This window comes from Mustela nigripes, chromosome 7 (assembly GCF_022355385.1).
Source record: "Mustela nigripes isolate SB6536 chromosome 7, MUSNIG.SB6536, whole genome shotgun sequence".
NCBI lineage: Eukaryota > Metazoa > Chordata > Mammalia > Carnivora > Mustelidae > Mustela > Mustela nigripes.
In genome coordinates this window covers 30588261-30660193 of record NC_081563.1, presented here as the reverse complement: position 1 = coordinate 30660193, position 71933 = coordinate 30588261, and the positions used below count along the sequence as shown (strand labels likewise).

The 71933-nt window shown below is 44.9% G+C and overlaps 1 protein-coding gene across 3 annotated transcripts; it reads left to right on the top strand.

Moving 5' to 3' along the window:
- The first annotated feature begins 33400 nt into the window (after window positions 1-33400).
- Window positions 33401-59142, top strand: CDC42EP3 (CDC42 effector protein 3). Of its 3 annotated transcripts, XM_059405464.1 has the most exons (3): window positions 33401-33701; window positions 53724-53846; window positions 55338-59142. In XM_059405464.1, the coding sequence occupies exon 3, from the start codon at window positions 55578-55580 to the stop codon at window positions 56340-56342; it is 765 nt and encodes a 254-aa protein (XP_059261447.1). In that variant the 5' UTR covers window positions 33401-33701; window positions 53724-53846; window positions 55338-55577; the 3' UTR covers window positions 56343-59142. The 3 variants fall into 3 exon arrangements, with proteins under 3 accessions (XP_059261447.1, XP_059261445.1, XP_059261444.1); XM_059405462.1 differs by lacking the exon at window positions 53724-53846; XM_059405461.1 differs by lacking the exons at window positions 33401-33701; window positions 53724-53846 and adding an exon at window positions 34043-34368.
- The last annotated feature ends 12791 nt before the right edge of the window (window positions 59143-71933 follow it).

Here is a 71933-nt window from a genome sequence, read left to right as displayed (position 1 = left end):
GAAAACAATATAAATAATGGTTGACTTTTCAGAGACACAGTGGAGCCCAGAGATTATGGAATGGCATTTTAGCATCAAAAGGAGGAAACTTTCAACCTTTAATTCTATAAAAATATCTTTCACAAATTAAGTAAGATCAAAGGCATTTTCAGAAAGGCCTAAGCTGAAAGGATGCATCTTTAGTAGACTTACATGATAAGAAATAATTAAGAAGAAAAAGAAAAGAAAGGAATCAAGAACAACAGACAGGTAAATACCCAGGTAAACACAGAAGAATGTTTTCCTTTTCTAAGTGGTTATTATTTACATAGCTATGTATGTGTCTCTATACAGACATATATGTAATCCTTTAAAATATCATTGACCCAAAGCAAAACAATGTTTTATGAAGTTTATCACAGAAGTAGAAGTAAAATATAAGAAAATGATATCACATTGGGTAGGAAAAGTCTAAATGAACTTACGCAGCTGAAAGGTTCTTACACTGATTATGAATGTATTATTGAGGATAGATTATAATAATTTAAAGATGTATATTGTAATATCTAAAATAACTTTAAAAAGATTACAAAGGTATTACAAAGAGGTAGAACTTAAGTGTCAATAGAGAAGTTTAAGTGGAGTATTTAAAAATAAGTAAATCACCCAAAAGATGGCAGAAAAAAAGGAAAGAAAAAAGATAGTACAGAGAGAAAAAACAGCTTCAAAATATATGAAGCAAAACCAGATAGAAGATGGGAGAAATGGGAGGAAAAGACAAGTCTAAAATCATGGTTAAACGTTTTAGCATTGCTTCCTCAGTAACTGATTGAAAAAGTAAGAAAAAAACACAGTAAAGTGTTTAAAGGTTTGAACAACACTATTAACCAACTTGACGTAATTGACATTTACAGAACACTACTCCCAAAAGCAGCAGAATATGCATCCTTTGAACTGCACATGAGCCATTAAGCAAGACAGACAAAATATGCTGAGCCATAAAACAAGATTCATTAAAATTAAAAGGGTTGAAATAACACAGAGTACATTTTTATGACAATAGTGGTATTAAATGAAAAATCAATAACAATAAGATATTTTTTAAAATTTCAAATATTTGAAAGGTAAATAATGCATTTTTAAATAACCTATGGTCAAAAGAGAAATTACAGAGAAAATTGGAAAATATTTTGAACTGAATGATAATGAACACACAACATATCAAAATTTGGGCAATATAGCTAAAGAAGTGTTTAGAGGGAATATATGCTTTTAAATTTCTCAGAAAAAAAATGAGGATGGAGAATAAATGATCTAAGCCTCCATATTTAAGAAGCTGGAAAAGAAGAATAAATAAAACCCAAAGTAGAATCTCTAAGATATATTTATGGATTTAATACAACCTTTATCAAAATTATAACAGGCTTTTTTAGAGAAATTGGCAAGTTGGGTCTTAAACTGTTATGGAAATGCCCAAATAATTTTGAAGTAGAATAAAGTCATAAGACTTAAAATACCTGGCTTCAATACTGAACAAAATGCTATATGAAACAAGACATTGTGGTATTGACATGAAAATAGGCAAATACCAATAGAGCAAAAGAGCAGAATATAATATAAGCCACACATATAGAGTCCATTGATTTTTGAGTAAAAGTGACTAGATAATTCAATAAAGAGAGTAAGACTTGTTTACAAATGTTGCTGGAAACTGTATAGCTATATGAAAAATAAAAATAAACTTGACTTCAACGTCACCTTATGCAATGAGATTAGTTTGAAATGAACCATAGAACAAAATCCAACCTACAGCATTAAGTTTCTAACAGAAAACATAAAGTAGGGGCACCTGGGTTGCTTAGTTGTTAAGTATCAGAGTCTTGATTTCACCCCTGGTCATGATCTCAGGGTCGTGAGATTAAGCTCTGCATCAACCCCTGCATCAGGCTCCCCAATCAGTGGTGGGGGTCTGCTTGAGATTCTCTCCTCTCCTTCTGCCCCTCCCTTGCTCTCATGCACTCATGCTCTCTGTCTCTTTCCCTCTAAAAGATAAATATCTGAAAAACCATAAAATAATATATTTGCAATGTTGGGCTAGGCAAAGAATACTTAGAAAGTACACAAACAGCACTAAGTAATAAAAATGAAATGGGCTTTCATCAAGATAAAAATTTTTGCATATCAAAACACCAGTAAGAAAATAAATAAGAAGGCCAGTCCATATACCTGACAAAAGGTTTATATTCGGTATATATAAAGAACTCCTCTAACTCAATAACAAGATATTTGTAGTTATTTAATATGGGCAAAGGATTTGAGCAGCCATTTCACAAAAGAAGATATAAGTATGACCAATAAGTACATGAACTATTTTCAACATTAATCATTGATATATAAACTGAAACCACAATGAGCTATCATTTTATACTCATTAAAATGGCTGAAATATAAAGTAGGACAATACCAAAAGTTGATGGGCACATGGAGACCCTGGAACCCTCAAACATTGCTAGTAGAAATGGAGAATGGTACATCTTAGGAAAAGAGTTTGTCAGGTTCCTATAAAATTAACTTTGATAATTTAGATAAAGAAATTTTAAAAAATTACCTTCTACAGCTATACTATGACTCAAATTCCATAGTCATTATTTCTCAAGAGAAATTAAAACATATATCCACAAAAAGATATGTCCAAGGATACTCAGGGACAGTTTATTCACAATAGCCCTAAACTAGAAATAGACCAAATATTCATCAATAGGAAAATGGATAGACATAATGTGATATTTTCATAAATTGGAGTTGTAATCAGAAATTAACCAAAAAAACCCAATGATGATATAATACATTGACAAATCTAAAGACTTCCAGTTATGCTAAGGAAAAGAAACTAACCAAAAATGCATATGCCATATGATTCCATTTATATGAAGTCCAAAATAATCAAGATTCATTCATGGTGGAAAAAAAATACATAAACAGTCATTAGCTTTTGTTTGGTGAATTCAATTGTCATGATGTATTCAGTTGTCGAAATCATTGAGCAGAAGATTTAATACTTTTTGCTGGATTATATATAAAGACTATGCCTCAATTTAAAAGAAAAGATGCATCTGGTGGCTATCAAGTACATGAATAACTCAGGGAAAGTTCATTCATCCAACAGGCATTATCAATAATGTGCCAAGCACCATTCCAGTCTCTAGAAATACCAAGTACTATTAGACATGATCCCAGCACTGAAGAACACGTGGATTTGGAAGAGGGGAGTCCAATGATCCCAGAATGTTGGAACAAGTCCTTTAATACAGCAACTGACTAAAGGTGTGGATAGGAGGGAGCAAGACATTACAGAATAGGGTAATGGCCTCTTGTCTGACCCCGGTGGGGGTCTCCTCATTGCTTGAGGAGAGAAAGTGATGTTGCCTTTTACTTTTGGCCTTTGGGACCTGTGGTGATATTTAGCAGGTGTAAGGACTCAAAATAACAATTCCTAAAACTTAAGGACAAACTCCTTCTCACCATGGAAAATTGGAGATACTCGTGCATCTCAAGGATAAACAGAAAAGGGCCGAGTATTTCCTGAGTAATAGGTTTAGGGGGAAGCAGGTCTGTCAGGCCAGGGTCCCTATGCCACGCGGCAAAGCAGCCCACAAAACACCCAAGAGGATGTGGCTTGCTGGCCACTCCCCGTGGATCATGACAGCCCTGCCAAAGAATGTAGGGGCCCAGCAAAGAATGCTCTGAAAGCCATTTAAGAGCCTTCCAGGAAAACCACAGCCAGCAATTCACCACTTGCAATGTGTGTGGGCAGGCTCCTGCTTCTCCCTCTCTTCTTGGGCTCCCTCAAAGTCCAGGTCTGCTGAAAAGAGGTTTCGGGGCCAGTACAGCTTGCTTGTAGGTGATCTAGAGGACAAGGCACCTGTTTGAAAGTCTCTGTGGACAGCATTGGGGAGCCTGCCTCTGACTGCCTTCAAGTGTCAACTCAAAGCTCCAGCTCCTATAGGATTGGGGCAGTCACTCACCGAAGATGGGCCGCCCAGAGGGAGTTAACTGTGGGGCAAGCTCCAATAGGTCCTTTCCAACCGCAGCTGCATTCATTTTCTACTGCTGACATAACAAATTATCACAAACTTGGTGGCTTAAAGCAACACGTATTATCTTACAGTTCTGGAGTTCGCAAGTCTAAAATGGGTGCACAGGGCTACATTCCTTCTGAAGAACTCAGGAGAGAATTTGGTTCCAGTTTCCAAAGGCAGCCTACATCTTTTGTCTCATGGCCCCCGTTCTCCATCTTTGAAGCTAGCATCTTCAATCTCTCTTTGTCCCTTGGCTCCCATCACCTCGTCACCTTCTCTCTGACATTGACTCCTCCTGCAACCATCTTATCAAGACTCTTGTGTTTACATTAAACCCCTTGGTAATTCAGGATCCTCTCCCTATCCCAGCATCCTTAGTATGATCACATCTGCAAAAGCTCTTTTGCCATAAAATATAACATGAACAGGTTCCAAGGATTAGGAGGACATGGGCATCTTTGGGGGATCATTATTCAACATTGTTCAACATTACTCAACAACTCCAAGACAGTCTCACCTCAAGAACGACAATAATAACAAAAGCATCCAGCCATTGGATGTTTACTATGTGATGTAAGTCTAGATGTGGAGATAGAAATAATTTGACATACATATAGTGTATCCATTAAGATTGATAGATGATTGTGTGTATACATACACACACACACTCTCTCTCACCTATAGGTTTGTGTATGTGTATGTGTGTGTGTGTGTACATATATGTAAAATATATATATATTCTATCAATTTAAATCTCCAAAGCCAATGCTTTTCACCCCACTGTCTCTCATTTCTGTTTCATACTCAGACTATGATTTCTTGTGGATCAAAGCTTCAACCTAATTTTTGTCTCCAGTTTGGACTAGCCACATCAGTGTTTGGAAAGACTAGAAATGGGCTAATTTCCAGTTGGCTGCATCAACAACAACCACATAAATTATCCATTTCTTGCTGTAAATAAAACCGTTGCTTATCCACAGTGTTTTCTTTTCTTTTTTGCTTTACCCTCCTCACTGTTTTTCCTCTCTCTTATCCTTTTCCAACCTCAACCCAGAACACATTTCGAAGCAGAACCATTCACCCACTTAAAGTCCTCCCTTCTTTCTTGAAATAATTCTTTTCAAGTAATCCATCACAAATTATCCAAGCATCCTGGAAAGGGAAGCCCAGAAATAATGCAGCAAAGGTAAAAAAAAAAAAAAAAAAAAAAAGTGTAGAAATACGGGAAGCCAAGGTTTAAAGCTAGAATAAAATAGAAATCAGTATCCTGTGTAACAAAGATGAGTGAAGATTTACTTTAATGATATTACCTGGACGGCACCCATTCTCAGATGGGCTATTTTTAGAGGGGGGTTATTTTTAAATATTTTAATGTGTGGTTTAAATCAGAATCATGAAATTTTTAGTAGGTGGACTCCCATCCTCAGAGATGATCCTTAAATGGCAAGAGCTGATCTATGTTTGAGAGCATCTGTTTGTCTCCGTGACAGTTAATACTGCTCTGCCGAGCCTTTTGTTGAGGACAAGAATGAAATACGTTCCTGATTTTTACATGCCTCTGACATTGCCAAAGCATGGACTTTACGGAGTCTGGCTCATGCTGCACTGATACACTTTTATTACTGTCTCCTCAACAAATGGTTCTTGGGAATTTATTGATAAATATGACCACATTAACATCTGGATCATGAATAAGTTATTTCAAACGAAATTGGGAGAAACTAGAGCAGTAGGGGCAGGAAGGTAATGAAGTCTGAGACCTCGAAGTTCTAAACTAAATCCTGGCCCAGGTAAGTACACCAAGGTGAGCCTTGCTGAGTGCTTCCTGGAGGTCCCCTGGGACCCCCTTCTTGCCTGGCCTCACCTGGACCTTCGTTCCCTGCACCTTCCACAGCAAGGACCATGGCAGGACCCTCTGGCATTTATACACCAAACAGTAGAAACCCTCTGGGTGTCACATGAATCATCATAATTGAGAAGTAGATTCCTCCGATTTTTTTTTTTATCTTAAGTAACAATTACGTGCTTGAAATGGATTTAATCGTCAGAGGATTACGTGATAAATGAACATTTTTTAAAGGTTTTAATGGAAACATCTGTGTCGTTTCAAGATTACGAGAACCTGTTAATCCTCATAAAACAACATCTATTTTTGCTTGAATCTTTTGAAATTGTTCTCCATGCAATGTATTTGCCCGTCTCCAACTTGTTTTTCATTCTTTAGTGGGAGGCATTGTTTCAAAATGCAAATGTACCCGCCCCCCATATCCTTCACCTAGTTACCTCCTCCTCTTCTCTCAGACCCCAGTTCAGACCAGTGCTTTCCCAGAGAAGCCACCTGTGATCCCCTAAACTGGGTCAGGCTCCCCGGACACATGTTCACACAACCGGGTTGCCCGTGGTACCTGGCATGGTATAAGCACAGGAGAAATATTTCAGCACGAGTAAGTTAGCAAATACATGTTTTCATCCCTGTAGAGGGATCACCGGCACCAGCCAAAGGCAGGCCGTGTTTTTCCGCCCAGGGATGGAATCAGAGAGGGGCGGAGAGTGGAGACTTTCCTGAGGTAAATCTGAAAGAATGCTGGAGGAATGTAAAGGTAGATGTGGATCTGGTATGAGGAAGGGGTCATCTGAAGTCAAAGGCACTCCCTGAACTTGGAATGACCCAGGGAAACAGGGGAGGTGGCAGGAGAGGGAAGAGTCTTACTGGCATTAGCTTGAGGTTTGCTTAGAAAAAGCAAAGCGATCAGAGAAAGGGAAGAAGCAGCAGAAGGAAGCAACATTTGATAAGCTCTTGCTGTGTATCAAATCTTGTTCCCCAAGGCTTTCCAGAACGCTTACAAAAATGCATTGGATTCAGTAAAATAAAATGCATTCCAGGAAGTGGTGAAAGTGAGACAAACAATAGATACGCATGAGATTTACAAAAGAGGCTTGCAGGAACGGAACGTGTGACGCTTTTAGCCCGTACTTTGATTTGGAAATATGGAAAATATTCCATTGACTTCTGAAGAAGCTGTCTGTAAACGGTATGGAAGTCTGTAATAATTGATACTGTTTATGTAAAAGCTGCCTGTGTCTGTTTATGGATTTTTTTTAAAGTACGAAAATGATCTAGAAGATACACATCAAGTCTGACTGTGGTTAGTTCTGAGGAGACAGAGGGGTGGGTGAGAGCTGGAATGTAAAAAAAAAGGTGTTTGGAGGTTTTGTTTTGTTTTGTTTTGCCTCGTATGTGTCTGAACTTCTTGCAATTAGCCCACATTCAGGTATGACTTTTATCATTTAAAGATGATAATAGTCATAAAGCCTCTACGAAAAAAACATCACTATTCACCTTAGCTACTGGCAGATTCTATATTTGTACCCAGTCCTTCCCTGAGACCAGATAAACACATTCAGAGCACTTGGCAGTTTTCAAACTGTTCCCATCTATGATTGCGTGGCTGTGGTGCACGCAGGCCGGACCAGGGAAGGCAAACCCCACGTTTGGCAGGGAGCTGGCCAGTGAGCAACCCAGGTCGCTAGAGAGTCTGCAAAGGAATCCAAGCTTCCTGATTTCCTCCCCATGTGCGTGTGTTCCGTTTCCTTTCGTCCTTTTCGCAGTGTGGCTGAAGTCTTAGCATTTTAAAGCCGGAATAAGGAAAAAAAATATCTCTTGACTGTTGTGTTTGATTGCTCATAAAAAGGCTTCGCTGTAAACTGTCCTATAACTTCTGAATTATGTTACATAAATGGTTTGAGGCTTCCTCATTATTGCCGAAGAAGAAAATTTACTGCTTTCATTTAAAGCCCTAGCACATTCTGAAGAAAAGTTGCAGTAGCTGAATATCTCTATTAGATGCTTGTCCTCTGAGTTCCCGCCTTGAAAAAAAACCCCACTGGGCGCAGACAATAATGTTCAGGGTAAGGCATTTCTTGAATCAGAGACTTTAGGTGATAAAACAGACACAGCAATGTGATTGGTAATCTGAGCAAATCATATTTTAACTTATTTGCCTCCTTTTTTTATTTTAAGATTTTATTTATTTATTTGGCAGAGAGAGATCACAAGTAGGCAGAGAGGCAGGCAGAGAGAGAGGAGAAAGAAGGCTCCCTGCTGAGCGGAGAGCCCAATGTGGGGCTCGATCCCAGGCCCCTGAGATCATGACTTGAGCTGAAGGCAGAGACTTAACCCACTGAGCCACCCAGGCGCCCCCTTATTTGCCTCCTTAATTGTAGACTTGGACAGCGATGTTTGCTTTAAACATAGATGTCTGCCTGAGTGTCTACATTATCCACGTCTCCTTGCATTTTAGTCTGCCAAGGCACTAAGTAGGGACAGCCTTTGCTCCCTTTCTCGTGTAGTTTGCTGCAACAATTCCATTCCGTCTGCTTCTGTTAAGAAGTGGATTCTATTTTCCCTCCTATTTAGCTGGGTTTACCTTGTGACCTGCTTTGAGCCATAAGACGTTATGGAAGTGACACTTTATTGTTTCTGACTCGGGCCTCAAGAGCTGACCATTGTCCCCTGGCCCTCCTGATTCCAGCCACTATTTAAGAAATTCATGCAGGAGTACGGAATGCTATGAGGCCCTGACAAGAGAGGCCCTGGAGGCTGAGATGCCATCTTGGGAGGAACTCCCCGCTGAGTGTGGCCTTGGGAGCGACCCCAGCTGATGTCATATGGAGCAGAAGGACCACCCAGCTGAGCCTAGTCAACCCACGGCATAATGAGAAATAATACCTTATTGTTGTTTGAAGCTACTAAGTCTTGAGGTAGTTTGTTATCCAGTGATAGAGAATGAAAACATGAAATATCCCTTTTCTTCATTCCCCATCTCCCTGTTCAGTAACTTGGTTATCCCTGAGCATCTCTTATGCTCATTTTCGGAAACATCATTTGTGGAGGAAAAAGGAACATTTGTTCAATCATTGTTCTTTGTCTAGCATGCACTTCTCAAGTTGTGCTGAGCTGGGCATTGTGTGAGCCTTGGGCAACGTGGGGAAGACCAGGACAGAGCCCCTGCTTCATGTGACCCTTAGATCAGTGGAGGGGACACAGGAAAGAAATCAACTTTTTCACTTGTACCTGTAGCCTCTGAGCCTGTGACCCCCACGATTCTACTGTGGGGTAATTCTGAAGTCCACTTTCTCTCCCTGAGTCTCTGGAACTCACACAGGCAGTAGAAAGCATCTGAGATCATTCAAAAGTGATACATTTTATCTCTATCAGATAGGAGGGTGTTTTGTCATTAGGAACCTAATACATGAAAACTTAATCTTACAAGGCAGACACATGAAGGGACAATTATTCACTTCACAAAACTGGATCTTGCATTTACCAACAAAATCTTTTGAATTACCTGTTGCCTAATTCATAAGACACTGGGGGGCACAGGGAAGGCCTTTTGAGCTGGAAATCAGGAAACTTGAACACAAATGTTAACTATTCCCAAGTAAATGTCATTTAGGAAAGTTGCTTAACTTTTCTCTTTATTTAAAAATACCAGGAAGTCTGTCAAGCTATCCCTCTTTGCAGATGATATGATACTTTATGTGGAAACCCAAAAGACTCCACTCCAAATCTGCTAGAACGTGTACAGGAATTCAGTAAAGTGTCAGGATACAAAATCAATGCACAGAAATCAGTTGCATTTCTCTACACCAACAACAAGACAGAAGAAAGAGAAATTAAGGAGTAGATCCCATTTACAATTGCATCCAAAACCATAAGATACCTAGGAATAAACTAACCGAAGAGGTAAAAATACCAGGAAGTCTGACTCAATGATCTGTAAGGTGCTTTCCAGTCTGAGAGTCTATGATTATAAGTGGGTTTAAAGAAACTGCTATGAGCGAGGCAGAAACTATGACCATAAAGTGTTAAGCTCCACAGCCAAATTGAGGCTGAATTGTAATGTTAAGCATCCCTGGAATGAAACTGAATCCAGAGGAAGGCACGACTGTATCTTTTGAGGCCATTCCCCCATGATTCCCTCTGAGAAGATGAGAGACAGAAAAGGAGGATTGAAGAGTAGAGCCAAGGTTGAGAAGGAAGTACTGGGCTCTGAGGGGCGGAGGACCTGGGGGCCAGCAACACTGCCCGCCATCGGGCACCGTATCATAATCAGTCATGAAAGGAAATGGGAGGGGTGCCTGGGTGGCTCAGTGGGTTAAGCCTCTGCTTTCGGCTCAGGTCATGATCTCAAGGTCCTGGGATCGAGCCCCGCATTGGGCTTTCCGCTTAGTCGGGAACCTTCTTCCCCCTCTCTCTCTGCCTGCCTCTCTGCCTACTTGTGATCTCTCTCTGTCAAATAAAAAAAAAAAATCTAAAAAAAAAAAAAAAAAGAAAACAAAAAGGAAATGGGAAGTTTTGGTCCCCAAGTTAGTGAGACCTGAATACAACGGGCACACAAGCTAAGGAGTCTGGACTTTTCCACAGACGGTGGAAGTGAATAAAGCTGTTTTTGAATAGGGGAGAGTGATGGTCAGGCCAGGATGTGGGCCCCAGCCCTGGCCTTCTCCACGCAGATAGCAGCGTCCCCAAGCAACATGCGGAAAATCCCGTCAAAGCCATTCGGTCAGCCACGTGCCTCCCAGCCGGCGGCCCACACTCTGTCCCTCACCCTGGCCTTCCAGGCCTTCTGAATCCAGTCTCCACAGTCCAGCTCTCAAGAGAAGTTGTTTCTCTTCCTTCTGAAGATTGACCTGGTTGCCTTTCTCTGGTCCTTGCCTCTTCCTACACTTTTACTCTTGTGCAAGACTCAATGGCAGTATCCCAGCACCTCTGGGGGAGATGGTTTCTCTGTTAGACTCGGTATTCACACTCTCAAGGCTGTTTCACAGGGCAGAATAATTCAGATACACAACGTGGGTGGAGGTAGAATTGGCCAGGCCAGGAGAAGCCAAGGGAAATTATTCCTTTTTTGGTTTGGTTGGTTTTGGGTTTTGGGGTTTTTTTGGGGGGGGGTGTTATTTTGTTTTAGGAAGCTGCAGATTTGTTACTGTAGATCCAGAAACATGGGGGGAGGAGGTTGAAGATGAGTCTGAAGTAGACAAGCTGGTCCCTGGGAGCCAGGCTAGACTGGTCGCAAAGAACCATTGTTTCAAAGGCTGAGAAAGAAGGTGGATGTTCAAATGGAGATGGTGCTGGTCTTCAACAGAGGTTGAGCATGGGTCAGGCGTGAGAGAAATCTTGCACCAGGTATTAGGTGCCTGTGGTTTAGGGACAGAAAATCCTGGTACTAAAGGAAGGAGGATAAAGCAAAAACATAGTCATAAAGGAACACGTACAGCTTTTACATCTTCAACTCACTTTCACACGTAGTTTTCTTTGTTTGGACCAGAAACCTGTGGGATACATAGGGTAGCTGTTATTATTCCCACTCGGTGGATGAGATTAAAGCCAGATTATTGCAGGCTCTGAAAGACTGGAAGGAAGGCTAGGACTTTGATACAGGGGGCTATGGGAGGTCATTGTGTGAGGTTTTGCGTGGGACAAGCCATTAAACATTCCAGAAGATTCACCTTGTAAATTCCCCGATGCTGTAGATCCCCCTAACACATTAGGATCCCCCTAATAGCCCTATCCCCCTGGGCTCAAATGCCTTTCTATTCTGGAGGATTCATCTGTCACTGTACCTTTTAATTGGTCAAATACCCATCTGCACTATCCATATTGGAAGCACATGGGCAAAAATCAGGTCTACGAGGTCATTAGAGGTTGGAATGTATGAGGAAAAGGCATCTTTTCTAGAAACTCATTCTGCTCTTGCAAATGACTGAAAGCATTTCTGAGTAACAAAGCAGGACTTGAGACAGTGTAACTCATGTGGTTCTTTCCATTTATATGTATTTTTAGCCTCTTTATTTTTCCCCACTTTGTCTGCATTACTGATGTAGAAGAAAATTTGAAATATTCTGATGATTAAATGAGTATCTTCTGGCTAAATTCCTGGTTAATGTACACTTTGAGATAAAATTGCATAGATAGATACATTGGAGCCATTATTTGTCAGTCTGGCTTCCTCTCACCACAGGGCTTGTAAAGTTTGTGAAGGCTGTATCCTGGAGGCCACCAACACGGACTCCGTTGGCATCACTGTCCAATGAAGCTAAAGTCACCACCACTACTCATTACCCCTGACTGGGGCTGCCCAAGGCCAAACCCAACACTGCCCTGCCTTCAGTCCCAAATTCCCTGGAGGATTCTCAAGGCCAGTTGACTCTACCAAGCCTAAACATTATGTCATCCTTGGTCACCAAACAAAATGCCATGACCTTGACCCTCTCACATGTTCTTCTCATGGGATTCTAAGCCTCCTCTGTCTGTCCAACCAGTCCTTTCTGCCTCCTGCCCCATGGCTTTTGACCATGCCCTCTGGAATTCCATTTCATAACCCAGCCACCCTATGTCTTCATACTCTTCACAGATTGTTCTCCACTTCCTGAGCTTAATGAAAATGGGCTCTTGCTTGAGGACATGGCTCTCCCAAGTAGCTCTCTCCAGTTGAAGAACTCCTATAACCTCTTGACTATCCCAAGAGGTGCCTCAAACCCAACAAATAAAAAATGGAACCTGTCATCTTCCCTATATTATCCATTCTCTTCCCCACACCTCCATGACACAATGACCCAGAGGTTACCCAGTCATCCCAGCCGGGCATCTGGGAATCCACCCAGACTCACCTTTCTCTTTTATCTTCCACATTCTGTCACTCACCAAGCCCTGACCACTTTTCCTGCTAACCAGTTCTCTAACCCATTCCTTCTATTGTGTTTTTATTAGTGAATTCTAGTTCGAGGCCTCATCTCCTACCTATATGGTCATACTCCTTTCCTGCTTTCATGTCACCCCAGATCTTCCTCCACGCGGCTATCGGAGGGATCTCTGACACAGAGCTGACCATGTTATTCCTTTCCCTGTACTGGTCCAGTGACTTTCCCAAACCCAGCTGAGCTCCCTCTGAGGGAAAACAGGTTCTCCTTGGTCTGTCCCTACACACCACTTCATTTTCATCTCTCCCAAATTGCTGCCCCCTGCTCTCTGCTCTAAGTGACCAGTGCTTTGTTGTGCTCATCATGTTAGGATAATCCTGCATTTTCTTCATGTGCTTCCCCTTGCTTCAAATACCCCCTTCCTCACTCTACCCCATACCTGGCCTCCTTGTCTCTTACACACTAAGCTTTGACTGGTTTCATCTTGCCCATGAGCCATTTCCTGAGAGGTCATGCCAGGCTCTGGAACCCTCCCATCCTCTCCCAGCATCCTTTACCTGGTTTGCATTAGCCATGCGAATGTGCACGCTTCTTTCCCCTGTATCTATTTTCCTGGAGGTCAAAACCCCTGCATTTTTTACATTTTTTAATACATTTTATTTTTACATTTCCATCTGTGGGTCTAGCAAAGTGACAGGAACATATTAGGTGCTTAATAAATATTTGATGCACTGAGGTAATTTCCACTGGAAAAGGATTTGCCAAGTCCCAGTGGCCTTCGTGCATGTAGGCATTCACTTACTCATTCAGCAATAAAATACCTACTAAATATTTATATCCTATTTATCTGGCATTCTTGACCTCTGCTGTTTAGATATGCTACGACTTCTTGAAATGCCTCAAATTCACTTTCACGTAGAATCACTCTCTCGTGTGAGCACCCCGGCGTATGCAAAATAACTGATCTAGGTGATCTGGGAAGAGGCAAGACTAAGCCCAGATTCTCATGAGTTTACAGTCTGATCTGACAAGACACATCTACAGTATCTGGCAATACATACTTTGTAGAAAAAGAATCTTTCAGCAAATGTAAATTCATAAGACGTGAACTGGATACCTATATGTCTAGAGAATTTAGAGAGAGACGGAAAAAAAGTCAGAACTGGATGAATTGAATGAGAGCTGGCTGCAGAAGATAAGGTTTCTTTTTCATGTAAAGACAATGAATGAATGGTCAAATGTTACTCTATGGAAAACACATAAACCAATAGGACTTCTGCGTTATTCTGATCTTATTCTTCTATGTATCAGTCCTATAAGAGGTGATCAGCATTACAGACACATGTTGTTACAAGAGATCATATTTCTTTATTTCCCAGGGGCCAGGCTGGCATAAGTAGGTCAACAGTATTGCGGGGGAGAAAACGGAACTGATGAATGAACTGAAGCCAGAGGTATCTGGAAACTGGAAATTGGAACATCCGAGTTTCAAGGTTCAGCTAGCTGCTGATTGTAAAATGTAGTACATGAGGCTAAGACAGAAAACATACAAAGTATCTAGGTCTTTGTTAAAGTCTAATTAAAGGGGGGTAAATCTGTAGGACTTTATGTAAAAAGGAATTAGCAAAATTGATAAGGGATTGGATGTTGGACATCAAAAATCTCCCAAGTTTTTGTTTAGGGAACCATGTAAAACCAAGTGGTTCTCTTGACCGTAATAAAGACAAACTATGAGAGATGAATATTAGAAGGAAACTATAGGAGTTTACTTAATTAATTAAATATATTGTGTAAATACTTTAAATGCTATTTTCCTGCAGACAAATAGATATGTGGGGGTTCTAGAAGTGGTGTGAATTAAGAGCCATTTAAACAGTGGCATCCATAGGTCTTAGAAGTGAGGAAAAGCCTCCCTTTTTCCCCCCAAAACAATGAATTAGCATCTCAGCTATGCCGTCTGGGACTGGTGTAGGGTCCAGTCCCCCTACCCAACAAGAAGGGGAGATTTTAATGGTGCTGAGCTCCTGGGTACAGATAAATTACTGCATTTTCAAAGGCTGGAGGAATAATTGGAACAAAATCCAAAAAGAAATTGAAATCAACATTTCAAATGTGATACAATTGAGGCAAAATACCCAGTATTTCCCCCCATCAAGTCTCCTTCCTGATGCTATGATATGGTTGGAAGCACTGCCAAAACCTCGTTCTAATTTTGCAGTGACAACACTACCTCTGTTTCCTCCTCCCACACCCCAAACTGTTAACTCTTATTTCCTTAGCTATCCTATCTCAAAAGAAATCCTTTGGGACCTCCAAGCTCCTAATTTCTCTTCTAAGTATGACACCCACCACAGAAATTCTCCCGCAAGTTCTCCAGATAGTTTCGTAGAATACTGCTTTTGCTGGAATATTTGGCCAACAGCCCCAATTTGCCTAGTAATGAAATAAAGAGCCAATGTTTCTCTTTCCAACATTGTCACCACAAGATTATTTTAATACAAGTTTAATTAGGAAGCGACACAATAAATAGTATCCATAAATAGCAAATAGGAATGGCAATTCCTAGTCCTACCAAAATTCTACATCTTCTTGCATTTTTCCACCTCACTACAGTGACCAATGAGGTGGAACGATTTCCTGACTTAGCTTCCCCAATGGCCTCCATTAGGGTTCCTCTGATGGGTCCCTCCTGGATCTCAGTTTCTCCATTCATCTTCAACCCTTCTAGAATACATGTATAGTATATCTGGGAAATCCTCAGCTGCATATGCACTCTCCTATCTGAGATCCTGAGGAATCTGCTCTACCAACATCCTAATGGAAGGGAAGATGGAAAAGCCTCCATTCTTTGATTTATGTAATCCCAAGGGACACTGTCCCCATTAAAGGTCACTGCAATTCTTACCTGCTCTTGAAATGGTCCAGCATCATGGCTGCCTCTGCCAGCCGCACCCTGAGCCTCTGGATACTCACTGGTAGTTCACCACTTAGATCTCTGGGGCAATGTCCCTCCCACACCCCCAGAACTCTGATGCCATCACACTGACCCCAGCAGAAAGTTACATTTCCCTCTATAACCACATTCCTTAATTCATGCCATTCCATTAACAACACAAGGCTGTTGGACTTGATCAAGGGTTTGGAGATGGAGATAATTATTTTTTATTTATTTTTATTTATTTATTTTTTCATTTGACGGAGAGAGAGAGATCACAAGTAGGCAGAGAGGCAGGCAGAGACAGAGGGGGTAGCAGGCTCCCCACTGAGCGGAGAGCCCAATATGGGGCTCAATCCCAGGACCCTGAGATCATGACCTGAGCCAAAAGCAGAGGCTTAACCCACTGACGCACCCAGGTGCCCCAATTATTTTTTATATTAAAAATGACCATAAATATTATTGTTCCCAGGGACTATGAAAAAAAAATTAAAAACCAAGTTAAATGCTTCACACCCTTCTTGGGTTTCCTAGCCTTGGTCCTCTTTCATTCCCCAGAAACAGAGAAAGAATATTCTTAAATCCACAATGTCACAAACCTCTACTTTCCTCTACAAAATTTATCCCTCTGCTTTAGAAAGTCGGTCTCCTCCTCTGCTCCAGTAAGGGTAATCCATGAGACATCGTAGTCTCAGCAGTATTTGGCCCCAAAGGTCGAGTTGCTCAATGTGAAACAACACTTTGAACCTCCAGCCAAACAATGTACACACTCTGGTAGGACAAATGTTGCCAAAACTCATCTTAAAAGAGAGAAATATTTCCCTGAAGGCAACGTGATCTGAACAGTTTGCGCTGGGTCACAAAGGAGATGGCATTTTTACAGTATTGACAAAGAGATATCAATCCCCTGTTCCTGTTCTCCTGCTTCCAGACCTTTCCCAGGCTTTTCCCTTTGTAAACCAACCAACCACCCACCCACCTACCCCCCAACCAACCAACCAACCATGCAGCATCTTTGAGAATAGTAGAACCATCACCTTCATAGCTACTCCATAACTGTTCTTTATCTTGGACAAAATCCTATTCTAGTCAAGATCCCCTCCATGCTAGTATTGGAAATAGGAGAAAGACTAACATAGAGACATATTCCACCAAAGCCATCTGCTTTCTGTCTGCAGGATTGCTTTTCCCTATTTTATTGGTATGGAGTAACATTTAGCTTCTCTGCAAGGCTCTTTCCCATCAGTCTCCTGATCTCATGTCCTTCATGGGCTGTACCCTGTCCCCATAACTGACAATCCATGGCTAATCTGGCAGTCCATTAGTGTTGCTTTGTTAGAGTTGAGTTACACAAGTTTGGTCACTAAACTGAACTGGTGTTATCCGAAGCCATTCAGAACCATTGTCTGCCCAAGCTTCTTTTGTTTCTCTCCTCCTAAGTCCACATTCGGAGTCCTTTTATTAGTTCCCATTTCTGTGTCAGATTTTACTTCCCATCCCCACATAACTCTGATTTCTTCCAACTACTTTGCTCCCATCTCTTTTTGTTCCTAGAATTCCTCTGTTCCTGCCCTTTTTCTCTTCCACAGCTGCACATTTTTTTTTTTCAGGCCCCCTGACCTCTCTAGAATACCTTCTCACATCTCACCTGACACACCAGCTCTCTCAGCTATTAAAACTCGGGAAATTTCCCAACCCCTCCAGAGCCAACAGTGACAGAATCACCACTGCTGTCAGTAGACAGTTCTACAGGGATCCAGATAAACACGACTGGGTTAATCAGGGCTTTGTCAGTTATGTTGCAAAGGCATAATATAGGCATTACTTCAGCTACTTTATGGACTAGAAATGTACCCCAGCTGCATTACTAATGAAACAGCCTTTGTGGGATAACCCAAGAATCTAACCACCATTTATAATATTATCTGTTTGGGAAAATGATGCCTCCATTCTAGGTAATGACAAATAAATTTTTGGAACATGACTGATTCACACCTGGCCTCTGAAAACATTGTTGCAATTTCCCTTCCACTTGCACTGGATTATCTTATCTGGGAAGCAGCATATTTTCTGTCTTAAAGACCTAGATAGACCCACCCTACCCTTAATATGTATTGCTGCAATTGGAGGAAGCCCACTTGCTGATGAGAATAACAATAAAATATTTATTTCTGTATATTTTCACCTTTTGATCACGTCTTAAGATTTTCAGAGCAAATAGCATAGATTTGGGCAAAGAGCAAATTATTTAGAGATAGGGACCTAGGTTAAGGTCTGGCTTTACTATGTATTAGACATCTAGTTGGTCAAGTCACTTAATCCGTGGGAGCCTCAGTTTCCCTAGCAGTAAAGCAAGAGTAGTAACAACAATATCCTGCTTCTCAAATTTCATGATTCCTCAGAAGGTATGGCAGCAGGACAAGGGGTGCTGGGACAGGTGGGGGTGAGGGTGAGTACAGAACTTCAAACAAGCTGGTAGGACACGGCAACCAATGGGATTAAGCAATGTCCAGACAAGATGCAGGCAAAGATCAGGTTAAAAGGAGGAAGTAGCAGGATGTCCTCACTCGTGGTTGAAGCCTGGTCAGCAAAATCGAGTGTGTGGTATTCACCCATCTCAGTATTTCATGGAGGTCCTTACCAAGGCCAGGTTAAATCTCTAAGGCAGAGAACAAGCATTCCAAAATTATAGGAAGATAGACTAGAAACCCAGAATGGGAATCCAAGGAAAGTCCAGTTCTATGAAATGAGGGGAAGCAGAGGACCCTTGGAAACAGGTGGCAAAATATCATGACACTCTAGAGTAGCTTAACCATGATTCAAGACAACTGGAGAATTCTAGTGGTCATCTCTGAGACCCCATGCCCAGCAACTGAAGGACCTTGGCATGGAAGCTCACACATTATCAGGGCAAGGTGTGGGTTATAGGAATGTACATTGCATTGGCAGAGGAGAAACATTGCCCAGTAGAATTAAGGTTAATGTAGCAGGTAGCTGAGTCAGTTGAGGTTCTGTGTGCTCAGCTGGGCACTCGGACCCAGAATGGTGAATCCATCTCACCTCCTTGTGGCCATCAGCCTCTTCTTTGCTCCTGTCAGTTACCCTGTAAATGCTGAGTGCCAGGGCACCACAGGGAGAGGCAAATTGGCACCACAGCCCATGCGCGACAAGAGTCGGATGAGTGCCCGGGCAGAGGATGAATTCTGAATACAAGTTCAAGTCCACGCCAGACAAGTGGGGAGTCAGAGGCAGTAGCTTTTTGTACAAAGAAGAGAATATACTTTTCCTCTCATGCAAAGGAATTTTAAGGATGGTGTCTCATCCTTTGTAATCAAGCCTGCAGACATCCTTAGTCCTCTGCTCTTGGAACCTTGGGAGAGAGAAGGCAGCCCTCTGCCTGCATTTTAAGAGCCGTGTAGAAGAAGACAGACATGATCCAAAGAATTCAGTAAAAGATGAGAAGTCAATGGTCAGCAAATTCAGAGTTCCTATTTGAGGTCAGCGGAAAGTAATAAACCAAAATAAATTTGTTAGGCAGCGAGAGTTAATCACTTAGTTAATACCTTAATATCCACTTGAAGGTGACTCATTTATGAGTCCTGATATATGTCCTTTGCAACATTTGAGGAGGAGTTTAACAGAGGACTCTGTTGAATCCAAGGTGTCACCCTCTCAGCTTACTGGCTATTATGTGAGGAACGTGGATGTCTGGGTGAGGTCGGCCCTTGAACCCTGCAGGATCAGAACCTGTGTGTGAGCCCTGAGGAGCCCCATCTCGGGGAGAGGCATGTGGACCTGTGCTTCCCCAGCACTCATCCCCAGCAAAGGGACCTGCACATTTCCTAATTAGGTTATATTCAGAGTTCCTAGGCTGGTGATGGATGAGATACTGAAGTGTAATCACAACTGATATTATTCATGTCCCAGGAATGTGCAGCCGAGGCGAGCTCCAGCAGAAAACAATGTGATCGTTGACAAGTAGCCTTTTTACATTTCGGATTCTGGTTTGGATTTATTCCTGTTCGGTCACGATTGCGGAACAGGTATCTAGAGAAGACACAAAAACAGGCTGTAAATTCCATCCCCATGTTGCTGGAGCCTCATTAAGTCCTCTAAAGACTGGCAGAGCCTGCCTTTCAGAATGGCCAGAAATGGGGCCAAGTAGGGCCGCCTCTGCATCAGCCCCGAGAGGCTTGCTTGCCTAGAGGCCCTAGGAACCATGGACAGGGTAATTAACTTAATCCACAGGTGTTGTGCCAGGCATTGTGCTAAAATAAAAGATGAGATAAGCTGCCTAGACTGAAATGGTTACAGCAGTCAGGGGGAGAAGCCAGACCAAAACGAACATGCTGGTGACTACAGTAGTTCCCCTTCTAAACCATGCTTTAGAAGCCAATGAACTTCCTCCTGACGTATGGTCAGAAGGTCAGCAGTAGCTCGTTGCTACGCCATTCCCTCCCTTCATCTCATCATGTGGGCATTTGAATATCTCACATCATCACAAGAAGAAGGGTAAGTACAGTATAATAAGATATTCTGCGAGAGACCACATTCACACAACTTCCATTATAGTACATTGTTGTAACTGTTCTATTATTAATTATTGTTGTTCTTCTCTTACTGTGCCTAATTTGTAAATTAAACTAAGGTATCGTAGGTATGTGTGGGCAGGAAAAAACAGTATATGTAGGGTTTAGTCCTATGCATGGTTTCAGGCATCCACTGGGGGTCTTGGAACATTGATACCCCACTGATAAGGAGACGCCCACTGTAATGCATGTCAGTTCTATAATAGAGGAATCAAACCTGAATGGGTCATTGGAGCAGGGGAGATTAATTATGACTAAAGGAAGGAGGGCTATCTCCCAAACAGGAGTTTTGGAGAATGAGTATGAGTATATGGGCAGGGGAGGAATATTTCAGGAGATAAGAAATGAGACAGAGCCTTGGGCAAGGAGCTAGAGTAACACAGAGGAAGGACAACAGTCCAGACAACAGGACTTGAGAGCATTTGACAGAGGAAGTGAGCCTTGCAGGCTATGGAGGTAGTAGTCAGATGGAGGGCAGAGGGAAGGGCATTCCAGAAAGAAACAACAGCATTGCCCAGAGAGGGGAAGGAACACAGCAGTTTTGAATACAAGTCAGTCGGTATGTTTGGAACCTGGAGATGGTTTAGAAGATGAGGTTGGAGAAGAAGGCAAGGACCAAGGCATGACAGAAGGTTGTTGCTTGCTTGCTTGCTTTCTTGCCATCTAAGTGTTTTGTATTTTATCCTTATGTCTTTGTGGTCTTTATGTCAGGTGGTCCAATCTATTTGACCTGGTGACCTTGACTCCTGGTGACCTGGAGAGAGGGTACTGATGAAAGCTCTCAGCGAGACAGATGAGGGCTTCACCCAGAAGTATAACAGAAATAAATAGTCTTAGGTGATCCCACAGGTTTTCTTATGGAAGGAGGAAAAAATTGGAATAATTCTGTCTATTCAGTAGTAATATTTCCCAATGCTCACTGTCTACCTTGTTTCATTATTTATGCAAATATTATCTCCTCTATTGGGTTATCTGTTCCTTGAGGGAAGACCAGAGAGATTCATGTCTGATTCAACTTTGTGCTATTCACACTTTCTGGCACTGACCTCACACAGGTTAACTATTCCCTACATGTGTGCTGAATGCACAGAAAACCCAGAATTTGTGTCTGGGATGGCAGGGGAGAGAGATGGTGCCAGGGTTAGTACTCAAACAGGAGAAAATCCTTCAACTACTTGCTGCGGAGAGACGTTAATTTCCCTGCCATTCTGCCCTTCTTTCAGACAGTAAGGGCCACCAGATTCCTTCAAAGACTTCAGAGGGTCTCTGCTGCCCGTCTTCTTAGATGTGATGGGCACTAGAGTCAGTATAATTTCTAGAAGATTCCAAAGACTGGCAGATATACATTTGGCAGTGCAAGGCCAAAAGTGAGCAGGAGTTTCTTGTCAAAGTTTCAAGTTATTCACTCACCTATTTATTGATACCGAAGGATTCATGTTCACCAGGATTCTCTCAAGATAACCATTTCTAAGCTGTGTTCCAAAGCCAGCAGTATCTTGTGTACTGAAGTATAGAGTATAGCTGAATGTAAAGTCTACTTTTATATTTTCATTTCAGTAATGCAGATCAATAGTGCAATGATCAACTTCTCAACAGTACAGAAAAAATACAGTTTTATACTTTTCTACACCCATAAATTCCTGTTTTTTGCTGGTTTACTTCTTTACTTCTATTTTCTGGAAGATGTTCAGCTCCTTATAAAGAGTTAACATTTATTCATTTTATTATCTCAAAAGTTAAATTTCTAAGCTTTAAAAAACATGGAGTTAAAGGTGGAAACCAACTTTGAGAAAAATGGTTAAGCCCAGATCCTCTTCTTAGAACTGTTTAAAAAAATAAACCTTTTAATTTTAAAGTAGTTCTAGACTTACAGAGAAATTTGCAAAGATACAGCACTCCCATATACCATTTCCCTGTCAATGTCTTACATGAATATGGGACATTAGTGACAGTTGATGAACCAGTATCAATACATTATTTTTAACTCAAGTCTGAATAAAATACCAAATATCCCTTTTCTGTTCTAAGATGCCACTCAGCACAACACATTGCATTTAGTTGTGACATCTCCTCAGGCTCTTTTTACAGTTTCTAGGTTTTTCTTGGTTTTGACCTTGACATTTTTGGGAAATACTGGTCAGATATTTTGTAGAATATCCTTCAGTTAGGAATTACCTGATGTTTTTCTCATTATTTGACTCTGACTATGAGTTTGGGGGAAGAAGACCACAGAGGTGAAGTACCGTTCTCATCTCATCTCAAGCCTACGTACTATCAACATGATTCTATGACTGTAGAATTGACCTTGATCTCCTGGCTGAGGTAGTGTTTATCAGGTTTTCACCATTGTAGAGTTACTTTTCCCCAACTTTCGTATACTGTATTCTTGGAAAGGAAGTCCCTATGTGCAATCCACAATTAAGGAGTGGGGAGTTATCCTCTACCTCATTGACAGAAAGATATTTATACAAGTTATTTGGAATTCTGTAGAGGAGATCTGTCCTTTGTACCCCATTTATTTATTTATTCAATCATTTATTTATACCAATATGGATTCGTGGATTTTTTCCCCCCTTTTGGGTTAAAACCTAATACTACTTTGTTTTGTTGCTCAAAGTCTTCCAGCTTTGGCCATTGAGAGCTCTTCCAACTGGTTTTGTGTCCCTGTGATCTTTGGCCTACTTCCTTACTTTCTGGAACTACTAGACGTGGTAGGCTTATCTTGTATATTTCCTCTTCCTAGAATCAGGCATGTGTCCAAGGAGCCCTGATTCTTTTATTGGAGAATGGTGTTGGAGATCATGATCTGGGAGGGCTAGATGCTACTGGGGTGTCATTGCTTCTAGGCCCTCCTGGCTGACAGAAAGAATATATGTGTATGTGTAACACACATATATACACAATTATCTATGAATATTTCTCTGTATCTCTATTAACCTAAATATGGGTCATAGTGATGTCTCCAACTGTAACCCATTACTACATGGATCATTCTAGACTTCTTCCCTTGCTCATCTACAACCTCTTCCTTACAATGAGAATCCCAGCTCCTATTATCGGCTATCCATGGCCTAATCGCTTGGTCCCAGTGTACTGTATTTACATCATTCTTAGCCCACAACCTCAGCAGAACATAATTTTATAAGTTAGAGTGCTTATGTACAATTCCTTTTGCCTTTTTTATACAAACTCCATTCATTTCCAAAGTGACTTAGGCCAGCACTTTCTGCACCCCTTCTTTGGTGACAGCTCAGGCATTTATAACATAGTTACATTCTTTTGTCTTATTTTGTATTCCATCCTGGAATCCTAGAACCTCCTAAATGATTTTTAAATTTGCATAATTAAGGTGCACTCTGTGTGCTGAGAAGTGCTGACAAGAGTAAAAAGGCATGCTTAAACACCCCATCTTGCAGAGTCTTTATTGTTGGATCTATTTTCACTGGCACTGCCTGAGACTCCTCCTGACCTCCCTTGTTCCCAAGGGCTGAACAGTGTAAGCCTCTCCGGATGCTTGGGGCAACCTTTCCTGCTTCAGATCCTAGTAAGATGAGGTTGCTTCTGGCATTGATGACCCGTGCACACCTGTTTTCTACTTCATGCTCTGCAAGCCATGTCAAGTGCACCTGTTGTGGGGTTTCGTGGGACACGGGAGGTGGGGGGCGATTCCTTGCTCCCTTTCACTGCCATTTAACATTTCTCAAATCTTTCCACTTGCCTGAGAATCTAAATAGTTACCGATCTCCCTTACCCATCTATTCTGTGTTCCTTCTTCTTTTCCCAGTTTCTTGTGCTATTGTATCTCCTAGGCCATTCCTGATGCTTCATTCACTCAACACACACTTGGTGCACACAGACTCTGTGACAAGAATTGTGCCAGGTCCTAGGGACACAGAGACAATCCTCCTACCCGGTAGGAAAAACAGAACTGAATATATTTTTTGAGATTTGAGAATGTGAGCATTTGAGAATGTGCCAGTCACATTCATAAAAATTCTTCCACTTAATCTCATATGTACTCTTAAGATATGTTCTTGGCCCCGAGGTCCCACGGCTAGCCAAGGGACAGCTGGGGTCTGCACCCAGATGTCTGACTCCAGAGCACATGCTTTTCTCACTTCATGCCATGGCCCTCCCAAAGATAAAATTCAGAGCACTTTCCCATTCTAACCCATCAAGGATGTGTGTCTTTTTTTTTTTTTTTTTCAAAAGAAGCAAAATTATTTAGAGACAAGCCAGCAAGCAAAGAAGCAAAGTCCATTCTAGACTAGGAGGCTCTGCCACTAACTAATTAGATTGACCTTGAGAAAATCACCAACTTTTTCTCAGCTTCCATTTCCTCTGCTATAAAATGAAAGGGCAGGACGGGTGACTTTGTGGGTTTTGTTTTTTTTTTTTTAAAGATTTTTATTTATTTATTTGACAGACAGAGATCACAAGTAGGCAGAGAGGCAGGCAGAGAGATAGGAAGGGAAGCAGGCTCCCCACCAAGCAGAGAGCCCGATGTGAGGCTCGATCCCAGGACCCTGGGATCATGACCTGAGCTGAAGGCAGAGGCTTTTTTTTTTTTTTTTAAGAATTTATTTATTTATTTGACAGACAGAGATCACAAGTAGGCAGAGAAGCAGGTAGAGAGAGAGGAGGAAGCAGGCTCCCTGCTGAGCAGAGAGCCCGATGCGGGGCTCGATCCCAGGACCCTGGGATCATGACCTGAGCCGAAGGCAGAGGCCCTAACCCACTGAGCCACCCAGGCGCCCCTAGACAGAGGCTTTAACCCACTGAGCCACCCAGGTGCCCCAGGACAGGTGACTTTCTAAGGTCCCACTGAGCTCTGATGTTCCTTTAATCAACGAGACACATCTGTAGCACCCTTTGGGAGAACTGTTCGATAGGAGGTGGAGACAAATGGAAGATAGAAAGCCTTTCCTGCTTATCTGGTGACAGGAAACATCTCAAAATTTTCTTAGTTGGTGTTTCTGTCCAAATGTGTCTTCCAGGGTTGTAGACTCGGTGTGTTGAAACCACTGTGTGCTCACACCGGGGGTGAAGCAGAAGCAAGGCAATGCATTTGTCCACACCCAGAGAATGTGCCACGCCAGGATGAACCCTGCTATAAACTATGAGCTTTGGGCGATAATGATAAGTCATGCAGGCTCCTTGATTGTAACAGATGTAGCGCTCTGATGCAGGCTGTGTGTGTGGAGGCAGAGTGGATGGAAACTCTGTACTTTCTGCTCAGTTCTGCTGTGCCACTAAGACTTCTCTAGAAAATAAAGGAAATCACTCAACAAATACATGTTTTAATTTAACTGAATTTTCTATGCAACCCTCATACATTTGTAAATCTGAGTTTGAATTCCATCTTTGGGTTTTCCATAAACTCTGCTTTCCTTTACAACAAACTAGCTCATTTGCCTAACAAGAAATAATAAAGCAATTAAGGAAGAGAATGGGACCTCTGACTGGGTCATTCCTCCATGTTAATCCTAATTTTTAGGTATTTTAGGACAGCATGAATCTCAGAGTAGGCAGCTCACCTCCCAAGCAAGGTTAACCATACTACAAGGTGGTATAAAACTTGGATCAGCCAGAAGGCTGTGCAAAAGGATTAGGATTCTAGCTCGTTGGTTCTATGGTTCCTGAGAGAATCCTCCCTCCCAAGCCTGTTCTCCTTGCAAGAAAGCACAGCAGTCTTTGTTGTGTGGGCAGGTCATTGTTACAGTGACCTGGGCATGTCCTTCTGGGGTCCATTGCTAAAGGAAAAAATGTTAGAATCCACAGTCAGTGTTCTGCTGGTAAAGAACAAATATTGAGGAGAACTGGGGCTCCAAGCTGACAAAGTGACAGGAAGTCCCTGATAGTGGGTTAGAAAGAAGAAGAATGATAAGGAATGAGGAAGAAGAGGTCAGAGAAGGCCAGAGATAAAACCTCAGATCCTTCCTCACAAATCAAGTGTTGGAGCCTCACTGACATCCTTGTGGAGGCCTTTGCCAGGGTCATAAAGACCTCTGCAGTACCGGGCCACTCAGACCAGGTGTCCCAGCCCCAACAGAAGGGAAAGTCCAGTGACCACCCTCTCCTAACACCTATTTCAAATGCTACCTCCTCCATCAGGCCATCCTCATCACCCTACCCAGAAGCAAGCTCTGCACTTACCAATCCCCCTGCTATGATTTCATCTGTGTTTCCTGGAGCCCAGGAGAGTCAGGAAGGAATTTTGAGAAACTCCTTAATGAGAGAGTAGAAGGCCCAGAGAAGAAGGGTTCCAGAACAGCTGCACTTTCACCTGTCAGGAACATCGGGGTCCTGCTTACAATTCCATTTAAAAAGGGAAAAACCTCAAAACCATAAATGGACAATGAAATATCAGTATTACTCGGCCCTCTGTCCCCGATAACCCAGATGGTCTCAGTTGAGATACACGCTGGGCTGTTGTCAGATAACGTATCAGAGCGCATGTCCTCATTTGGCATTTGGAAAATAACATGGAGTTGATGACATTTCTCATATCTTGTCTATATTATAGTAACGTGTGTCCTTCTTCCATCATCTCTATACATTTTAAACTGCCTATGTGTAGGAAGTGTATTCTTCTTTGCGTCCTTTAGAGTACCTGTCCCCGGGCCTTTCGCTCTGATGTTTAGCAAATATAAGCCAAATGACTGTAAGAATATCAGATCAGATTCACTAGCAAGCAGATGTACGGAATGAAGGTGTTAAATTCTTATCTTTGCTTTTTGGACAGACACACGACAGTCAGAAGCAACTTGCCGTAGAATTTTACAAACCCAAAAGGAAGTCTTAGGCCCCTGTAGGAACAGAGGTGTTAATACTGTGCCACGAAGGAGACCCCGGCCTTCGGGATGTCCGTTTGTATAAATCTCAGTGTTTCCGGGCTAAGGTGCAAAGCCTGGCGTCACCAAGTGCTAGGTCTTACGTGGGTGCCTAATTCGCTTAACGTGGCCTTCTGCTCAGACAAGTGACCTGACCACAGACAGGTCCACCTAGATGTCCCCAGAAGATGATGATGAATGACTTTGGAATACAGGTTCCACATTAGTCAAGCAGGTTTGGAAAGATGAGAGAAATATAGGTCAGCCCGAGAGGAACACCAGCAGGACAGGCCTGGTTCCTTGGCACGGAGTGCTGCCCTAATAAATATGAGTTGAAGTGGCTCCCCTCCCCTCCTGTTCCAACCTGTTCAGTCAGGAGTCAGGCAACGCAAAGCACTCCCAAGGCCAGCGCCTGCCTATCTCTTATCTTTCTTGAGGAAAATACCAAGTACCTCAACTATCGTGTCCAGAGAGTCGACGTCACAGACTAGGGAGAGCATCCCCTCAGGAGGAGGAAGAGCTATCCTTGAGAGTCCTGTGAACCCCTCAGAAGGGTGGGCTTCAGGACAAGGTCTTCACCGGGAACTCACGTGACCTTAGGGACCTCATTAGGACACTATTGTCAGATTTGGTTTTCGAACAGCCTTGTGGAACAGTGTCTGGGAAGAAAATGAAAGGACAGTCCCAGGTGTTACCCCCCCACCCACTGCACATTTCCTGGTTTGCTTTGTGAGAGTCCAAATTCGAGGACCTGTAGTAAACCCCTCAGAAGATGGTTTGTCCATTGTGTTCATGGACCCCTAACACTGGGTAATGCAGGACAAGGAGAGACAGTCAGGACATTGTCAGGCAGGAGTGTGTTTTGGTCATGAGTTGGGGAGAGGTACATGGGTCCTGTGGTCCCATGTATGTGTATGAATCCCTTGGGGGAGCAGCAGAAACTGGGGGGATATCGTTGTGGACCTCTCTCTTCCCCCATATGCTTTCATCTTGTTTATCACTAACCCAGAACATTGACTGAAAGGACCGATTGCGTTTCCTGCTCATTTTATAATCACTGAAATAGCTCTGTAATGTTCATCTGGGCAGGGAGCAATTGGACGAGCAAAGAAACTCTGCCAATATCAGTGGGATAAGCCTCTGCTTCCAGCTCAGGTCATGATCCCAGGGTCCTGGAATCGAGCCCCACATTGGGCTCTCTGCTCAGTGGGGAGCCTGCTTCCCCCCCTCTCTCTGCCTGCCTCTGCCTACTTGTGATCTCTGTCTGTCAAATAAATAAATAAGTAAAATCTTTATTTTTTTAAAAGATTTTATTTATTTATTTATTTATTTGACAGACAGAGATCACAAGTAGGCAGAGGCAGGCAGAGAGAGAGGAAGGGAAGCAGGCTCCCCACTGAGCAGTGAGCCCAACGGGAGGCTCCATCCCAGGACCCTGAGATCATGACATGAGCCGAAGGGAGAGGCTTAATCCACTGAGCCCAATAAATAAAATGTTTAAAAAAAAAAAAAAAAAGAAATTCTGCCAATAGTTAGGACTTGCTAGCAGGTATACAAATGAAGATACTGCAGAGAAAGAAATAATAGAAATTGAAATCTTGATACATCCAGTTATCATTATCTGCATGATCTTGAATGAATCACAGGCCTTCCTCTAACTCATTCATTAAAATATTGTTTTATTCAACAAATATTCATCTTGTGCCATGTAGCTACACAAAGCACTGAGGAACCATTCCTTCATTTAACAAATCTTGAGTAAGTCCACTCTGTGCCAGGCACCCATCAGGTTGTTGGGGTGCAGCAAGGAATAAAATAGGCCAACTTTCTGCCCTCATGGAGTGGACAGTGGAGTGGTGCAGGGAGAGGGAGATAATCAACAAATAAATATACGGTATGTTGGGTGTGGGGTAGAGGAGACGACCCACAAATAAATACCCAGTATATTGGGTGATAAGCGCCATGAAGAATAAAGGCAGTGAAGAGATAAAAAGGACCATGGGTGACCATGGGTGACATATAGAATGTCCTGGAAGGCCTCTTGGGTGCTGCCATTTGAGCGGAGGCCTGAAAAAACCTAAGGGGGGAGGCTACAGGTGTCTGGAGAAAGAGGACATCCCAAAGAGTACAATAGGAATGGCTCATTATACACACAAGGTTTTTAAATTGCCTTTAGTCCCTTCTGGGACCAGACGAAGCATCAATTAACCACAGGGGCCTTACCTACCAAAGGGGGACAAGCGACCTAAGAGGAGGAAGAAACCCAGTGAATGTAAACGGTTTCGTAAAGCAAGGAAAGCTCTACAGATGGGAGGTAAGGCTATTTTTTAGCCGCTGACTGGCTTCCAGGCAACAAACATGCATCTATATTTGAAGGCCTTATCCACAAAGAAAATTGGTGCTGTCTGAGATCAAAAACTAATTCAAATGCTAAGAGAGTCCCAGGATTTGGCTGTGTCTGTGAATGACGGTCTGACCTGCCCAGAGCTCCACACTAGGCCTGCCTTCTGCATGCTGATGTAGTCTCCCCTAAGCCATTTCCTGCTGCATCTGATTAGGCAAAGTAGATGTGACCCAACTTTATTTACAAGGAAATCCCTGGCTCACAAATGCCTTAGCTTTCGCCAATGGTTCAACCAGATTCATTAGCACTGGTTAGCTTTACTTCCGGGACTGGTGACTTTCTAACAGGGGAATCCTCCAGCTACAAGGACGTCCTCGTTCAAAGTGTTCTCAACTTTCAGCTTCTCTTACGTTTTGCCTTAAATCTAACTTAGGGGGATAATCGAGAACATATACACACAAATTCAGTCTGAATGTGGCATTTTGGAGGAAAACCCCAGCTGAGTACACAAGAGTATGTTTCAGCTTTGCTAGAAGAGACATAGCTATGCATTATACATGGACTATAAAGACATTTTTTGTAAGCCTGACTTTTCAACGTTTGAATTTTAGAGCTTAAAATGTTCCATGTGTTTAGTATTTCTTGTTCAGCTACACTAAAGAAAAGTGGTCAAAAATTCAGTCCCCGCATATGTGTGGCATATTTCAGGAATGTTTAATATATCATTATTTCTGGAGCTATGAGGTTTGTGAACACGGCTTTTACATCCATTACTGGTTGTAGCTAAGAGGTCGTTTATTCCATACATATTCATCGAGTGCCTACTATGTGCCAGGTCGCCTTTTAGAAAGATACAAGATCCAAGTCCACACACAGACCAGAGGAAACAGGCCATAAATGAACCTGTAAGTAAATATAATGTAATGTCAGGTAATGAAGAAAGTCTTCTTGCTTTAAGCCCAGCAGAGGGGAGGTGTGTGTGGGTGGGGCTGGTATTTTAGAGAGAAAGCCTCTCCCCTGAAGTCTCATTTGAATAAAGACCTTAATGGATCATTTGGTTATCTGGGGAAGAAGTGTCCAGCAGATGAGCGCCCCAGGTACGCTGGACTTCCTGGAAAAGCCTAGAGGCCATGTGGAGTGAGAGACAGGGATTACTCGTAATCGGAAAAGAGGTCTTACAAGAAACCGTATGTCCTAGGTAGGGCTCCTGGTGTCTCCAGAGTGAAAGGGCCACCGAACCCAGTTCCATTTTCTGGAGCTTCTAAACGATGATGATCAATAACAAGGCGAACCTGCTACCAAAAATGCAGTCTCCTCCTTAAGTTTCCCCTATGGCCTGTAAAAATGGAGGTTTGGTGTCTCATCTCCTGGGCCCCCTTATCTCTGCATTTCTCCCTCCTGAAAAGCCCTTCATGACTCCTCTCCCTATTTAATTTCTCCCCTATTCCAAAGATCATTTAAGCTCTGCCTCCTGAAGGATGCTCCCCTCCCTGGGGGTGTTGGGGCTGACCATGAGTGGCTCTTTTGGCTTGGCAACTGGAGGCTTTTACTGGGGACTACCTCACCGTTCATACATAGACTGGTGTTCAGGGCACCTCGGAAGCTGAAGGCAGAAACGTTGGTGGGTAGTTCCCTGTGTGAGTTCCTCAGTCCCATGAGATTTTAAAACGAATTTCTGATTTAAAAAGAGTGAGAACTGGGCACCTGCATGGCTTAGTTGATGTCATGATCCTGGAGCGGATGGATCGAGTCCCTACATCAGGTTTCCTACCCAGTGGGGAGTTTGCTTCTCCCTCTGACCTTCCCCCTCTCTTGCTCTCTCTCTCTCATTCTCAAATACATAAATAAAAAATCTAAAAAAAAAAAAAAAAAAGATTGAGAACCACTACTCTTGCCAGTGCTTCTCCAACATCAAATGGGCACACAAACCATCGACGTTTCATTAAGATGAAGACTAAAATTCGGTAGCCCTGGCGTGAGGCTTGGTGCTGCTGTGTCTCATAGCCCCTTGCCCACACTGGGTGGCAAAAAGCTAGAATACTTCTAGCCAGCACTTGCTTGCAGACACTGGCATGTTGCTCTGCCCTGTAAGTAGACTGCAGGTTTCTGGACAGCAAGGGAACCGCTGACACTTCTTGGCTCTTGTCCCACAGTTGGGACTAATAGACCCACTGTGGAATCTGCCAGATGCTTGCCCTACCAATGTGAGTGTGCTAATTGAGCCTGATTAGAACATCTTTTCTATGTCCACTTTTTTAGTCTCACTTAGGCTTCTAAAGTTCCCCCAAGTGTTCAAGGCTAAACTTCTCCGTAATTCAGAGCAGAATCCCAGAACCCCTTAACAGTTCCTCATGCAACTCTTTTCTTTCCCCATAAATGAAATAAAAATCCACCAAGCCTAAAAGACTAAAATGTACTCATTTGGAAGGATAATGCACGGTCTCTAGGAGGGCGCTCCCGGTCACTGAGGTTGATCAGTATCAAGAAGATGGCAGTACGAATCGATAATGTGTAGCAACAAGACCAGGATTCAGCAAACCGGTACCACCAGGCCTAGAAGGGACAGGTTCTGGACAAACTGTCTTGAGCCCAGAAGAGAAGTCTTACAAAGCACAGAGATGGAAAGTTTCTAGAAGATGAGGAATGGTGTAGAAAAGTGAAAATGGGGTTTGGGAATAAAATAGCTACCCCAAGCAAGCTGCCACTCTATATTTGCACAAGCTGTAAAAGAAGCAATTTACTTAATGTGGAAAAAAAAAAAAGTGTTTTTAACAGCGGCTAACTATAGAGCAAATGAAAAAAAATTTACACGTAAGACATATGTGTAAAGAATGTCTTTGTGTGAGCAAAAGGAATTTTTCATGTGGTATTTAATAAATATATACAGATATTATTTGTACTTATAAAAATACCACATGCAATGAAAGCTATGCATAAATATTTATAAAAATCCCTTTATCTAAGTAGGCCAGTAACATTTAATATTTTTCAATAAATCCATACATAAAATATATACGTTCGTGCCAAATGGAACATATATTTTGAAATATGAACCTCAAGTAAAACTCTGAGGAATCTGGAGTAAAATCCAGGTATCTGCCAAAGGAAACTTTGGAGCAGTTGTCATTTGAAGAAAAGAAACAACGCCGGGTCTCTTTATCTTCCCGGACTGTTTTGCTGGTCAGATTTCTAAGGTCTCTTCGGCTGAGTTTTGTACTTGACTTCCAGCCTGACGGCCATTTGACCTGCCTGCCAACTATTATTTTCTTTGAGGGTTTTACCACTCCACCCAAGTCTTTTGCTCTCCAGAGCTGTTGGGTGCGTTTCCTTTTTCCTTTTCACTTCACCTTAACGTCCGCCTCAGCCCTGGCTTACAACGCCGGCTTGTTGTGCATCCTCTAAGGTTTCAGACCCGGGGGCTTTGCGGTGAGGACCTGAAGCCCAAGGCGCTCGGCAAAGTCAAGGTCCTCTGCAGGGTATCTGCTTTGTGCCAGGATTTCCGTCCAACCCGAGAGTTCCTGGGCCCCACCGAGGCCCAGAGCGCCGGATTGCAACCCCCTCCCCCACCCCCCTCCCGCGCCGGGTTCCAACCACCTACCCAGGCCGACCGTGCGGGCTGGGACCTCGCAGCCGGAAAACGCCGCCCTTTCCTGTCGCCTACTCATTAACCCAGGCCGACTACTCGAGAAGGAAGAGACGGAGACGGATTAAGAAAATTAATTAACTGGGTCCAAGCTGGGCCTCCGGGCGGAGGGGCGGGGCGTGCTGCGGCGGTGGCCGGAATGACCGGCGGGCGCAGGTGCCTCCAAGGGCGGAATTTTAGGCTCCCGGGCCGACAGCTGCGCCACTTGCGCCTCGTCGCGCATCGGGGACAGCCGCCACCCGCCTGCCCCAGCTTCAGGCAAGTCTCTTTAGGGACCCCGCGGGAGAGGAAACACCTCCCTCTGGACTGGAAAAACCTGCAGCGTCGGCTGTTTGCGTGCCCACTCGCTCAGCCCGCAGACCCGGGAGTCTCCAGTGCGCTAAATCCACTCTCCGGGTTTTGGCAGCAGCTCCAAAGGGAACAAGCTGGAAACTGACAAAACACGACCTTTCCCCCGAGCGGGGGCCACGAGTGGCTGGGGCACCCGGGGGCCGGGCAGGGTCGGCGCGGTCAGGTGGCCCTCCCTTCCTTGAGAGTCACCCGCGCGCGGCGCCCGAGACGCGCGGGGCAAGATCGGCTTGTTGGGACCAGGAGAGGTGGGCACAAGAGGTTTAGTGCAGGTGTCCAGGGTGCGGGCGGAATTCCTTTGTCCTCGGGCACCCAGGTGCTAGCACCCTGGGGTCCCTCTTTGAACCGAGCTTCTCCCGCGACCTCTCTTTGTGCCGAGGGAGCTGAACGCTGCCGCTCGGAGCGTAGCCGCATCCCTCAAGGTGACGCCAGGGCGGTAACAAAGGGTGCCCATTGTACTCCGGGGGCCCGCAGGCGCTGCAGCAGCTGACCGCCCCCTCCTCCGCCCGGCCAAGGCGCAGGTACCGCGGCGGGGTGGGTCTTGGGGGCCGCGCGCGCCCTGCGGCCCGCCCCGGCCCGCCCCCTGCGCCGCCGGCCCCGCCCCGGCAGCCCCGCCCTTCACAGGTTCAGGCTCAGCGTCCCGTCGCCCCGCGCTCAGTTGGCTCGCACCTTCCCTCGCGGCGGTGGTCCGAGCGGTCTAGGAGCCCAGCGGCAGGCTTGGAGCGTGGGCAGAGCCTAGAGACCCGCGGCCTCGGGCACCTTCACGCCGACTCGGAGAGGACAGTGCTGTGAGGTGCCGCGCGGGCCGAGTGGGCTGGATCGGCGGGTAACGGGCCGGGACTGCGTGTGCCCTCGGAAGGCGTCCGTGCGGGGCGTCCCGCCCTGGGGCAGCGGCTGGGATCGTCGGGGTGGCTGGTGAGTCGCTGCCTGCCCAGGGCTCCTTCCTCTTTGCCTGTGAGTCTGTCCGATCCGCGGTCGTGGCCGCTTCCGGCGTGCGCGGGGTGCTAGGCTTGGAAACGCACAGGGAGCGGGGATACCGAGAGCATCGCCTTCCCAGCTGGTGTCCAAAGGACCAAAGGGGGCCAAAAAGCAAACCGGGAGGGGTTCGGGTGGCACGACCGGGACGCAGAGCTCCACCATTTGTGCCCACCACTTTTCAGGGTGGGGCTGCACGCCTCTGCTGCACCCTCCAAGCTATTGACAGCCATTCTGGGCGCGTATTGCATTTTTCCATCTGAGAACAAACCGCACATGGCTACCGCTCCCCTCCCATCGTAGGCTGGCACTGGGGCCACACATGGGTGCACCGTGCAGATCTGCGGTGACACTACCCCCCGGGTGCCCACTCCTGCCTTGACAGCGAGCATTGTGGCTGGAGCTCCAACCTGCAGGTCTGGCAGTTTATAATTTTTTTTTTTTTGACGGTGGTTTCTGAACAGCTGAAGCGTTTTCAAGATTTTTTTTTTTTTTTTTCTCCTTGAAACTGCCTTGACACAGAAGAGTATCAGACATGTGAGGACGAATGGATCTGGGCAGTCAGTCATTTTTTTCGTTATGAATTATTGTACTCCATCCCCCTCTCGACTTTGGGAGGCATGTGTTTCATCTTATAAATAGAAAGTAGCATATTTTTTGGCAGGACCTCCTTTATACTGTACAGTCTAGGAGAGGTCAGTTTAAAAATAAATATGCACTTGAATGTTGAATTACCGAGAGCCAGGCTGTGGCTGGGACAAGCTGCGTGGACAGCAGCATCAAAGCCAGGAGCGCAGCTGTGTTGAAAAGAGTAAAAGCCCCAGAGTGCAGCCCAGGCTGACAGTCAAGTAATTACATTTTGTTAAAAAAAAAAAAAAAAAAAAGTGAATTAAAATGAAGGCGGGAATAGGAATGTCAGGAGGGTATTGCATCATGAATCTTTACAGCTCTGGTGTATTTGGGGGAGGCACTGGTTCTATTTACTGAGGGTGTTGGGGGTTCTGGGGAAGGAGGTGCTGGGAAGGAGGAGGGAATTGATGAATGTGTTAGGTAGACAAAGATTTTTCTCCCCACCCCCAAATTTTAGGCCTCACAATATTCAAGAGTTTCTTGGGGGTGCTGCCTTTTAGAACAAGAAATTAGGAGTGCAGCAGATGTCCCTATTTGAATAGCAGGGCCGGCCAGTCTTGGAGACTTTTCCCTTCACGTCTCCAGGAGACAAAAGGCTCCCTGAAGCTGTGATCATGCCCCAGGGGTATCTCGAAGGCCATTTAAAAGACTCCTCAAACGTTCTTAGAAAAGATCTTGCGTCTCACAACCAGCAGCTTCTCTTTTTTCCTGAACAGTTAGTTCTAGAGGTCTTCTCATTGACACCACCTGTAATTTGTCTGAGCTCCGATTGGCAGTTAAAGAATCACCTAGACCCCTCTGTGTGTGACACAAACCCTTTTCAGAATGGATCTAAACACTCAGGAGATAAGTTGGGGCGATTGTGAAATGTTCAGCATTGTCACGGGTGGAATCAGGGATTGCCTGTATTTGTATAGTAGAGGAATGGTGGAAAGTTCTTCATTAAGTCTCCCAAAGAATGTCGATTTCCTAAGGGGACCTCACTCACTGAATGCAACACTGAGTACCAGCCTCTGGGCTCGCAGATAAGAACTTTACAGAAATTTGGAAGGGTTTCTGGATCCATGGCAGTTTCTGTTTTCTAGTGGTATCATCTGCAAGAGATTTACATTATGGATTCCATGATTGGAACATGGAGCTGTGGCTGTGGCAGCAGTTACAGACATGAAATCAGATGAGCTCCCCCTTCCCTCCAAATCTTAGCAAGGAAATTCTGTTTTCTATCTGTTTCTAACGTAACATATAAAGACAGCTAAAGTAATGAGTGTTGCACTTTTCTTTTCTTTTCTTTCTTTTTTCTTTTTTTGCTTTCCACTGTAAATGTAAAATGTGCACGAAGAGTAAATACAAAACCCTAAAATTTACCGCAGGAGTGCTCGCATGTGCTGGTTTGTCTTTCTGCTGTCCAGCTTTCCTTTTAGCATGGTGTTTTGTTTTATGTCCAACATGCTCATAAATGCTGCCCTTTTTTTGCTTCTAGAATTCATGGTATTCAACAGCACTGGGGATAACATTGTTTTAAACCATATCACCCGAAAATTTTTACCAGGCCATAATTTTTTCCCAAGCTCTGTGCCCAGCAGCCATCACATTTATCCAGTGGTGAAGTACAATTCATAACCTGAAGAGACCCTTCAGAAAGACTGCTCTAATGTTTTCTTTTTAATTATTAAAGTTCTTATTTTTGGTCTGATTTCGTTTTGGCCTGGCCTAATTCTTTTTAACCAGTATCCTGTGTACCTGATTATTCATTGATTGAATAAGATCCTCAGTCAATTTTTAAGTGCAGTATGTTTGCCAGAGAACAAGGATGGTCACTGGAGCCTAGTAGATTCAGCCGGATCCAAAATCTCCTTTACCAAGGACTGCAGTCCCAGAATTCTGCTAATACATCACGCTGTTCAGGACTTTGGGTGAGAAAGGTACTTCCTACGTGGAGCCTGTCCTGAATGCCAAGCAATCTTCTCAGCCCTTTACTTCCATTTAACCTGGTTATTTCTAGCAAGCATGCTGTGCTACAGATGTGGAAGCTGAGGACAGAACTATTTTATACTTGCCCAAAATTGCACTAAAAGGAAAAAATCTAAATATGCCTATATAATTTACTTGGCATGCAAGAGAGGCTAACCCTGCATGAATGTCATACCTCTTGAGGGTAAGGAAATGGGGGAAAACCCTAAGGCTAAAAAGCCTCTCTGAGTCAGGCTCCCCAGGGATCAGAGCCTGGCTCTGGCACTTGATACCTATGTGACTTTGAGCAAATTACTTAGCCTGCATACCTCAGCTTAGCAGTTATGAAATAGGGATAATAATATTAACTTTGAGAATGAAATGAGTCAAAAAAAAAAAAAAAAAAGTAATGCACTCAGAACAGTGCCCAGTCCAGAGTAAGCGCAGGAAAAGATTGATGCTTTCATTGTTGCTTTTAGTTTTTTTCTTAGGTCTTTAAGGCTGGCTCTCTTGTTTAATATCCGTAACTACTCTTTGAGGTAGACAGTATTCTTCTTGTTTTCCGGATGAGAACACAGCCTCAGAAAGGTTTAGTAACTTGGCCAAGGTCACACAGCTGAGTAAGTAGCAGAATCACGTTTGAATTCAGGTCTAGTTGACCTTGTACTAAATACCACATCCCCACCCCTGGGGAGGAGGGGCAGGGAGGCTGTGAAATCTGACTCCTGTGAGGGTTTGGGGTTTCTGGCCGAGAACTCCTTTAGTAGTACTCCATATTCAAAGGAAGATGGCAGTCCCTGCCAGCCTTAGGGAAAACCACGTGAATGATTTCATTTTCGAAGATAGTTTAGTGTCCCAGCTGTGGCACCAGTCTTCTCCTGCAGTGGATCCAGCCTCAAAGGGCCAGAGTGAACCTGAGCATCTGATTTATGCCATAAATGAAGAGATGTGCCTCGTGGACCCAAAAGCAAAAAGGGAAAGAAAAGCTTGGAACATCCAGAAGCGAGCCCAGGATAAGCAGGGGTGAGGGTGAGCCGCATGGTTGCCCTGATATTCTGAGAGGCCGAGGTCCCAGTGTCCCATGAGCAAAGTGGACGGTCCCGTCCTTCAGGCCGGTGACCACACCCACAGTGCCTGGCCCTTCAATCCCCTGGCACCCAGTGGACCTTTAATACATGTTTCATACCGACACTGCCTTGGGAGGAGCTACTCAAGAGGCAGGAGCCACCAGTAAGCCGGGCAGGAAGGTTCTGTCCTTGGAGGAAGTCGGGCCTCATTAACAGTTCCAAGCTCTACACAGGCCCTGGGCCCTGCCAGATAAGTGTCTGCTGAGACAGATAGAGGAAGGGGGCCTGGGGAACCTACCAGAGGTAGCCTGGATAACCCGCAGGGGGCTGGCCTGGCCTCCGCTGCCTGGGACTTGTGGGAATGTGATTAGCGGGGGCGGGGAGCTGGGCTGCTTGGACCCAAGTCGGGGTTCTGGAAAGCATGGCTCGAAATAACTCCGGTTGCCTCAAAACTAGGAGCAGTAGCCTTCCAGCTTTCCGCCTCCATTTGGAATCTGTCCTTCTCCTGCCCCACCCTTTTAAAGGTTATGAAAAGAAACAGCACCCCACAAACCAGAATAAATAATATAAGAAGCCAAGTAGTTTTACAGCAATAGTTGGGTACATTTCTTTCCTTTAAAAAAAAAAAAAATGCCTTCCTTGGCCTTGATAGATTTCTTCAATGCCAAGTTCACCAGTGTCTCATGATGATGGGCTGAGTTCGACAGTACCCCTGGTGGAAAAGCCATTTTTAAAATGAAACCACAGTTTAATAATACGAATTGCAATATTGATATTTTAAAAGTTCTCTGTTTCTGAAGAGCCAAGCAAACGGATGGATTTGGAAGCTGGTGACTTCTGAATTAGTATTTGTGGAATGCTTGTTGCTCGCCCAAGTCATGGATTAATAGTAGAATCCTCGAGTTTCAAGTTTGAAATTTAAAAAAGCTGATTTTCAGTGATTTGGGCTTTGTTTGCATATTTGAAAAAGTCATTATTTGCCTTCTAGCCTTTGGTTCTTTGTTAAGCTATGTTGCAGTGATAACACATCTGCAGTTAGCTAGGACACCACCACCTACCTTGGACCCTGAGAGAGGAATAGCATCAGGAAAGGATTCTTTGGGGAAGTAGCCTGATGAAGGTCCCTTTCTGCAGGACTTTGTAGAGCATTTAATCTGTCACTGTGTTCAGTGAATCTCCACGGGGAGATGGTGTCCAGAGTCTCAGATCATTAGCCCACAGAGCAGTTGGCAGGGCTAGTCTGGCAGGAAACACACTCTGGGAGCCACAGAGCCAGAGGCAGAAGCCACACCAGGCAGTCTGCCCTGCGGAGCTGAAGAAACCCAAGGACTTTTTAGAGTACCACAGGGTGAGTCCCGGCCACAAGGACACACCGGAAGATGCGAGCACACCTGTCATTCTGCTGTTTGATCAAGATAAGCCAAGACTGATGGAAACAATCACAGAGGTACAGGACGTGAGACAGCAGGGTCCGGTCTTAGCCCTGATCCAGTGTAACAGACCTCAAGGTCTGTCTCTTTCGATAAGCTGTTTGGTGCTACAGCACCTCTAGCTGTAGACTCCAGTGAGCCCAGAGCACACGCCAATCAGCATAGCTCTGGTCCCGCTAATAATGTAAACCCCTGGGTTAAAAACAGAGCAGGGCAGATCTGCAGCGAGGAGCCCCGAGCCAGCGTGCAAGGCAGAGAACTTCAAAGCCAGGCCTCTATTTAGACAACTTACACACTCGGGAATCTGTCATGTTCTGGTGACAACTTGAAGGTCGTATTTGTGGACACATCATGCCAGCGATAAATCACTGTGTGTTTAGTTGAAAAAGACCTGTTCTGTTCAAATTCATTCTAATCATTTAGGCTGCACACATTTTTAAACGAGCCATTTTTGGTTTAACGTGGCTTTGCCATTTCAGAATGTATTTGATTTCTTTCCCTTTTAATTTATTTGTTTATTTTAACTTTCTTGACTTTTTTTTTTACTTTTTTTTTTTCTTTTTTTTTTTTTTTGCCAAGGGTCAGTTCAGACACATAACACTGATTTTAACACAGCAGGAGATGGGGCTCGACTGGCCAGCTGTGTCACAAGGCAAAGCTCAGGTCTTCTCTGGGCAGGCTCTGCCCCTGCCTCTCTGAAGCTGTGGAAGGGGAAGGTTGGGGGGGCAGGGGAAGCAGATGGATGCTTTCCAGGCTCTTTTCTGGCCCTAGGCTGCTGTCTTTCTCTGACTCTTTCTCCCCCTTGTATTCGAGGCATTTCCACAGTGTCTTCTACTTGGTAACACTTCCTGCATTTAAATGATCATTTATTGCCCCTCATGGTGACCTAGCTAGACTCCTGGCTCCTCAAAAGACGGGAAGAACCTCATTTATATCCGTTTTCTTTCTTTTCTTTTCTTTCTTTTTCTTGCTTTCTTTTTTTCTTTTCTTTTCTTTTCTTTCTTTGTTTTTTTACAACAAAACCTAGTGGAAAAGTAGATAGCCTAACCCCAGTTTGTGACATTACTCTGCCTCTGGCTCGGTCTTCTCTTAGTGTTGTCGGGCCAAAGTCACGTTCACTTAGCAGCTTACTCAGATCCTGGCCTCATAATGTTTCCTCATACTCTTTCCCAGGCGACACACGCACGTTCGAAGGGAGGCAGCACTGGTCCTTTGGTCCTGGTGGTAAGGGTCACACAAGGTGTTCCAAGAAGCAAGCCAGCCCCAGAACTTCCTTCTCGGCTGGGTAGAAGGTGGTGGATGTGAGTGACTAACCAGGAGCTGGATGGCGCCAGGTGAGCTCTCAGTGAGCCCATCGGCTGCAGTCACATGGCCCACCGTGTGCCTATCACAGCACCAAACTGCCAAGTGGTTTTCTTGCCCTCAGATGGCTTCAGAGTGAAATGTCTTCTGTGATGATGTTAATTTTTTTTTGGCTTCCTGTAAATTTAGTATAAGTTTCTGTTCGTGGGTGGGTTTTGTTCTGTCCCATCTGCGAGCTGCCCTGAGGGGGCAGGTGGGGTAGAGCACTGCCAACCTGTCCCCAGGGCAGTGGGGTGAGGGAATTGGTGACTTCTTCCCAACGCCAGTTTTTTCTCAGAATGAGGAATTATGCTTGGAACCAGAACACCCCCGGGGGGTGGGGGGGTTCACACAATTTAAAACAATCAGTTTATGCACGTGGCTAGGTCCCGATATCTAAAAGAAATAAGGTTGGAGAAAAATCTAAACAGTGAACTTCTGGCCTGGCCTCTTCCTTACCCAGCTCTGGTTTCTTGGAATGATTAGTAATCCTTGCTTCTTCTACTGATTTGTCAGCTCATTGCCTAACAGAACTTCGTCAAGCATGTGACATGTGTTATCTCTGCTTAAGAAGACATGGCTACTGTCCCCACTCTGCAGATGAGCAAACTGAGGCTCTCAGAGAAAATTACTGGCATTACTTTGTACCCTTAATTTGGTACCAGGAAAGATGGGAAAAGATGATGAACATTTTAGAAGCTGGTTAGCGGTATTTTGATTCTAAGGATGCTCTTAACTTCATTAAAAAATACTCTATTTTTTCCTTCAAATTCCCTGAAAACTAGGTGTTTCTGCAGACGTAGAATCCCAAACCCTAACATTTCACAGATGGAAGGGTCCTTTCTTCAGCCTTTGTCTCTCATTCTGACAAGATAAAACCAAGGCCCTAAGAGTTGAGTGACAGAAAACGAGTCCTTTTTCTTGGCCCAGTTCTCTTTCAAACTTTTTTTTCTAGCCAAAGCAAAGAAAGAAAATCTTAATATAAACCCAGTCTATTAACACATTTTAGAATTTTTTTTTAGTGCAAGAGGGGGAAAAAATGGGTAGGGAAGTTGGCCCTACTTTTCTCAGTCTCCCTTCCCGTCACCAGTGACCCAGAGGTGCCTTCCTTGAGCTCTAAGCATTCCAGGGAACACGGTGTGAAGAACATGGTCATAAAGTCCTTCGCCATACTAAGGACAGATAAATCTTACACACAAATCTGTGATTATATCATCTCTGCATGTCTGTAGCTTGCAGACACTTGCCAGGGACTGCTCCTTTAAGTTAGGAGCGTGGCTTAGAGGATGTCTACTCTAACTTCCCCAGGCACAAATGCTTCCTCCATCCCTCCCCTCTGGAATCCGGACTTGGGAGGACTCAGCGGGAAAGCCTCTCCCTTTCTTCAGGCTGATTAACTCAAGTTGTTTTAGATTTCTTCTTGAGACACAGCCCCACCTGGCCTTGCCATGAACTTTCATCACATGCCTAGTTCTGTCCTTGGGACCATACAGATTCCCTCTCGCCTGACAGCTTACCACATATTTAAAGAAAATAACTAGAGGCCCTTACGTTTTTCTTTTGTGACCAGTAACCGTTGATTGTAATTTGCCCAACTCCAAGAAGTCCCATTGGTTCTCAAGGCTGGGAGAATTATACCTGGAGAGAAAGGATGCTTGTCCATTTCCATTTATAGGAGAAGATAATCTCGCCCCATGTCAGAGGAAGGAATTAATCCTCTGAGCCAGCTGGAGGTGGGAATTCCTTCTAGTTGTAGAGACTGTTCACAGGATGGACACAAACCATTTTATTGATGACTGCTTTAAGAAAACATTCAGAGAATAAATGAAGGTCATTATTTTGGTAATAGAATGCTTCCCCTCCTTCATGTTGAATCTAGTAGATGTTCTGGTCTTTCCTTCTATATAAAGATGATGCTGGGTGTCTGCACAGCACTCAGCTCTTATAAACACCTTTAAGAGAAGCAGGGTTGTGGTAATGATCTCCATTTACACAGAAGGCAACTGGCCCCCACGTGTGTCTGGAGTTCTACAAGGAACCTATAAGCCTGGCTCCAAGGGTTAGCCCAGGTGCCTTCTCCCCTAAGGCCTAGAACCACAGTGAGAACTCTCTCTGCTGTTGTGTTTGCCAATATGTTCATTCATTCAGTAGGTGTTTTTCTTAAGTACCTGCTCTGTGCTCATCCCACATTGCTCTTCAAAGCAACCCTTTTCTGTAGAACGTCCATTATAGTCTCTTGAGGTTTCTTTGTACCTCTTGGGCCAGATAATCCAAATTTCCCCTTAACCCGTTTCATTTTGAAAGGAAAGGTCAGGAGAGCAAGGTCTTTGTTTCTCCAGGGCCTCATTCTTTAAGACTGGCTTAAATATAACTAGCGAATCTGCATTCAGGGGAATGTATTGTCAATTTATTCTTGAGTCTTGCCTGTCTCTCTGAGATGCTATTTGTACATTGTAGTCAAGGATAGAAGCTCTTTCCCTTTCAAATAGCATGATGACAAATATTCTCTGCCTTAATACCGAAGATCTGTAAGAGCCTATAGAATTACTGGAGCTTGCATTGATAGCCTCTAAGATTCTTACCCTGCGTGGATAGAGAAAGGCTAAAATGTCTTACACATGGATAAAGGGAAGAAAGCCTTTGTCACAAGAGGCCACAACTCTGTTGTTAATTGATTTTTTTTTCTCCCCCATAGGAGTCCTATAAAGATTCCATCTTGGATTTTCAACAGGATGGGCGGGGAAGGAGGAAGTCAAGGCAGTCTCTTTCAAACTTTCTCATTGTTTATTCATTCAACAAACATTTGTTCAGTGCCAACTATGAATTAAATCTAGTTGTGTCTCCCCAGAAGCAGGTAGCCCAGTGGGAGACCCAGTAGTAATAGCAGCAAAGTGTGCTGGCTGATGGGTTTGAGGTATCAAGTAGGTATGGTAGAGGCTTGGTTTGAGAGGCCTTGGGGGACCTGGCAGGAAACACCGGCTGCAAGGCTGGGCAGGACCCTGACTGCTAAAGTGGGCCTCACACGAGTTGTTTTCTGTCCAGGCTGTAAGGGTGGGCTGGCCATCGAAGACGGAGAGTGACAAGGTCACTTGGGCACTGAGGCTGGCTCACTCAAGGAGATGAGGCTGGAGGCGGGAAGACAGGTGAGGTGACAAAGGCCATTTGCAGGAGAGCGGTCTGGAGGCCTAGAAAAGGCTGAGGCCCTGGGGTTGGTGAGGGGAGACCTCAGTGGGCCTTGAAGTGGAGAATGAGGCAGGGAAAGAAGTTGGGGATGACAGCTGGGCTTTGGATTTGGGTGCCTTCCTGCCATTTACCGAGGGGAAAGTGTTTTGTGCTAGGGAGGCAGGAGGAAAGATGGCACATTCGTGGAGTAAGTTGAACAGGAAGTGCCCCAGTGGGGGGTCTGGGGAAGCCAAGTGAAGTCTAAAAAGACCAGGGGCGAAAAGTCCAGTGCTGTCTGTGAAGGAGCCGTGTTTTGTTTGTGTTTGTTTTGTAATTTCTAGCTACTGATACCAGTGTGCACAACGAGTACCTTGGGCCCACACCTAGCTCCAAACTTGTCAATAGCCTATCCAAGGAGAAAAATCACTGATCCTGTCCTTGATGGTTACAGCAATGTCAAAGAGCTTCTGGTAGCTCTCTTTTGATTTCTTTACTCATCTTGTCATCAATGGGCCTTGGTCCACAGAACTACCTTTGGTAGTTAATGAGACTTGTTATATATGAACTAAAGACTCTAACTGGGAAGCTACCATTAAGAGGGGATTGTTGAAGCCACGTGCACGGTTGTGACTGCAGAGGGATTTTAAGGGTTGGAGGTTGGACAGCAACTGTCCAGCCCTGTGGAAATGCCGTATCTGGGGCAGGGGCTCAAACTTTTTCTGTAAAGGGGCCAGTTCATAGTTTAGACCTAGAGGGCCACATAGCCTGTCACTGACTACTCAACTCGGACCTTGTCCTGTGAAAGCATCTCTCCAGGGGTTTCCCAGCCCCAGCACTACTGAGAAGTGGAACCTTGTTGGGGGGGGGGGGGCTGTCCTGTGCATTGAAGAATGTTTAGCATCTCCCCTGTTCTCACCTGCTAAATGCCAGTAGCACCACCACCCCCAGTCACGAGAATCAAAAATGTCTCCGGATATTGCCAAATGTCACCTGGGTGGGGGTGTGGAGTCACCCTCAGCGAAGAACTACTGAGCTACAGACAACATATAAATGAATGGGCATACATGTGTGCTAATAAAACTTTATTTACACAGGGACGCCTGGGTGGCTCAGTTGGGTGAGCGGCTGCCTTCGGCTCAGGTCATGATCCCAGGGTCCTGGGATCGAGTCCCACATCGGGCTCCTTGCTCGGCAGGGAGCCTGCCTCTCCCTCTGCCTCTGCCTGCCTCTCTGTCTGCCTGTGCTTGCTCGCTCTCTCTCCCTCTGTCTCTGACAAATAAATAAATAAAATATTCAAAAAAAAAAAAACTTTATTTACACAAACAGGCCAAGGTCTGGATTTGGCCCATGGACTATATTGGCAGACGCAGGGTCTAAGGGATGGATGAGGGTTTATTCAGTAACATGTGAAGGCCTCTGGTGATCTTTGCCCAGAGAAGGTTCTGTCAGAATCCATTGTAAGGAGGAGATTTTTATCAACAGTAGCTCCTACTCATAGCACCTTTGCCTTCCTCGTTTTTATTGAGCTTAACACCTACCTGAAGATACCAGACATAAAATCACAAAACCAGAAAACAAAAATAACAAATAATAGGCTCTTTAAGAGTCCTCAGAAAGCCGCCTGTCCGCGCAGTACCGAGCCTGGATTACGTGATGTGAGTTAGAGAATTTTCTCTGGGAAGGAAGTGACTAAAGCGGATCTTGAGGGATGTTATGAGTAGGGGTTGATGGTAAGAAGGTAGGAGGACATTCCACATAAGGAACACGGGGTTTTTAGTTTCAGAAAGTTGCAGGGAAGTGAAGTGTCCCCAGTGAAGGAAGGGAGCCATTGTCCCCAGTGAAAGCCGCGTGGTGGTTGTGCGCCCCCGGTGCACGTGCTTCCTCTGGGAAAAGAATTAACGGCGCTGAACGCTCTTTTCTAGAACAGGATGTTTGTTTTTCTCTTCAAGCCTCAGGGGGCTTTTGTCACTGCAAAATTTTAATCTTTTGGCTTTTCTTTTACATCAACTCAAATTTCTTTTGACAAAATTCTTTTGGTTGGTGTCTAGGACCATTTTATTCATTCTTGGTTGCTGTCAAGGTGCAGGTACTATCTCTGCCTCCCTTTGATGTTGAGATCATAGTGTATCGCTTCTTTGTCCTGTCAGACCTGGAGGCAGGTAATCTGCGGTGGCCATTCCATCCTAAAGTCACTTGCGTGCCAGTTGTCCTGTTAGCCAACCAGGAGCAATTAAGAGCACAGACTCTGGAGTCCAGTGGTGGCTGAAGTCCTAGCTCCTCCACGGCTTTGGCTGATTGACCTGAGATATGGGCTTAATCTAAGATTGTTTCCTAACAGGTACATTCAGTACCCGCCTGGCCCATAGCAGACACTCACATGTTAGTCATTCATGTTCACCAGTGTAAATTCCTTAGAGAAACAGGCATTTCAATCTTGCCACTTCCTTGCAGATCCCCTATAGACTTGGACTGGGGGTTGGCACTTGGGGAGCAAACCAACTCATCCCTCATGATGGAAGGGTAGTAGGGGTTACGGGTTTAAAAACTTCTTGACTTGATGTTCACTGTGTACTCTGTGTAGTGGGAGGGAAAGAGAAGATCCAGTTTGTGTCCATAGAAGAGCCTGGTTTGCCTGGTCTGAGAGGATGTTCATTCATTTTTGAACAAGCATTTGTGCATAGATATTTCCGTACAAATAACACAAGGAAGCCTGCCTTGAAAGTAGATGGAGAATGGGATGGCCACTGCCAGCTCCCAAAGATCACTAGTGCTGGTATGAGGTGGAGAAGCCATGTTTCAGCCCATGTGGTGAGAATGAATGATTTTCAAGGGCTAGGGTAGGTTGGGAGAATAACGTGGAGGATCCCATTATCTGTCCTTTCTCCCTAACAGAGAAGAAGAGTAATCAAGGGGCCTAAACTTTGGGGTCTAATTCTCTTTCTGTATTGATAGTTTCATTGCTGCTTCACAGATCAGGTGGGCTCCACAAGCCGTTCATGGTAATGGCATTAAGCTAGAGTGCCTGCCTTGGTCCTTCTAGCCCTGACAACGTGCCCCATGCAAAGCTAGTTGTGGAACATGAGTCAGGCATTTTGAGAGAACCTGTCCTCCTCCTGCCTTGCTCCAGCATCCGGGGATCGATGTCCATACTGAGTCCTCCCCAATAACCGATTTTAATAAGGAAAAAGGGTGTTTAATGGCCCATCTTCAAAAGTGCAGACTTTTCGAGGTGGAGGTGCCGTCTTCCAATTTTGCCTCTAAAAAACCTTTCAACTAGTACAATTAGATCCTATAAAGGTGAGGCTTGTACATGAATTAGCAGTGAGTCTCCCATATGGTATTTTGTGGGTTTCTACAAAGCAGGTCGTAAAAGAAAAATAAATACAAGCTGTTGCTGAATCATAGATGAGACATCCATTTACAAATAAGCGAAGGTGAGCTGTGTCAGACTGTTTGAGTGGGTCCATAAAATTGAGTCCGCTTGGTCTGGCTGTGAGCTCATGGGCTTGAGGGCTAAGCGGCTAGGGGCGGAGCTCACTGAGTGTCACCGTCTTGGCACATATAGCGACGCCATGCTCAGCTTGGATGATACAGGAGAGGATAAGAATCTCAAAATAGAAATGGCATCTTCTTATCTTCTCTTGGGTGGAGTAAAATAGACTAAAAATACAAAAAGCATCCCTTCAGGATGATGTTTATTGGGCATTCTTCTGGTTCTTTTTTTTTTTTTTTTTTTTTCCTGTATTGGATTTTGATTGAAGTTCGGTGTGAAACATCTAACACCATGATTTTTTCCCCCATGAATTTCAAATTTTTTGATGCAGAGAAGCCGTCCTACAGAGGTTAGCAGAAGGACTCACGTGAGAGCCCACGCTGTGGTAACGTCTTAGCATTTCTGAGCTAGCCGCTGGTCATCCCTATGTTAATAAAAACATGGCCATCTTCAAGTAGAAAGTCTTCTAGGTAAAGTCTGTGAGCATTTTCACAGGCAGATGTGACAGGAGGCCATGAATGATAGTGTTCCTGGGTGGGAGACAGAATGAGCAGGCACCTGCTATGCACCATGGAGGAGGCCTGGGATCAGGGCTGCTCCCTGTAATGTCCCTCAGACCTCGGTCACACACCTGGCAGCCACCCACTCCATCTTTGAGAGAAGCCAAAATCTAGGTGCTTGGACCTTCTGCCCAGTAATCCTAGGGCCTCAGAGGACAAGTTAATTCCTTTTCTATTACAGTTTAATGAATCCTTCAGATGCCTAAAGATTAGTTTTCCCTCAGTCTGAGTTTTTGTTCAGCTGCTCCCCTCCTTCAGCTTCTCACATGTCATGACCAAGTTCTTTGTCTTTCTGTGGGACTCCACAGAACATGTAGGAACATGTTTCAGGTAACCTTTATCCCTTCTGAAGTGTGGAGTCCAGGGGCGCCTGGGTGGTTCAGTCGGCTGAGCTTCCACCTCTTGATTTCAGCTCAGGTCATGATCTTAGTCATGAGCTCCAAGTCCGTGCTGGGCACCACGCTTAACTCAGAGTCTGCCTGGGACCCTCTCTTCCTCTGGCCCTCCCCCGGCTCTCTCTCTCTCTCAAATAAATATTTTTAAAAACCAATAAATTGTGACATCTAGGGCCAAATACATTTTTCCAGGTCTTATCACAGTAGCGTTATTTTCCTGTTGGCGACAGAGAGAACTACCCCAAAGATGGCTGGGAGTAGAGAGGTTCTTCATCCATCCCTGGGCTAATGGTTCAGACTTGAAGGAGGACCCGTTTCATTTTTCTGCTTGGGGCCCAGGTGGTGTGGCAGTGCTGGGTCTGGGTGCTAAAGAGGGGAGGCGAAGTGAAAAGTGATCAGAAGCTAAGATGTCCTTGAAGGATGTGACAGCGAGGCAAGCAAGGGGAAGTCCGCACACACTCACTTCCCGAAAGTAGAAGAAAGGAAAAAGCCCGAAGGTCCCTTGGGATGGTTTCTCCACCCACCCCCCCAACCTGCTCCTGTTTTTATGCATGTGTGTTTCAAATTAACATTGCAACCTGTTTCATAAGATGTTAGAATTTTTTTTATCCTCTGTCCACTGAGAGTTACTCTAAAAATAATTAGTGGACCAACCAAACATTCCTATCATAAATGGGGTTTTTAAAATCTAAACCTCTTTCTTTCAGATGAGTTGCCAGTCCAGTCAACTCTTAAGTGATGCAGGAACTGATTTTTTGTGTGTGTCACTTCTTAACGAATCCCGTTTCTCTCCAGCTCCTGGCCACTACGCTGCTTTGGTCTTTCTGGCATCATTCTATTTGCCAAAAGGATGGTAAGGAAGTGAATCAAAGGGCTGCTTCAGGGTTTTTTGTTTTTTGATCTTTTTTTTTTTTCATTGAATTATTCCTGCTGTGATGATTTCTCTCGCTAACAAACACTGTCACTTGGGCTTCATTCTGTCACCAGAAAATGGAGTGAGTTAGCGTCGTGCTGGAAGGACAGCCCAACACGCTGCCATTCTTATCAAAACTGTCACTTCCCCTCGGGTCCTTTTGTATCCTGGAACCCTTGGATGTCTCATAAATTCCTGTAAGCGGGGCCTGTGCATTTGCAGCTGGACTCTGGGTCCCCACATCTGCCGGACGTTCTCTCTCACCTTGATGAAGGGTGACAAACCACTGGCCAGGGAGTTGACCCCTTTTGTTGGCAAATCTGTCCTCTTCCAGTGCCCAGGGACTGGGACCTTTGTTTTCTAAGGGATCTAACTTCCCAGATGAGTATTATCTCAAGTATCATCGAAGGGGGGAAAGAGGGAAAGAAAGTGATCCAAGAACACAGAGAAAGGGATTAGCAATCATGGAGAGTTCCAATTTCAGGGTCAAAAGGCAGGTTTTTGAAGAAGGGCTACACATGGGAAGATTTCTTCCTGTTTTCCTGTTTCTTTCTTGCCTTCCTGCCTTCCTTCTTTCTGACTTTCTGTCTTTGGATCTGAGGAAGACAGTGGGAGTAGAGGAATGATGGCAACACAAGAAAGCTGGAGAGCTGGGGGAGCCCCCAGTGTAGGCGGGCAGTATCCTGCGGGTGTTTCTGTACCAAGTGGTCGCAGTAGTCCTGCCCGGTAGAAAAAGGCCCGCAGTTCTCTTCATCTGGTCTGTGGAACCGCCGGAGGACCTGCAGGGCCTGCTCACCAGTTGTGGGAGAGTCGTTCACACCTGGCCTGTGAGCCCCTCCTTCCTCCCTCCCACCCCATCCTACAGCAAGCAAGCCCCCTTCCTTCTGGGCAGAGGTGTCCGCCTGACTCAGGCTCCCCCACTGGGATTGGATTCATCCTTGCTCTGTCCACTGCTACATCGGTCAGCTGCCAGCGGCCTCCTGGAGCCCAGGTCTCCTTTTGTGAAAATGGTGAGCAGGGACAGGATTTTGTGCTGGACATTTAGGACCATCCCACCGCAGAGCGTCGTCTGGGTCACTAGCCGCGGTCTGGACGGGAGCCGTCTGCCCCAGCCCGGCGCCTCTTCCTGCCCGCGCTTCCTTCCACCTGGACACTTGCTGCATCCTTAAGTCTCTTGCCTCTTGCCTCTTCTCATTACTTTCTGACCACAAACCCTTCTCTTGGGAGATCTTCATTCTGCCTCTTAAACGTGACTGCCTGGTCCCCGCAGGAAGAGGTGATTTTTGTCCCTTGGCCACGCTCCGGTGAGACAAGCTCCCCTTTCTTGGGGGGGCAGGGGGCAGGTCTCACCCACACACTGCCACCCTAGGTTTCAGCTTTTGAACACAGTTGCCCCAAAAATGTTTGTGTTACGATCCTGTGAGTCAGATTCAGTAGGTTTTTCTGGGACCTTTATATAAAATTTACTCCAAGCTGCAGCCTGAGCCCTAAGCCGCCTATTTTGGTTTTTTGAGTGTTTGTTTGTTTGTTTATTTGTCAGAGAGAGAGAGCACGCGCACAAGCAGGCAGAGGCAGAGAGAGAAGCAGGCTCCCCACCAAGCAAGGAGCCTAATGCGGGACTCAATCCCAGGACCCTGGGATCATGACCTGAGCCAAAGGCAGCCGCCTAACTGACTGAGTCACCCAGGCATCCCTATTTATTTGTTTTTTAAATAGCTAATTGCTCATTCAGTCAGATGTTTCAAAAACCCCCAAACCCTAAAAGGATATACAGTGAGAAGTTTCTTGCCTGCCTGCATCTGTCGTATTCCATCCACTCCTCCCTGTGGGCAGCACCGTTATGAGTTTCCTGTATGTGTTTCCAGCGAGACTTCATAGACCTACAAGCTAGGACAAGGAGGGCTGTGTACTTTGGCACAAGTAGATCTGTATACTTCAAAGACCGATATCTCTGAGCTCTTTCTCTATCAGCATACAAAGACCTGCTTCATACTTTTTAAGGCCTGTATAGTACACATTTGTATTAGATGCACCTTAATTCAATTTAACCAGTCTTCCATCAGTGGACAGTTAGGCTGTTTCCAGTTCCAGACTGTTGTAAGTTCCTGGGTTGATAATCTTGTACATGAATTATTTCCCATATATGTAAGTCGGCACATCTCTGTAAGTGGGATCCTGGTGTCCAAGGCATGGGATTTGCAGTTGTGACAGATGCTACCAAACCGGCTGCTTACCCGGGGAGCATCTGGTGGGGCTTCCACCATCGGTGTATGCAAGGCCTGACCCCCCCACCTCAGTTCAGTGTGTCATCACACATCTGTATCTTGAACAGGCGTGGCAGTGCCCCCCTTCCTCACGGGGGAGCTGACTGAACTCCTGGCAAGTGTGCTTGTTCAGCCTCGGGACCTTCAACTCGAGCCTGGCCACTTGGCGTTGAGCCTTATAGCCAGGTAGCCTTGGCAAAGGGACTCAAGACTCATCGTCTGCCCTTCAGTGCCTCATTTGTAAAATGGGGCTTGTAACAGCAGCCTCATGGTTTCATATGTAGGAGCCACTATGTTGGAACAGTATCCAGAACACAGGGCTGCTTGCAGTAGTACTCAGGGTTGGTGGTTCCCAGGAGTGAGTGTGTGCATAACTCCCCCTACCCCGCCCCCGCCCAGGACCAGCCACTTTGTTGCCACTGAAGAAACTGCCCGTTAGTTTCCTGTACTGGCAATGGCAGAGAAGATGCGGAAAAAACAGTCAGGCCAGGAAGGGAAAGGGGGCAGTGATGTACATTGGCTGAGAAGCCCGGGAGCCCAGAATATCCAGAAAGGAGGGGAGGAAGCAGCCAGTGTAAGACGTGCTCACTATTAGACTGTGATCTGTGGGATGGAGCCCGGTTGCCCCTGAGTGGAGGAGAAGGACAGGTAAGATGGGCGGGGCGGCGGGGGGGGCGAGCTCCATTTCCCCAGCTTTACATCGCGAATCGCTACTCATCTAAAGTTGTAAAACTGACATTTTGGTCCAAAATTCCTTAAAAAAACAAAACAAAACAAAAAACTCCCATGTATCTGGGAGCTCATAGCACCAGCGCATAGTAGAAATTCAGTACAAATTATTGTTTGCCAAGTCCTAGAAGGCACATCCCTGTCAGGCAATAAACACTATGTAAATGTTTATAGAAAGAAAAATGCTTTTTACAGTATCTTCTCTCTTCTGCCCCTCCATTCTCAATGGCCGCTGCGTATGTGGCCTTCACTCACCAACCCTTTCCTTTCTTTGTGTGGCTTCCTTCCCACCTTTGTGTCCATGCCACTGACCTCAAACCCAGCTTCGACCAGGCTGAGCCAGGCTCTGATGAAAGGCTTGCGGTACCCATGGCGGTGGCCGTGGTCGTGGCCGTGGCCAGGAGGGGAGGGAGAGCTGTGCGTTCCTGCCCTGAGCCCCTTCCGGGTCAAGTATTTCCTCTCCCCTTCTCCCCAGCTCACCCAGTCCTTGTTCAGGTGCAGGGCAGTGGCACGGGATCCCGTCAGCAGGGAAGAGAACCATTCACTGGCTGCATCCCCATGGTACTTTTCTGCATAGTTTGAAGTACGCTCCCTTGGTTTCTAACCTCGCATAACCTTGACTCCACGGAAGGCCCTCACTTGCTCCTGCGTTGTGGTGGACACACTGTATCTTTCCATGGCAGCTGCCCTCCTGGCTGTGTGTGTGCTGAGGACACCACTCCAGTGGGCAGCTGTCCTTCGGGATGGCCTCCCACCTTCTGTGGGCTCGGTGTCCCCAGCAGCCCCTGCGAGCTGTCATCCACTGTGCGGTGCCCAGAGGCGCCGGGAGGCAATACCAGCTACCTGGGGTGGCGGGGCCTCGGGCTGTTAGATGCTTAACCAGGAAGTTCTGAGGTTGGGATCCAAGGCTTTGGATTTGTAATATTTGTGACAGCCACTAGACTCAAATTCGAGGAAAAACAGAGAACGTCTGGACCCGCCGGCCTGGCTTCTTAAACACGCATGTCCCCTTCTTCGGTAGCAGTCATCTCTGTTAGTGACACAGTGTTTCCTTGGGACCCTAACCTCAAATGGGAAGTGGCACTTCAGGGAGCTGGTTGGAGCCAGGGCCTTCGTCAGGACTAAAGAGAAAGAGAGATGGCAAGTGTGTGGTCCCAGGTGACAGCTGGGTTAGCGAACTCCGGGTTCAGACCCCCTCGCGCTGCCGGGGCCGCCTCCCCGCACACAAAGGCAGGGATGGTGGGCCTCTCCCGCTCATCGTTCTCTGCCTTGTTGAGCTTGGGTGCAAGCCAGTTCCCAAACAGAGCTAGTTGGTCCCTTGCCCATGGGTACCAGGGCACAGTTCTTTCCACCTGCCACAGGGAAATGAATGTGAAGCTCTCGCCGAAAGGAAAGACGTACGCAGCGGATACAGACGGCCTCTGGCTGCTACAAAGCAAATGTGTCTGGCTCTCTTCAAGCCACCACCTGACTCAGCCCTCCAAGTATTTATTTATTTATTTATTTGTTCCACTGCCCGTGGGAGAGGAGCCCGATGGGAGAGGTCTCAGCTGAGCCATTTCAGGAATTCTCACAGTGGGAAAGGTTTTAGCTTCCCCATGTCAGCTGATGTGACTGAAGAGTTAGATTATTTTTAAGAGATGAACCGTTTCTCCTCTGTAAGATGAGCTTAGCATTTCTGATTGTGCTGAGTGGCGTGTGCAGGGAGGGGGTGTGAGCCTTCCACGTTGGTAATGCGTGACCACAAGCTTGGTGGCTTACATCACTCTCTAGTGATTGTCCCACAGTTTCTGTGGGTTGGGAGTCCAGGCAGGGCTTCGCTTCGGGGTCTTACCAGGCGGTGAGCCAGTTGTCAGGGCTATGGTCTCATCAGATGCTCAACTGGGGAAAGAATCCACTTCAGGTTTCCTCAGGTTGTTGGCAAAATTCATCTCTGTCGGCCCTCCCTCTCCATGGCAGCTTATCCTTTCAAGGCTAGTGAAGGGAGACTTTCTCAGTCTGCTAAGATGAATATAACCTAACCAAGGGGGGAGCATTCCATCCCCTTTGCCATATTCTTTAGGTTAGAAGCAAGTCCCAGGTTGTGTCCACAAAGGCATTAATGCTAGGAGCCACATCACGGAGGTTTCCTCGGGGTTCTGCCCATCCCAGGGAGAGGATACATGCTGTATCAATAAATGTTCCAAAAGTATTCCCAAGGGAAGACCCAGCCTGTTATAGATGATCACACTGGCTTTTTTCTGTGAAAAGAAGCCATTTGAATCTTTTCCTTCCATCTCAGAATGCCCCAGGTCCTGAAATCCTTGGCAGCCCAGTTCTCTGCACTGTGACCTGATCCCAGCTGTAGCTGGCTGTAGGTGACTGAGAAAGGGTGATTTTTTTTTTTTTTTTGACTCCTGAATCCCTGTTTTCTCATGTGTAAGAATGCAGTTTGCTCCCTCTAATAACCACTGTCACTTAGTAAATATTTCCAGTCCCTTTGCTGATAGGACTGTTCGCTGTATTGCATTAATTTTATTTAGACATGGAGCTCAACGACAAAATACGATCAGTCTTGCTAGCGTGAACACCAAACAAAAGAGAAAACACATTTGAAAGCAAATCTGCTTGTATCTCGGAAGCTGAAATCACTCTGGTCATGTGCTGACAGCAGTACTTAGAACAGAGGAAAAATCTAAAATCTTAGACACATGTAGAAAATTGTGTCCATAGCCATGTTTGGAAAGTGCTGATGTCATAGGTGTGGGGTTTTTCGATCTCTTTCTTTTTTTTTCCTTTTCTCCCCCTGAAAGAAGACTGTGGTTAGTGGACCCTTAGTAGAAAACCCGAAGATAGAGAGAGAAGACAAAATCAAGTGTGGCTCTTGACAGAACTGTTCCTGCCATTATGCACAGGCTCTGGTGAAAAAGGCGGGCCCTGGTGAACCCCAAAGGGCAACGTGCTAACTAAAACCTGCTTTGGTTTCCTTTTTCCAGGTTTCTCCCCACCGTGGAAGGGATTGGATGATGTACCTCGCTCTCTGGGACACCCCACTTGGCTGTAATCTCAGGAAGGCCTCTTAAACCCCGGCTCATCCTGCAGCCACTTCTGGAAGCTACTTGAGAAAAAAAAAATTATGTGACAGATCCTCTCAGGAAGGATTTTCAGAAACCCAGCATCCGCAGAAGAAAGTGGCCCATTTCCCTTTTGCAAAGTAGACATTCTCAGATCCCAAAATGCCAGCCAAGACACCGATTTACCTAAAAGCTGCCAATAACAAGAAAGGCAAGAAATTTAAACTGAGGGACATCTTGTCCCCCGATATGATCAGCCCTCCCCTCGGAGACTTCCGCCACACCATTCACATTGGCAAAGAGGGCCAGCACGATGTCTTCGGTGACATCTCCTTCCTGCAAGGGAACTATGAGCTGCTCCCAGGGAACCAGGAGAAAGCGCGCCTGGGCCCCTTCCCCGGGCACAGCGAGTTCCTGCGGGCCAACAGCACCTCCGACTCTGTGTTCACAGACACACCCTCCCCGGTGCTCAAAAATGCCATCTCCCTCCCGACCATCGGAGGGTCCCAGGCACTCATGTTGCCCTTGCTGTCGCCGGTGACATTTAGTTCCAAACAGGAGTCCTTTGGGCCAGCCAAGCTGCCCCGGCTCAGCTGTGAGCCGGTCGTGGAGGAGAAGGCCCCAGAGAAGAGCGGTCTGCTGGAGAACGGGACAGGCCACCAGGGAGACGTCTCATGGGGCTCCAGCGGCTCTGCATCACAATCCAGCCAGGGCAGGGACAGCCACTCCTCCAGCCTCTCCGAACAGTACTCTGACTGGCCGGCCGAGGACATGTTTGATCATCCCGCCTCGTGCCAGCTCGTCAAGGAGAAGACGAAGTCAGAGGAGTCCCTCTCTGACCTCACAGGTTCCCTCCTCTCCCTGCAGCTCGATCTGGGGCCTTCCTTTTTGGATGAGGTGCTGAATGTCATGGATAAAAATAAGTAATGGACACCATAAGTAATGGACACTCTTGTCCTTTGGGGGAAAAGGTATCAGAAAATAAAAACTGAACTAACCACAGTCAAAGAGAAGAGCTTCACTGGCTATGTGTGCAGTTGTGTGTGATGGGTTTTCTAAAATCATGTTCCTACAAAATATTTTTTGTACCTGTGATGCCCTGTTTGCAAAAACAATTAGCAAAAACAAAAACAAACAAACAAACAAACAAAAACCCGTCCTGGCAGAAAGGAAGTGAGTCAGTCAGAACCCGTTTTCGGCAGGCATTGCTAATGTTCAGCTCACATTTTTTTGTTTCCAGAAACGTAGAACTCTGGCTCGGCCAGGATTGGCACTAGCTACGAAGGGCTGCACACGTCACGTTAAAGAACTTGACAATACTCCATTTTCTGAGCAAGAAGAAGTCAAAATTTAATACCTAAGCCTTTTTTTCTAGACTCTTTTCTATATTACCTTATTTGGGCTCATCATAGTGAATTCTTCAGTGTTAAAACTGTTCTCTGTTTTCACATTTGAACAACTCTATGGGTTCGGGGGATTTTCTCGTAGCTCTTATATATCCGATATATTATATCTATATCGCGCAATTTTGACCGTCAGCTACATGTTGGTAAGACACAAGCGAAGTATTACTGTAACTAAGTTATTTTTAAAGTTAAAATATATTTTTATGTGCCTTCAGCTTTTTATTGCAAAGTCTACATTTTATAGCTCCTACATCAGATGTTGTCATTTGACTTATTTCCATTGGGGTTCCATTGTAAGCTGCGTATGTATATGTTTGGAAAAGTGTATTCATACTTAGGTTTATTTCTTTCTCTTCATCTGTTAGCATACTTTTCACAGCATCCAGCAATGGATTGTTAAGTTTAAAGGCATAGGTTACTCATGATGCTTCTGCAGAGACTGTGGGCTACACCATATAATGTTATTTGGAAATATAGGTATTTTAGTACAGTACATACTTGCATTACGTAGGTACTTCATGCGACACAATAAAGAGTAAATGTTAAAATGAAATTGCTTGTTTATAGTAATAACAGGGCTAGAAAAATGGCTTCTCTAAAGTGTATGTGAGCCTTTAAAATAAGAGGCAATTTTCATCCACTCTACAGTTGATTTTTTGACCAAAGGTTTGAGATTCCAGAAACAGGACCCTTCAGTTTTAGGAAAAATGAACATGTGAGATCAGAATTTTTAAGTCAACACTTAGGCCAGCCTTTTAGGACTCATTTCTGTGAATCTCCTAACCTTACATTAACACACTTTGTAGCAAGCTCTTGTAACCCCAGTCCCATCCCTGTTGGACAGATGTTTCCTTGCTGCAGGTGTCATATAAACAAGATTAAGGAGGCTAAAAAGAAGGCAGTAGAGAACATCCTCCCCCCATAAGGAGAGATGCCTGAGGATGTCAGTTAAGGAAACAGGAAGAGGAAATGTACACAGTTCCTGCCCTGCTGTCAACCACCCTTCTTGTCCCTTCAAAGTCCAACACTTGCACATAATAACTTTCATTTCTCCTAGAACTATATCCCTGAAATGACTTCCTCTCTCAAATACGTCAATGATTGTCCCACCTGGTTTGGAGTTGTTGCAGTTCTAACATCTGATGGCCTGAAACAACCTCTGAACTTAGCAGAGACACACAAGACAACTCACCAACTAGAAGAGGAAACCAGTTTCCCTGGAGCACAGAGTACCTGCCTTAACTTCCCAGCTGCATTTCTATTCCACAATTTTCTAGCATTCTTTTTCTGTTCCAGAGCTTTTGAACACTCTTCATCTTTACTCATGGTCACATTTATTCTTTTACTCTTCATCTGCAGCATGACCTCAAGGAAAAGATAAACTACTAGGTGAAACAGTAATGTTTGCGTATTTCCTCTGTTTGGGTTTGTTTGATAGAATCTAAGTAATAATGCATCCTTGCTGGTATTTAGCTATATTACACTTTCTCTGCCCCCTCTCACAGACAGGCTCCCATTAACTTCGCTATAATTGAGAGGGCACAAACATGCCCCTGTCACAGAGGAAACAGAGCCACATCCTGCTTATGATTTTGTTAAGTCATTTCTCTGTGGCAGCCCTTCTAATACCTGGTTCTTTCTCCAAGGAGCAGGTGCAGAGCTGGTGGTGGCTTTCTGCAAAAAGGCACTTTGAACTTAGCACCTGCTGAGAGCTGAATTGATGTTCTCAGTCTGTGAACATCCTCCCACTTTAAACCTCATGTATCAAGATGCACGTTATTTGCAAACTCAGAATGATGAGCCACCTGTAACCCAACAACCAGAAAAGACACCATGCAATTTGTGTGAAATAGGGACTCTGTGTTGTAGGCAAGGTTCTCGGAGGTGATCTTTTCCTTGGGCGATGAGACCTAACAGAGGACGTGCTCTATTACTTCTGCCTCAAATTATTTGCTTAAAAAAAATCAAAACATCAGGGTACTTAGCTCTTCCCAAATACAAAGCCATAACTTAATACATTTCATTGAGTCAGGCCCCTGGCAACAAAAGCAGAAGACTAAACTGGTTGAACAGAAACCCAGGTCTCCAGAGTCATGGTCTCCATTATGTTATTCATACTTAGAGTTTTTTAAGTCTCTGCACAAAAATGCTTGAAGTCATGGAATGGAGAAAGTCATGAATCCATTAACTTGATAAATGTTTTTAAACAGACAAAAGAAAAGTATACATTCCATGATGGCTTTGCTCCTCCTAATATGAAGCCTGGTGAGACTGAATCATTTTGTTGTGAAACATACAAACAATAAAGCAAGTTGACGTGATGGTTTCTCTCCAATAAGAGTTTCTTTTTTGGAAACTGTTACCAACCTATTTCTTAATTTAGCAGTTCTAATAAAGTCCTCAGACTTTAGAATGAGTCTACCAAACTAAAATGAATGATCGACTTAATTTTTTTTTTTTAAGATTTCATTTATTTATTTGACAGACAGAAATCACAAGTAGGCAGAGAGTCAGGCAGAGAGAGAGGGGGAAACAGGCTACCCACTGAGCAGAGAGCCCAATGCAGGCCTGGATCCCAGGACCCTGAGATCATGACCTGAGCCAAAAGGCAGAGACTTAAACCCACTGAGCTACCCAGGCACCCTTTTTTTTTTTTTTTTTTTTTGACAAGTCAATAAGCCACATACAGAATTAGGTTACTGGCTGCCCCCCTGTGTCACCACCCATACTTTTCGACCAGATCCAGCAACATAAGAGAAGTTTCCAGATGCTAAACGATAAGCTAGCATTGACCCAGACAGGTAGGTCACCTTCTGGTTTATTTGGCTGTGTAAGGCTTGAGAATGTCACAATACCCAAAACAATATTCCCACATTAACTTAATATGTGACTGAGCAATACAGTTATTTTTAAAGAAGATGCTGTCCCTGGTTGGTTGCTTGATGGCTATGTTTGTTTCATCTGATGGTTACCTGGAGAGGTGCGTGCTTAGTTGGGTTAGATAGCCCAAGATTTCATCCAGCCTGTCTTCCATCTGAGAATGTTGAATTCTCCTTATTCTTAGGGCACGTGATTAAGAAGTTGGCCTAAACATTTCTTACTTGAGTAATCCTCGTTATCTGCCATTTCAGTTATTCGTGGCCATCCACTCCTAGTAGATGATCCCCCTGACCAATGGCCAAAAGGTCAGCAGTAGCCTAACGCTATGTCATGATGCCTACTCGCCTTAAATCATCTCATTCTGCCAGCCTTTGATCATCAAACATCGCAGGAAAGGTGACTACAATAAGATATTTTGAGAGAGACTGACCACATTCACATAACTTTTATTACAATCGATTGTTATAATTGTTCTATTTTATTATTAGTTATTGTTAATCTTACTAAGCTTAATTTAGAAACTAAACTTTATGGATGTATAGGAGAACATAATCTACATAGGATTTGGTACTATCTGTGGTTTTAGGTGTCCTCTGGGGGTCTTGAAACATATACCCTGTGGATAAGGGGGGACCAATTGTAATATACTACATTTAATTGTCCTCCTTCTGTACTTAAAAAGAAAAAATCTATAGTGAATTCACTTCCATTGGCTTCCAAGAGAGGTCAATAATCTTTATTCTTTGAAGTTCAGGCAAATTTCCAACAGATCAGCACTGGGGACAGATAGGTAACAACATTGACCCAATTCAGGGTCACTTTGCCAAATACAGTTAATGTCCCAGAGTCTCCTTGTGCAGAGATGCCTGCCACACATCGGAATTAGGGAGGCTGAACTGGTAAAGTGGGTGTTATGCTTGCCATAAAACAATTATTGGAGTGAGTCATAAGAGATGTGTGATTTGTTGCCAAAAGATCATTAAGGAAAAAAAAGACCTTTGAGTTCTGGGGAGGGAAAGTCCTGGATGGCTTCATGGGAGAGGAGGACCCAAATAGTGAGATTTGCTTTTCAGGAGAGGGAGAATATTCAGGAGGAAGAAGCTTATGAGCAAACAAAAGGATATACTGCCTCCTAGAAGGCTTTATAATCCAGATAGTCCAAGAATAGGGATCAAAGTAGAAAATGCTCAGGTTCAAGCCTGGAAGAGTTGGGTCCATGCCTGCGAAGGGTCTCCCGGTGGAGTAAGAAGACTCTGGAACCTGAGATTGCTGGACAGGTGGCTCCCAAAGTTAGAAATTTATGTGCAATAAGCACATTACATGAAACTAAACTAGACATGAGCATGTCCAGTTAACAGTGCCTACACTATGACCCAAAGGTCGATCTAGGGACATCTCAACTGTGAGGCCAGTTAGCGTTCAGGGAAAGTCCTTCATGATGATGGAAGAAGCAAGAGGGACAAAGTATCTTTTGAAACAGCACAAGATGAAAGTTATTACAGTCCCTGGACTGAACCTACTTGGGTCATTGTCCTGCCAACAGAACCTCCAGGTTGCTTCTTCAAGCTCCCTCTCAACCATCTCTTCCCAGTTGGGTTGCAATTCCTGCAAGATTAAGGGATAAAACTCCTCAAGAAATAAAAAAAAATTAAATGTTGTTGAAAAGTCTCAGCTGAGAGGAAAACCAGCCCAATGGAGTAGAAACAAATAGCCCCTGGCATTCTCGCCAATGCTTTGAAGTCCACAGTCACAGAACGAAGTCCCGGAAAGAGACAGAAGTCCTAGATGCCTGTCAGTACTTGCCTTTTCTCAGCAGTGACTTCTGGGCTGCCCACTCCTCAGGGAAGACAACATTCACCCATTGGATTAGCCCTTCCCCTACAAGGTACATCAGGAAACCAACATCTCAGCACAGCACGAAGCCCCCCACGTTTACAACACAAACACCAGTGAGAAATGGGAAGATCTTTCCATTACATTGGGGTCTTGAACAAAGACGCCCTTGAGGTACTATTTCCATGGAAAAAAATTCCAGCTTTGAGTCACAAGAAATGTGGATTCAACCCCCCCAAAGGATGTGTTGTCCTCTCACCCATGACCAGAGTTGTTTGTAAGTGAAATAGGCAAAACTTGAGTGACCCCAAAAAGACAATCCCACTCAAAACAATTTCTCCTTTAAGAAAACCCACCATTAGAGATGGTTCTTTTGGGTGAGGCATGCTAGGCAAGGAGTCCCCTTAGAATACTCCCGGAGTATCAAAATCTTAAAGCCTTTAGCAATGGGATGGGAACTTGTTTATCAGACATCTACTCTAGGAACACAAGCGTCTAGCAAATGGACCGGGGCAAGGGACACACAGAGTTAAGAGACAACAGGAAAAGTGTGAAGAGTGAGTTCACTTAACGCAGAACTTTGCCTGGAACCCAATAAAAGAGGGGGTGGGGAGACAGGCTTTTCCAGGATACTTACCTGTCACCAAGGGTAGCCTTCACCAGAAGAGATAATAAGGGTTATAGTTGGCTGGTCTCCCTTTTGCAACCACTGCAATCAAATCTAATTTTGAATCAACACCAGTCAGTTAACACAGGAAGAGACTAAAGTGAAGCTCTCAGTGATGGGCGTGGTTCTCCTCACCCTACAGGCTATAGGATATTCAGGCCTTCATGCCAACCGTTGATATTTCTGAATCACTGTTGGATCTTCTCTCTGCCTTTCTTCCTCTTGACCCTAAACAATAACCTCTTAGTGATAGGGCTTCTTTAAGGAGATGATGATTTTCTTCTAGAGTCTCCTTTACAATACTTTCCCTGCATTCTGAGGTAAACCCTTCGCAATTCTCCAAAACACACAAAACTTTGCAAAGCCTGAAACAATATTTAAAATGACACTCTGCATTTATCAGAGTAAGCAGTAGTATCCAAACATCTCTTTGTAAAGTAAGCAGAGGCGTTGTTGAAAGCAGGATAAGAAAATTGCTAACTATCTTCTAACCCCTACTCTCACCGCATGAAGATGAAATTGGGATAGGACTAGACACAAGAAGGAAAACATTTACAGTGTTCTGTCCTCCGATTTTTTTTTTTTTTAACCATAAATGGCCAGTAGGGAGAGCAGACAAACACAAGCTTAGATATTAGATTGCAACCAATAAAGTTCTCCCATCCTGGTAGCAGACCATGGGTCCTGTGACCAAATAAAACACTGTTTGTGAAGATTTGTTCCACAGTAACCCCCTTCTATTAAAAAAAAAAAAAAATGGTGGCTTCACTGTTATTAAAATGGCCAATTTTCAACACAGTTGGCTCTCCAGACTTCATAAACACATTGAAAATTGATCAGGTGTTTTCGATAATGGAGAGGGGAAATTGTGTCCTGATAGATCAGAGAGGAGGGGAACCAGGATCTTCCTCGTGGAGACCCCAGTCTCAGAGATTGCTTGAACCAGAAGTGAAAGAATACAAGTGAAATAGCCCCCTCTTCTAAGCAGCGGTGAAATGGGGTTGCAAAGATGACACTTTCCTTCTTTCCTTCCTACCCCTGATCATCTGAGGGTTTCCTCTCCAGGGAGACACCCCCCCCCCCCCCGCCCAGCCCCTAGTGCCCAGCCCTCCTTTTAGATCATGTGAAGGCCATGGGAGAGGACAGAGCCAATGGTTTGGAGGATGCTTTGCAGGGCGTGATTTCACCTAGACATGCCCAAGAAAGACATGTGTGGGTTTCTTGCCTTTCCAGCAAGGGCTCCTCTCATAGACTGACTCTCCTCTGAAAATAAAAAATGATAGTATATGAACAGTATACATGAGGTAGGCTGAATAATGAATGGCCCACGAAGATATCGGGTCCTCATCCCTAGAACCTGAAAATGTTACATTATCTGGAAAAGGGATCTTTACCCATATGATGAAGTTAAGAGCCTTAAGAGGGGGAGTTATCCTGGATTACCCAGGTGGTCCCTAAGTCCAATCACAATTGTCCTTACAAGAGGGAGATGAAAATGTAACACACAGAAGAGGAGGAAACAATGTGACTACAGAGGGAGAGACTGGGGTGATGTGGCCACAGGTCAAGGAATGCTGGTGGGCCACAGGTCAAGGAAGAGCTGGAAGAAGCAAGGAATGGAGCCGCCTTAGAGCCTCGAGCTTCTGGAGGGAGTGTGATCCTGTCAACAGCTTGACTTCATCCCAGGGATACTGGTTTCAGACTTCCAGTCTTTAGAACTGTGAGAGAATAAGTCTCCATTGTGTAAGCCACCAAGGTAATAATAATTTGTTAGAGCAGCATAGGCAGTGAATGTAATAACCCAAGCACTAGACAGAAGATAGGACAATGGGGTATATTAAAGCACAGAGCATGCTGTGGACAGAACTGGGTTTCCCCCTAAATGCCATATGCTGAAGGCTTAACCCCCAAGTGGCTGCATTTTAGAAACAGGGCCTTTAATTTTTTTTAATATTTTATTTATTTATTTGACAGAGACCTCAGAAGTAGGCAGAGAGGCAGGCAGAGAGGAGGGGGGGTGGGAATCAGGCTCCCTGCTGAGCAGAGAGCTCCATGCAGGGCTTGATCCCAGGGCCCTGAGATCATGACCTGAGCTAAAGGCAGAGGCTTAACCCACTGAGCCACCTAGGCGCCCTGAAATAGGGCCTTTTAGAGCTACTTAAGGTTAAATGAGACCATAAGGGTGGGCCCTCGCCTGCTAGGATTGGTGGATTTACAAGGAGAGGAGGAGAGAAAGATCTCCACCCTCCTCACTACCCTTCTCCACTCACATACACAGGTCAAAGGCCATGTGAAGATTCAACAAGAGGGAGTGATCTGCAAGGCAAGGAGAGAGGCCTTCGGAGAAAACAGTCCGACCGGTACCCTGATCTTGAACTTTCAGACTCCAGAACAGAAAATTAATCCCTGTTGTGTAAGCCGCCCATGTGTGGTGTTTGTTGTGGTGGTCCAAGCAGCCCAATGGAGAGTTAACAAAGAAAACTCCCTTCAAGAGGGCTTCTTTGAGAGGTTAAGGACAAGCATGACCCCATCTCCCTGGACCTCAGTCTCCACTGTGAGATGATTATTTTACCCTGATTCAGTGGCACTCTGGCTGGTGTTGAACAAGGGAGAACATTCCAGGCAGGAGAATCAGCAGGAGCAAAACTTTAGTCCTGTGTTATGATTTCCAGAAAGCATCTCCCTATAAGTGCAGGAGAGAAAGCTGCTTTCATGTGTAGATGGGTAACACAGTGTCTAATCAGACCCAGGTGTGATGCCTCGGCCCATGGGGGCCATGGTGGCTACCTTCGGGAGGGTCACTGTCACTCCCAATTGAGTGTTGCCGTCTGATGTTAAGTCAAGTGTGTTCTTGGAGATGGAGATGGAGAGAAATAAAGGATTTAAAACGTGTTTTGAGGTTTGTTTCCAGCACCAGACAGTGTTTGATGTGGGCAGGGGCCAGATTATCCCTGTCATCCAGATAACAACAGAAGGGAAGCAGAGAAGACCTTGGAGGGGCCCTCGGTTGTTGATAGGAACATATCCTTCAGTAGCTCTTTGCCTAAGATGTGTTCCGTCCCACACAAATGCAAGCAAATGCAAATAGGCTTTCCCTGTCTGCAGAGGGCAGATCTAGGAAGAGGCCAGAGAACTAATGGAAACCCAGGGGTGCTGTGAGGACTTTGTAGATACCCCCCAGGAAGCTGACTGCCAAAGAGCCAGACTGAGTGCTGGAGGTGGAGCCCCTTGGGCCAGTGCTTCCCACAACATGGTGCACAAAGGAAACGGAACCATTGGAAGAACACCCTGGGGAATCAAAGGACTATTACAACTGAGGCAGGCCCCACCTACCACCACAGGTGGTGCAGGTTCAATGCCTCAGCACCCTGTTAATGCCTGGACACCCAACAGTGGCACTGTGGGAAGTCCCACCCCAGAGAAGTTATCATCTCACTGGCCCCTCTGACTATGCACCCCCAACCCCCGCCCCAAGCTCTTCATTAGACTCCAAGACCTGGGACCCATGTGTGGCACAAGCAGATGAAAGAGGGGTAAGCCCTGACTGCCATGTGGTGATATACCCTTCAAACCCTTCACCTGTAACAGGGAACGGGGAGCCAAGTAAGGACAGGGAACTTAGGAGTTGAGCCCAGTGAGTTGAAGAAAAGATCTAAAGAACAAAAAGCCTTCCATCTGATGATGGAAGAAGCGGTCCTGGGTCTGCTTATGACTGCCCATGGCTGAAATAGCTCATCCATGTCATTGACCACCGGAGAACATGAGGTGGAGAGCATGCTCAGTTCTCACTCTGAAAACCAAACGGCACCACTTCAAAACTGTGATCCCTTTCCACAGCCTCAAGATGGTAGTTTACACCCTTGACCCCATTCCTCACCTCAGGTTCAGTGAAGCCACTGTCCTCTGGCTTCCACCACCACGCCCCACCCAAGCTGCCTCAACCTCGTCACCAGTGATCTCTGTTCCTAAAGTCACAGCCGTTTCCTATCCCACCTTCCTTCCTTCTCTGCAGCATTTGACTCAACTGGTCCCTTGCTTGTTTTCTCCCCTTCTCCCTCCACTCCTTTCTGGTCCCTCTTCCTTGACCTGCTCTGTTGTCAGAGCCAGTCCTCTTGCTCCACTACAGATCTCAACGGTCAAAACCAGAAATAGACAAGACTGCTTGTGCTCTAAAATCCAGGGTGCTTGTTTGTTATTGCACTGTGTTGAGACATTGACACAATGACTGGAACATTCTGACCCGATAGAAAAGCCCCAATAGCGACAGAATGCCTAGAATGCCTAGAAACCCACACTTCACATGTCCCTTTGTCTGCTCGAGATCATTAGTTGAACATCTCCTGACATCCCTCCCCCCAACCCATCGAGCGGTCTCAGCCTACTCTATTGCCATTACCCCCCTGAATCTCTCCTGTAAAATTCTAGTGTCTATCTTGTGGGGGGAGAGGTCAGTGGTTAAACGTTGCACCTACCACCTCCCAGGTCTCCTGGCACCTGAAATAAATCTCTCCCTTTCTCTGCTCCAGACCTTCATCTCCTGTGTTATTGGCTTCTCTTGCAACAAGTTTATCTGAGTTTGTTTGGTAACATCATTGGCGGGTCCATCCAGGAGCTGTGCTTCTGATTTGTCCAGCCCCCTTAGGATTCCCCAGGAGGAGCAGGCATACGTACTAGGGCCACCCAGGGCTCACCATTCCATCCCTGAGTTAGTGGCTGTGAAAGATCGATAACATTGTCACTACTGTTCGCCCGGGGCCGTCCTTGTGCTTCCCTTTATCCCTCTGTTTGGGGCATAGCTTCAGCTCCCAGCCACTTCCTGATGACTCCCAGGTCTGCATCTCCTGCCCAGACTCACCTCTTGGGCACATTCTTGTCTTGAGCAGCTGGATGGCTGGTGGTGTCATTTCCTAGCATGGGAGAAGGCACCATATTGTTGGTGATGGTGAGCTCGGTTTGGAAGACAGTAAATTCAGGGCTCCTGCAGGACAAACAAGTGGAGGTGTGCAGTGTTCAGTTGGTATTCAGGTATGAGGCCCAAGACAAGAATGTGGATGTTGACTCCTTCCTACAACCCTCTTCTTCCACTCCCTTCCTATTTCTCACGTCCAACCTCTTTTTGCCATTCCTACGGCCACTAACTTTGTTCAGTTCCTCGTCATCCCTTGCTTCTGTTAAGAGCAACAGCTCCTATTTCCCTGTCTTCATACTGAGCCCTGCTAATGGTTTTGTGTTATTTTGCTGGGGATGAGTTTTCAAAATATTTTTTAATATTAAACAAATCTTTTAGACTTCTCCAAATGAATATCTAAACCCCTGAAATTCTAAGTTAACAACCTTCAGAGACTCCTTCTTACCACACAGAACCCAAACTCCTAAGCAGGCATATAAGGCCCTCCATGAACTCACTATATTAGTGGCAGAACCTGAACATAAAAAAGCATAGATTTGTGAACAAATTACGCTAATGCTTACCGCCCTCTTCACAACACTTTAATCCAAATATCCAAGGGGGTAAAAATTGGATCTATGCTGCCAACGGTTAGGTTTAGAACTTAAACATCCTTGCTTCTGGGTGGCTTCCTCAGTCAGGACTTCTTCCTTTAAAGTTCAACTTTCTCGGGACACCTGGATGATTCAGTCAGTTAAGCATCTAACTTTTGGTTTTGGCTCAGGTCATGCTCTCAGAGTCATAAGATCAAACCGCCTGTCAGGCTCTGTGCTCAGCGTGGGGTCTGCTTGCAATTCTTTCCCTGCCCCTCCCCCTCATGTGCGCTCTCTCTTTCTCTCTTAAATAAATAAATAAATAAATTTATAGAGTTCAACTTTCTTAAAATTTAGATCACTTCTCTTTCCTTCCTAGCTTTTGTTGGGATAAATGGCTCTGGGGTCTCCTTATGATTATAGAGAAGCCTCATCTTTCTTCCCTCTCTTAGAAAGTCAAGCCGGAACCAGGTCATGTCCAGGAGACTGCTCTCTCCCTGAGAGGCCCATCACACTTTTTGTAGGCTCTTTCTGCAAGGTTTCCACTGTTTTACAGTTGAGTCCTTCCTCGTAAAAGGATGACACTGTCCTCACATCCGACCCCTAGTCAGGCGCGGGAGTTGTGGTTCCATGAAGGAAAAGATGAAAGAGGGAGTAAATAGATAAGAAGTAGACAACAAAAATTCATGCTCGCCAAAGAATTTTTTAAATAAAATGTAAGATGTAAAACCCACAAGAAGTTCAGACTTTTCAGGAGCCTTAGCTAGATGAGAGCCGTGCCATAAATTCTGAAAAATAATTTTTGATAAAAAGAGAACAAGGTATGATGCGTGTCTAATGTATTAAAAGGTGGGGCGCCTGGGTGGCTCAGTGGTTTAAGCCGCTGCCTTCGGCTCAGGTCATGATCTCGGGGTCCTGGGATCGAGTCCCACATCGGGCTCTCTGCTCGGCGGGGAGCCTGCTTCTCTCTCTCTCTCTCTCTCTCTCTCTCTCTGCCAGCCTCTCTACCTACCTGTAATCTCTCTCTCTGTCAAATAAATAAATAAAATCTTTAAAAAAAAAAAAAAAAAAAAAAAAAAAGGAGATACCGACTAACAGGACTGAGCCTTTTAAAAGAATATATATACATGCAAGTGTTTCCACGGATCTGGATTGTTTTTCCATATTTACACGTTTTTGTTATCTACCTTATAAAAGAATATAGCCCTACAGAAATTTATTATTGTTTGCTAAAAGAAGACAGAACCATTACAGCAAGCTTTTAAAATGGTGTTGGTTTAAAGAAGGGTAAGAAATGTGATTTGGAGCCCGTGGGCACTTACAGTCCTGAACAAGCCTAAACAAACCTTTTTAATCAGCGTTAGTGCTTTATGAAATTTTTAATCTGCCACTTAAGAGACACTAATGCACAAGTTGACAAAAAAGAAAAAAAAAAAGCTGTCACCTTTACCACACATTATCGAAATGTGCTGAAGCAAATGCATTTCAAGTGCCCTTCCCTGCTGATGCATGAACACATAACAGGACAGGGAGGCAGCAGCAACTGATTTTATTTCCTAATTGGTGGCATTGGCTGTTTCTAGGACAGCCAGATAGTGCCAGGCATAAAGACATATAAATTATAGTAACGTAAAATAAATATAAATAATATTAATATAGTAACATATAATAAATAAAATATAATATTATACTAATGTATAATAAAGACAAATAAATTATAACAACAAGAGAAACAACATGTTAAAATTAATTGTATTGTCTCCTGGTAGAAAGCAAAAATTGGATCTTGGGCTATCCAAGTATTTTTAAGTGCCATGAAATGTGATTTTAGTTCAATAGCTTTCTATCATGAAAAGGTGGACACACAACTATGAATTACACATAGCACCCCTTATCTCCCCCAACGCTGCAGCTGTCACGAGTCACAGGACACTTGATCCACAGGCAAGGAAAGATTTACAGAGCCGAGTTCTAACCACAGACTGGAGCACACAACAGGGCATCAGAAAGAATTCCCACTTGTGCCATCCTGACATCTTGGCATTCTTGGCATGCTACATATGACCTCACTGTCCTAATGCTAGACCCGAGAATGAGGGAACGTAGCCCTGGACTCTCTTCCCTGTATCAAATAGAAGCCCTTTATTTAATGAGTCTCATAGTTCTGAAAGCAAGAACAAACCCCACAGGAACATGCTGCCTACACATCAAAGCCTTACGTTCATTCATTGTGTGTGCCCACATGACGTGGTGTGTACGGGTAGAGTGTGTGTGAGTGCGTGCATGTGTATGTGTGTGAGAGAGAGAGAAAGAGAGAGAATGGCTGACGGGCTAAGGCAGATGATCAAAGAGACACTGAGAAAGGATGGCAAATTGCTTGCAAAGAAGTCAAAGGATATGTAATATTACAAAGCCCAAGTTGATTTTTGCAAGGGAGACAAGAAAGAGCAACTGAAATGAGCAGAAAACATACAGGGAAACACAAAAGATGTAGGAGAAACTACAAATGAAAATCAAAAGTGACTTCATTGGAAAGAAAATAAGGTGACCCCAAGCAGGACTGTCCCTAGACTGTGTGCCCCCGGGCAACTTTTTTTTTTTTTTTTTGTGGGGCTCTTGTCTATGCCAACAATTTGATTTTTAAAATATTGACAAATTGGGGGCGCCTGGGTGGCTCAGTGGACTAAAGCCTCTGCCTTCAGTTCAGGTCATGATCCCAGGGGTCCTGGGATCAAGCCCCGCATCGGGTTCTCTGCTCAATGGGGAGCCTTCTTCCCTTCCTCTCTCTCTGCCTGCCTTTTTGTCTACTTGTGATCTCTGTCTGTCAAATAAATAAATAAAAATCTTTAATTAAAAAAAAGTATTGACAAATTGATGGATCTTTGTGAGGCATAAGGATTTATCACTGGAGATTCAGGATAATGGGTAGCTTATTACTAATATTTGCTTCTTGTCCCATCAGCGTGTATGGAGAGTACTCACAGCGCCTGAGCACCTGTGCTTTCCGTCCGGGTACCAGAAGTGTCTATTTGCGTTCTTTATCATTAAATATGCTCATTTCACCTTTCCCACTCCCCGAGGAAAGGGTAATGACATTGTCATCATACACACCATGGTTCTTCAGAATATGTATGCACTGAAACAGCCTAGGTCTTCTTGTTTCTGCATTTCCTTCATCCCCTTTGTTTCATGCTGATCTACCCACACTCAGGACACCCCATTCATCCTGCCACCCATGAATCCCAGTTTCTAGAAACTCTCAACAGTTCCTTCTGGCTTCGTGGGTGAGGACTATACCCTGGTGGTCTCACCCAGAATATGAAGGGAAACGGGAATGTTAATTTACTTTGTCATCAGGTGAAATTCACTGTTTGAAACTGTATGGAAAAAACATAGAACAGCATGCATTTTTCTAACCTTGTCTTCTCTTGAACTCCTTTGGGTATTCATTGAATTCCTAGAATGTGATTTCTTTCAATGCTGACAGCACCTCCACCTTCCACCTCCGGTTGGGGGGAAGGGGAGGGAAGGGGCTGTGAGTAGACAAAGTAGCGTGGTCCTGTTGGTGCAAGGAATGTCTGTGTCTCACCAAAATGGCTTAAACTGGATTTCCTGGTCAACACGTCGATTGGCACATAGAGAGGGCACCAATCAGAAAGTTCTGCTGCCGTTGCAGAGCAATAGCTTGAAAGCTGTCAGAAGAGAATGACAGAGCCACCTCTGGAGGACCGCTCAAGGAGGGGTTTGACCATCCTGGTGCCTGTGATGAGAGGTAAGCAGGATAACGCATGTAAACTGCCCCATCTACTGTCCTGGGGTGCTATAGACCAGAGGCCGCCATATATAGGAACGTGGAGGAGTGAGAGCTGCACATGGTCCCAACATGTGGCTGCTCAAGGGTTGGCAGTGTGCCATGGTACCCCAGAGCCCTGAACTTCTGTCTCCTACCTAAGAGTCATCAAAATCAGTGTGTCTGCACTTGTATGGTGGCTCAATCTTATGAAATTTCAATGAAGAAAAGCTGGGCTATCCTGGTAGCAATTGCTTGTCAGGCCACCCTCTTGGAATCAGGGCCAGGCCAGAGGTCCCAGAATGATCTTATAGATAGGAGTTCTGGAGCTCTTTGGGGCATCTGGTTGATTCCACATGGTGTGTGGGGAGTAAAGATCAAAGAACATGCCAAAAGGGAGAAATGGGGATCAGAATTCACAAAGATATTGATCCTAAGATCTTGCCTGGATAATACAGTCA

Bases quoted from the DNA above. Each gene is read 5' to 3' on its own strand.
- CDC42EP3 (XM_059405462.1), top strand. From the start codon at position 55,578: ATGCCAGCCAAGACACCGATTTACCTAAAAGCTGCCAATAACAAGAAA.